The sequence below is a fragment of the Camellia sinensis genome, chromosome 9, assembly GCF_055761805.1.
Source record: "Camellia sinensis isolate YWXY chromosome 9, ASM5576180v1, whole genome shotgun sequence".
NCBI lineage: Eukaryota > Viridiplantae > Streptophyta > Magnoliopsida > Ericales > Theaceae > Camellia > Camellia sinensis.
In genome coordinates this window covers 178,630,385-178,702,473 of record NC_138969.1, presented here as the reverse complement: position 1 = coordinate 178,702,473, position 72,089 = coordinate 178,630,385, and the positions used below count along the sequence as shown (strand labels likewise).

The window sequence follows — 72,089 nt, the reverse complement described above, 5'->3', positions numbered from 1 at the left end:
TCAGAAAGTCATCTGGGCTGTGTGTTCAGAAAATCAGTCTGGGCTGTGTGTTCAGAAAATCAATTTGAGCTGTGTGTTCAGAAAATCAGTGTTTGGGCTGCGTGTTCAACTCTCAATCAGTGTGGGCTGCGTGTTCACCTTCAATTTTGGCTGTGTGCCCTAAAAAAATCAGTGTTTGAGCGGCGTGTTCAGCTCTAAATCAGTGTGTTGGGCCACATGTTCAACCCTCAACCGATGTGTGCCGTGTGTTCACAATCAATTTATGGGCTGAGTGCTCAGGAATTCAAGTGATCAGATTGTGTGTTCAGAACGGAAGCAGAATGCAAGAAAAATTCATAATACGTTACAGAAAAGGTAAAATCGAAGTAAATACCTCTCGTGCCTCATGGGAGAGATGATACTCAAGCTCCCGCAGGAGGAGATCCCCGGGTGCTCGCCCGTCGAACTCGGTGAAACGATGAAAAACAGTCCGCGGAAGAATGTGTACTGGTGGATCATACCTCTCGGGGATGAAGGGGCGGACCCTCATAGGCAGAGACATGATGTCAGGCTCGCCTTCGGCGCCCGGAGAACCTCCACCGTGGGAAAATTGACCCGCCATTTCAAGAAATCTGCAAAAGGGGCAAAAATGAGCAAAAATGAGCCAAAATTGGAAAAAGTCAACAAAAGTCAACTCTCGGGAAATGAAAAAGTCAACAAAAGTCAACTCCCGAGAAAATCTTCCAAATATTAAGACAAACTCACCTCAAGTGGTGAAAATGAGAAAAGAAGCACCGAAATCAAAATTTAATCGGTTCAAAGTGCTTGAAACTGAATGTTTTCGCAAAAACAACTTGCGTGGGGCGTTGGAAAACGCATATAGAGCTCAGATCTGAGGGAGAAAATGGTTTGGGAAGCAAGAGGAGAAGATTTCGTGGCTGAGGTTATGAGCTTAAAGTGTTTGGGTGAGAGAATATAAAGAAAAGAAGGTGAAAAGACCAATTTGCCCGCGGATTTGGGTAGATAGCCGACCGGCCACCTTTTCTGGCTGGCCAGCCATTCTCTTTTTGAAAAGTGACCGGTGGCCTCCCCTTGGGAAAATAACTGGCTGGTGGTATCCCCCACATGCTCACCTAGCTCTCTGCAAATTTTGAGGAAGATCGGAGTTCCCGGGACCTAAAAAAGTTCAAGAAAAGTGCACTTTCTGTCGCAAAATTGCTCCGCCAGAACTTCAGCTTCAAGTTCTGACATGTGTCTCATCATTATTCATCGAAATCAAAATGTATCCTTTTTGAATGTGTTGTAGCCTTTCCAGAAAGTGAATCGGAGGCTGCGATCGAGTCGCCTTCGCCGAAACACGCGTTTCCTTGCTCGTTATTTCGTAACGAACGGGCACCTTGATTTATGCTCGTTTTGCACTATCATGCACATAACTTGCATTCTCATGAGCATACTTGCATTATTATGCACATTTCTTGATATTGCCATACCTCTGTGCTTGAGCATGCGTTGTCACACACATTCCTTTCTCGCATCGCGATGCATTCACTCGCCGGCACTGCGTGTGTCAAACTTTCGGAATCACATTGAATATATGTTGTTAGCATATTGTGCTTGTTGAATTTCTCTCTTTTGCAGGCACGATATTGTATGTACGGTTCATTTGAGACTGGTGTGACCAGACGAATCGCGCAGGTATTGTATCTTCTCCGTGTGAGACGCGACGAGAATTGAACAATTCTCCGCATTCTTAACTGCATGAAATGTAGTTGTTGCTTTGCATTCTTGCTTAAAACTGTTGCATCTATTTGCGAATACTTGCTTCATTACAGCTTGCTGCATTTGCATGATGATTAAGTTACCTCCGGCTCTATGCATATCGCTTTGCATTTTGCCCCCTTGCCTGCGGGCATGCCTGCGGGCACATCTCTGTTTATCTTGTACGTTTGTCTAAGTCTTCGGCCTTGTCAAAAATGGGTCGTCTCTGGGCTTTGACATTCACTCCCGTCACTTGTGACTTTCGAGTTCTGTCAAAAAAGGGCAACTATAGACACCCCATTTTTGACCGACCTTAAGACTCAGACGTCACCGATTGAGTGCTCGGTGATGTTGCGTTTTGTGCTCGTTCAGAAGTCTCAGAGTTGCGGCCGTGAGCCCTGCCTCCGGATTTCTGAACCCTCTTCTGTGCCTTGCCTCGGTTTGCGAACCAGACTCGGTTTTCTCTGTTTCTTTTCCTGAGGGGAGGGAGAGGTCCCGTAGACCATCTCTCAGCAGCCGTGGGCTACATTTTGTGGCTGTAGGCCATTTTGCCCATTTCGGAGCCCGGTTCCCAGTTTTTCGGAGCCGTCAGGCCGTGTGGCTCGATTCGAGACCGCCTAACTATCTCCGATTGCTCCGATTTTTGGTATGCATCTTATTTACTCCCTTTTGAGGGACACTGAGGTCTGTGAGACCCACTTCGTGGTCGAATGCCACTTTCGGTGCTTAACAGGCAGTTTTCGAGGCCCCGAACTGCGCGTTCCGGCCCCCGAACATTCGTTTTGCATCGGTTTTCGTTCATTTTTGGCAGGTACCTCTATTTCATCACCAGGAAGGCCGTAGAAGGGTGGGAGGCCAGCAATTGTTTCAGTAACCAGTTATATTCCTCCGGCGCCCTCCGACGCCCGTTTTTCTCACTTCCAAGCCAATGTTGACCACCCTAGGGTCACTTTCTTCAATCCTAACCCCCATATTTGTGTTGTACACACATGGGAGGACACCAAAAGTTGGTGGCCGGCTAGTAATTCCACCTGACCCTTTTGAACCATTCCTAAAAATGGCCTGTTCTCTCTCCTGTTTTACAGTTGACAATTTTGAACCACAGGGTTATGTTGAGGGCAACTGGGAGGACACCAATTTGTGGTGGCCGGCCAAAAAATCTTTTTGACCAATTTGACCCTTGGCCGGCCGGCCATGGGGGTTGGCCGGCCAGCCACCTGCAACTCTGAAAGTTGGCCGGCCATGAACCTTGCAATGTGTATATTCCAGCTGTATATCTATTTTCCCACCAAAAAACCTGTATCCGGGGGACCACTTTTGGGGGGAAACTTGATCCATTTTCCCCCCACTTTTTCCCTCCATTTCTCCCCCATTTTTGTCTATATAACAGAGCCTCCAGCTCTATCTTGAGGGTTGAAAAATTTTGCCTTAAGCCTTGTATACACATCTCCCTCCATCTCTCTCTTTTAAGCTCAAGCATCCAAGTTCCTTGCACCATTCCTTCATCACTACCTAGCATCACCACCACTACTCCATTTCCAGCAGCTTGGGGAGCTTTCCAGAAGCTAGGAGGCATCACTTCTCAAGCCAAGAAGCAACCAAGGGTTGGTCTTCAAGGGTAAATGTCAATTCCCTCTTTTTGAGCTTAATTTTGCAACATTTTTCTAGCTATTTTGCTTGCTGTTTTGAGCTCCGACCAAAACTGAAAGTACCCTTTATTTGAGCTCTATTTCATGATTCATTAAGGGAATTTTGTCATTTGAGGTCCCTATCTTGCACTTCCTTCTTTATCTCTCCTTTAGGCCCTAATCTTGCATGTTATTTTTGGCCTATGTGTAATCTGTTTTGGGGCATGTCATAAACTTTAAGTGAGATTTTTTAAGCCCTTATTCAACATTGAAGAAGGGATCATCACCGTTTAGATACCCCATGTGCTACTTGCTTTGAAATCCATGTTTTTGCCTCATTTTGCATGTTTTTTTAGCCTATTTTTCTTCTGTTTTTGGACCTTGGTCCGAACTGAAAGTGGCCATATTTTGACCCCCTTGTCATGTTTCATTAAGGGTCTTTGGCTTTTTGATGAATGTTTTGTATACTTTGTGTTTTGACCTTTTTTGGGCCCTACCTTGCATGGCATTTTGAGCATACTTGTATATTGTTTTGGGGGTTTCCATAAACTGTAAGTAGTCATATTTTTGGTCCCTCTTCAGTGTTGTAGAAGAGTCTTTTTCTTTTCGGGCTTTGCATCTACCACTTGCTTCATTGCCTCCCTTGCGGAGCCATTTTTGTATGTTAATTTAGTCCCACTTGTGCTTACTGTTTGGCCATGATTTGAACTGCAAAAATGCTTATTTTGGGGGTACCTTGCTTCTTTATTTTCATTCCATGTACCAATTATGCATGCTTTGTACAGCTGTAAGCCATTTCATGTACCTAGTTTTCCATTTCGAGAGAAATTCCACACATCGGGTGTCATTTCGCCTTGTTTCGGGGCTGTTTTTCCCCTCATTTTGCTACTGATTTTTGCATGTTTGCATATCATATTCCATGTCTTTGCCATGTCTTATTAGAGTGGCATTTCGGTGCCTAAGGGTCGGTCATCGGTTTGCGTGCACGCGTGCACGCATTTCGAGTTGTCTTGTTTTCATCTAATGGCCTCCTGTGTGAGTGTGGCTGAGGTCCACTCGTGTTGGTGTAAGTCCATTGTGCATTGTGTATCCCATTTCATTTCATAGCATTGTGTATGCTAGGTTGCATGTTAGCGCATTGTGTATGCCATGTTACCTCGTGCATCGTGTATGCCATTTCATAGCATTGCGTATGCTAGGTTGTATCTTAGTTGCATTTCATGCATATCATGCATACTGCATCATGCTCGGGATAGGAGTTAGCCCGGGCACGGGAAACGAGGTACGTTCCGTACGCCGAGTGACGGAACGTGTCTCAATTCCCCAGTCACCGACCCTCTGGATTATCCATGATGGAGTTAGGTTTTAGTTTTGTTTTCATGTGCATTCATTCTATATTGAGTTGCACAAATCGGCTCCTCGACCATCATGCATCGAGATGCGCGATTGGTGGCACGAGGATCGAGGCATGCATACATTTGTGAAAATACATTGCTATGCCCCTTTTCCTGCTCTCTGTTGCAGCTAATCAAGAATCAACAGTCTTCCGGGGCTTGGCACGCTTTCCAAGAATAAATTGCAAACAGAGGCTAATTGGGGCATCCTAGTGGATTTCCGCGCAAGGCAGCCCAGACATGCATCATCTATCATCTGGGGCGGAGTCAAGGCAGTCCCTGGCTTGCATGCCAGTTTACAGCTTTTCTTAGTTAATTTGTAAATTAATTAGGAATTTGTATATATTTGGACTGTATTATTTGGACTGTATATTTATTCGGACCCTCTGCACGAGGGCACAACTGTAATAAGTGTGGGTGAGTGTGATGTATGTCTTCCAACCCCACGTCTTTCTTCCCTTTTATTTACCTGCTTATGATGGTTAGATTAGGGCATGTTTCAATTAGCATACAGTATGACAGCATGTTTGCATCATTCATCTGTTTTGCATGCACCGGGCTCGGCGCATCATACTAACTGCATTGTATTTCAATTTCCAAGTTGAGTACTTGTTAGCCGTTGTATTTCATATGCCATGTTTAGAATAGCCGAGCCTGCTATAGTTGCATTTTGCATGTGTTGCATTAGGCATTTCTGTATAATTAGGGTCATACATGGATTTCTAATGAGCTTCTGTTTTGGCTTGGAGTACTCGGTAAGTTTTATGCTTTAGCATCCTTGCATGCGTGTGAGTGACTGCCATGAATAGCATGCTTACCATGAGGCTAAATGCTTATGTGATATAACTGCCTGAATGCTTGTGGGTGAAGGTTGGGTTATTTGGATTGGAACAAATCATCAACTGTGAGTTTTAAGCCCACTAGATGGTGGCAAAACCATCTTTTCCTAAGTCCACCTGAGGGTGGCAAAATCTGCATTTCAAGCCTACTTGCGAGTAGCAAACCATCTTTCAAAAACAAACATGAAATGTTTCGTTCCAATTCAGGCGACCCAGTCTATACTTGTATGCTGTGCGCATCACATAGTAATCTAGGCTAATAACCGGAATAAGAACACACAATATTTTCAAAATTTGATATCATGGTTAGTAGAGGCCGATCTTTGATCGGGCGAGCGGGGGTGCTCACGAAGTGACCTTCCCCAATCGTACCCAAGTTCCCGAGCCGAGGCAACTTTGGTGATGACGGACACGTGGCCTTAGGCAAACGAGTCAGGGTTTTCTAAATTTCCCCAAAATAAAATATTTAGGTGGCGACTTTGTATCTGGCAAAGTAGTCCATGTTTGGCACTTCTTTCAAAAAATCTGTTTTCTCAAAATGATTTTCCGGATTTGGACTCTTTGGTTCAGACTTAGAACCGTGACAATTTGAGAGTCCTGAGCTGTAGTGACCGCAAATGAACGGAACGGGAGCTCGTTCCTCCCGGGGCATTCGGGAACGTCTACAGCTGGGTGTGAAGCAGATGCTCCGGTTTGCTGCTGTAGCCTGGCAATTAACTCTGCCTGTTGGGCCATAACCTCGGCCTGGCGTATGGCAAATTCTTCTTGACGGGCAGCATCCTGCTGCATGGCTTGCATATTTTCCTAGAGCTGACGCATTATCTCTTCCAAGCCTGCCATAGAGTGCTGGTTTATCTGAACAATGGGTATATATGTCCCTGCAGTAGAAACTGAGACCTCAGCTTGACTGTTCACTAGTGGGGTGGATAAGGGCCACTGATTTGGTAACCACTGTACTGATACACTGCGCTTTACTGACCTCCGTCTGGTAGCCGGGGGTAATGAGTGGAACACTGGTTGTCCGTCTATTAGATCCTCAGATCGATTAAGTCCGCGATCTCTAACCCAGAGTGCTTGGGGAATATCTTCCTAGTCGGATGCAATTGTGCTAAACTACCTTACAAAAAGATAAATAAAGCATAATAAGGAAACAATAAGCAGAAAAACGGACAACATAACAGCTTAAATAAAGACAACACACAGTTGGCAAATACAAGCTGAAAAAACTGTTCTCAACCACTGATCATTGTTCCTAAATCACTGCCCCAGATCTGATACCTTCAGGTAAAACTGATTTCCCAAAATACTGATGCCCTCAAGCCGAATACCTAGACTTGCAAACTAATACATGCATTCCTGTAGAGACGCACTCTAAAAGCACATAGCAAGCAAGTGAGAGCTAAAACACTCCTATGGAGGGGTAAGGTTTCCCTGTCCTATCTTGTCAGGAGCTAGGGTTTTACTACACACACAGCGGTTTCAAACAACCTACAATCAGATAAGCAACCTATCCTAGATTGGAATGGTCACTATAGTTTCCGATATGCACTAGGTTGAATGGTCAAAAAGGGTGCCTCGGTAAAAACCGGGATTTGTGTTCCCGTCATGGCAGAGCTCGCAACCGGTCAGCCTTATGGCACGCTTCTTAAAGCAAGCCTCCAGCAAACCGTTCAAGAATAGCATACGGCAAACATGATGTCCTAGGCGCACCAATGCAAATGCAATGCAAAAAGACACGTAAGTGTAATCAAAACAAGATATCATGAGTTCGAGTCAAGTTCTCTAAATCTCCAGCAGAGTCGCCAGAAACTGTGGACGTTCCCGAACGTCACGGCTCCGCGCGCGAGAGCGCGAAATCGTCGTTCTTAGCTACTACAGTTCGGACTCATGTCACGGTTCTGAATCTAGTCTCACAAAGTGCAATGTAACACTGATAAATCACCAAAGAGTTCAAATCCGGCAAATCATTTTGGAAAACTAATTTTTATAAAGAAGTGCCAAAGATGGACTACTTTGCCAGATTTCAGAGTCGCCACCTAAATGTTTTGTTTTGGGAAATTTAGGAAACCCTGACTCGTGCCGAAAGCCACGTGTCTGTCATCACCAAAGTTGTCTCGGCTCGGGAAATTGGGTACGAGAGGGGAAGGTCATGCAATGAGCCACCCCGCTCGCCCGATTCCTTTACTAACATGATATTTTGTTTTTGAAAGCATATGTGTTCTTATTCTGGTTTCTTAATCTATCATTACTACGTGATGCGCACAGCATACAAGTATAGACTAAACCGCCTAAGTTGGAACAAAACATCTCATGTCTGTTTGTTTGAAAATGGTTTGAAGGTGCTACTCGCAAGTAGGCTAAGGCGCGTATTTGCCACCCTCGAGTGGGCTTAGAAAACATGATTTTGCCACCTCAAGTGGTCTTAAAACTCGCATTTTGATGAATTGTTCCAATTCAAGCAATCCAACCTTCATCCACAGACATTCATGCAATTAAACACTTAAGCAGTTAGCCTCATAGCAAGCATGCTATCATGACAACACTCACACTCATGCAAGATGCTAAAGCATAAACACTCACAGTGTACTCCGAGCCAAACATAGAAGCTAATTAGAAATCATGCATGAATCCTAACTATGCTGAGATGCCTAATGCAACACATGCAAGAATGCAACTAAGATAGGCTCGGCTATTCTAAAATGGCATGTGAAATGCAACAATTGATACATGTATTCAACTTGGTATTGAAATACAATGCAGTTAGTATGATGCGCCGAGCCCGGTGCATGCAAGACAAATGAATGGATGCACAAATACAAACATAAAGATGCTAATCGAAACATGCCCTAAAACTAACCATCAAAAGCTGGTAAATAAAAGGGAGAAAGAAATGGGGTTGGAAGACATTCATCACACACACGCACACTTATTACAAAATTCGCCCTCGCGATGGAGGGTCCGAATGGATCAACTAACTAGCTACGCTAAGCTAATTAATTACAAACCAAAATTGAATAACTAACAAGCTAATTAATTGTTACAGAACCAAATCGAAACAAATAACTATTCTAAGTTATCAAAAACACTGAAATGGCCACGTGACGAGGGATGCATGCGTGCTCGGTCGGCTTCGCTCAGAAATCCACCGTCGTGCCTCACGATGCCTCTGTTTGCATTGTTTTAGACTTCTAAAAACTGTGCCAATCTCGAAAACACTTCTGATCCACCTCATGGACATGTTGAGAGGTCATCAGCCAAGCGGCATGGCCATCGGCCAAAGGATAAAGGTCATCGACCAATTTTGAGGCTATCGGCCAATCATTGACAGCCGATCGGCACTCTTTTTAGCTGATCGGCCACTGCTTCCTGCAAACTCTTCTTTTTGCTGCAACAGAGCACAAACAGAGGCATGGCAATGTATTTCCAAAAAAATGTGTGTGCAACTACACCCCTTATCATGTCTAAGGCTCAAAGGAGTATAGTGCTCGACCCTCGGGCCATCAATCATGCATCTTGATGCATGATGGCCAAAAAGGCCGAGTTGCACAAATCAATGACACATGAATGCACAAAAACACATAAATGCCTTGAACTTTATCATGCATAATCAAGAGCGTCGGCGACTGAGAATTGAGGCACGTTTCATCACTTCAAGTACGAAACGTCCCTCGTTCCTCGTGTTTGGCTTAACACCCAAACCAAACACAATGCAATGCATGCACAATTTAACAAAGCTAATGGCATGCGAATAATGTAATGAAACAATGATTGACTCACCAAAGCCAATGGCATGCCAACTCAATGCAATGCAACCTACGCATGCAAACTAAGCTAATGTATTATGAGCATGCCAACAACTATACAATGGAACAAGCATGCAACAACATGCTATATATCAGGCATGCGACAACATGCAATGTACCAAGCAAACAACAACATGTAATGTACCAAGAAATGCAATAAGCATGCAACAACATGCAAAATGGACTTAATCTAAAATGGGCAGACCTCAATCATGCCCAAATCAGTGGCCAAAACAACAAAACTAAGGCACCAAAAGGCAAAAGATGCATGCATACATATTGGTCCACAAACTAGGCAACAAGAACACAACCCTTAGAGGCACTCAAAGGGTGACAAAAGTGAAAGTGTAGCAACACTATAAGCCCTGAAATTAAGTATGGAATGATGCCAAATCAACAAAGCAAGACAAGTATGGCATGCAAGAAAGCTCAAAGCTTGAAACTAGCATAGGAACTTGTACCAAAGCCACGTGAATCAAACCTCAAAGGGCCAAGGACAACCAAAATAGTCCTAGATCATGCCAAAATAAGTCTAAAACATCCATGGTCCAAAGCTAAAACAAGCCAACACGGAGGGCATAAGGCATGATGCATGCAAGGCCAATAAAGAGGGTTACACCACACCTACCAAGACCAAGCATGGCATGACTTAGCCAATAAAAATCAGAGTTATGGCATGTCAAAATAAGCCCAAAAACCCACTGAGATGGCATCTCAAAAGCTTAAGCAATAAGACATGCATAATGGCTCATGTTCAATGGTTAAAACACAAACCTCCCAATGCATGAAAAAGGTGACAAATGTGAGTGCATGACCACACTATATGGACTGAAATCACATATGAAATTATGCCAAATCATGAAAATGGTCTAAGCAATGCATGCCAGTGACTTGGACACTCAAAGCTAACAAGCTAGAATGCACTATGGCTATGCAATGCAAAGCAATGCATGCATGACAAAAACAAAATCAAACAAAGCTCAAGCATGGTAAAACATGAGAGAAACCTTCTTTGAGTTGAGCTAAAACATGCAAGAATGATTATCCAAACACAAGATGCATGTTAAGGCAATAGAGAGGATTGCACTACAAGTGTATGGTGCATGCAAGAGGCTATCAAACCAACCTTGGACAGAGGTATATCATGCTGAAATAAGGTCTAATACATGCTAAGACGGAGACAAAACAAGCTTAACAAACATGTTACTTTTATGAGCCATCAATACAAGCATATGAGACATCAGGAGAGGGGATGACCCTCTCCTATTTGGGACCTCAAAACACCATTTCCACCACTGCAAATCCTCTAGATTTCAGTGGTGAGAAGGCCAAAACAAGGTGGTCCCAATAGCTTAAAAAGAAGGCACAAGAACAAGACCAAACAAGGCCTAAGAGGGGGTAGACAACCCCCAACACAAAAGTGACCTTAAACAAACATTACAAGCATGAAAAATCAGAACTTTTTACAGTAGAAAGTTATGCATAAATCAGCATGCAAATAGGTCCAAAAGCTTAAACCAAAACAAGGGTCTAAAGGCTAGTTGACTCACCCTTGAAGAACACCTTCAAGAACACAACTCCAGCACTCTTTTCTGACCAAAACTAGTCCAAAAACGCCAACACCAGCTCCTAAGTACCTCAGCAACAAAATGATGGTGTTCTAGTAGGTGCTTTAGTGCAAAAATATGAAAAAAATACACTTTTGAGCACAAACTAGGGTAAATATGGAGAGAGAGGTAAAATATAGAAACAGAGATATAAATCTTTGTATCTCAATTTTCAGAACCTCTGGAAAGGGAGAGGTGTCTCCCTTCTTATAGAAAATCAATTCTCAAGCTTGTTGAACAAGCTTGAGTCTTGATTCAATCCCTCCATACACGTGTATGGGGGATGAGATCTGTGCTCACCAGCTGTCACAGCTGGCAAGAAAATCTCTGCAAAAGCAGGTGGAAAGGTCTCGGCCAAGAAAGAGTGCCGATCGACCAAAAAGAGTGCCGATCGGCCACCACTTATGGCCGATGGCAAGAAAACAAGGCCGATGGCACAAGGCCTTAGCCGATGGGATGTAGGGATGGCCAACAAGCCACCATCTTCCCTCAAAAGCAAAAACCACAAGTCATTGGTCCACAACCAAGCACAAAACAAACAAGTTGAGAGATCTTAAGGCAAGGCGCGCAGCCGAGACCTTCGAGAACTCAAAACGAACACGAGCATGGATGATCATCAAGTGTTCAAACAATGACGTCCAAGTCTTGAGGACGGTTAAAAATAGGGTGTCTACACCGATGCCTTTCCCCCGGAAGAAGTTGGAAAAGACCCCGTATGAGTTATGAAAAGGTGTCAAGCCTTCTTATAAATTATTACGAATGTGGTGGTGTCTTGCAAAAGTGGCGGTGCCTACACCCAAGCGGGTTTGGATAGAACCGAGGTTAGTGGATTGTGTATTCATTGGATATGCACATAATATCAGTGCATATCAATTTCTTGGGTATAGGTTTGTTACTCCAAATATACACAAGAATACTATCATAGAATCAAGAAATGCATCTTTCTTTGAAAATGTATTTTCGTGTCGTCTCCAAGAAGGGATTCAGAGTTCCATGAAAGAGATTGAAGGTGACAATGATCACATAGCTGATCAAACAGATGATTAAGATGAAGATGTAGATGAGCCAAGAAGGAGTAAAAGGGCTAGGATTGCAAAGTCTTTTGGTCCGGACTTCTTGACTTATATGTTAGAGGGAAAACCTCGAACTTTCCATGAAGCTGTGACTTCACCTGAAATTCCTTTGTGGAAAGAAGCAATTAAGAGTGAGATTGACTCCATCTTGCAGAACCATACTTGGAAGTTGGTTGATCTACCCCCAGGAAGTAAGGTCTTAGGGAGTAAGTGGATCTTTAAAAGAAAGATGAAAACTGATGGGTCAATTAATAAGTATAAAGCTAGACTAGTTATCAAAGGATACAGGTAGCGTGAAGGCCTAGATTATTTTGATACGTATTCACCTGTGACAAAGATTACATCCATTCGCATGGTGATTGCAATAGCAGCTTTACGTGGTCTGGAGATACATTAGATGGATATAAAGACAACTTTCTTAAATGGAGATTTAGATGAAGAAATCTATATGGAGTAACCCGAGGGGTTCTCAGCTCCAGGACAAAAATAAGAAAGTCTATAAGCTTGTCAAATCATTGTATGGTTTGAAGCAAGCTCCTAAGCAAAGGCATGAGAAGTTTGATAATGCTATGTTATCAAATGGGTTCAAAATCAATGAGTGTGACAAATGCATATATGTCAAAGACATTGACAAAGGTTATGTCATTTTGTGTCTGTACGTAGATGACATACTCATTGTTTGTAGTAATGATGAGATGATTCGAACTACCAAGAGATTGTTAAACTCTAAGCTTGACATGAAACATATAGGCCTTGCAGATTTAATTCTGGGTGTTAAGATTACCAGGACATCTGATGGTATTATACTTTCTCAATCTCACTATGTTGAGAAGATACTTGAGAAATTTGACAAATCAGATACAAGTTTGTCTAGGACACCGGTAGACGTGAGTCTACATTTGACCAAGAATAATGGTGAGAGTGTTTCTCAGCTAGAATATTCTCGAGTCATTGGAAGTTTGATGTATCTGATGAGCTGTACAAGGCAGCCTACTTTGTTAGCAGGCTTAGTAGATACACAAGTAATCTGAATGCTACTTATTTTAGGAGCATTATGCGAGTGTTAGGTTATCTATGTTACACCCCGGGGTTATGGGCTACATTATACCAGATACCTAGCGGTACTACAAAGGTATAGTGACACTAATTGGATACCTGATATAAAAGACTCCAAATCCACTAGTGGTTATGTGTTTGCCCTCAGAGAGGTAGTCGTGTCTTGGAAATCTTTCAAGCGAATGTGTATATCGAGATCAACAATGGAATCTGAGTTTATTGGTTTGGATAAAGAAACTAAAGAAGCCAAATGGCTTCGCCAGTTCGTTGAGGATATTCCACGTTGGTCGAGACCTGTGCCAACCATCTGTATTTATTGTGACAGCCAATCGGTGATTGGATGGGCATAGAGTAATATGTATAATGGAAAGTCTAGGCATATTCATCGTAGACATAATTCCATATGACAACTACTCTCGAATGGATTTGTCACTTTAGACTATGTAAAGTCTCAGGACAACATTGCGGATCCGCTAACCAAAGGGTTAAATCAAGTGTTAGTAGAGAAGTGGTCAGAAGGAATGGGGTTAAGGCCTTTAGTGTAAGGTGTTACCGGAATGGAAACCCAACCTAGTTGATTAGAGATCCCAAGATCTAGGTTCAATGGGACAACCTAATTGCATGTAACGGTGGTATGTCAATAAGGAGGTTAAACCTCCAGCCATTCCTTTTATCAGTGATACCTGTAAGTGTAGAGGTTGAGCTAAGCTTTTAATGACTCTAGTGTGCTGAGCTGTTGAGCTGAGTATAGCAGGATACTCAAATGGAGTAAATTATGTGAGTGTGAAGCAGGGTCGCTTGTATAAGAATTAACAGGGTCTAATTCTTTAAACCACTCACTGAACCAAGATAGTGTTCCAAGGGCAAACTGGACACAACAATGAGAACAAAACGATGGTTGGAGTAATTCCTGTGTGTGGTCTGTTGTCTTGGTTTACATAAAGGGCAGAACAGTTCAAGACTTCGTGTTCACTGAACAGCTAGTAAATCCGATCAACTTCACTAGGAGGGGTTTAAAGCCAAAAGCTATTTTTTCCGATGCCGGCGTTATTCCGTTGTACTCTCTCCAAGTCTTTGTTGTTAAGCGTTGTCTGTTTATTGTTTTTGGTCAATTTTTTTCATGTGGGGGATTGTTGGAAAAATAATGATTTTTGATAACTTTAATGCACTATTAAAGTGGGTGTCAATCCTCAATTGAGGTGGAGTAAAATGGGTTTAGATTTTTTGTAGTGAAATCTTTGCACCACAAAAAGAATGACCAAAAACCATTAAGATTTGAATGAGAAATTGACTCATTAAGTTGGCCTCAAGAAAGAGATATTGGGCAAGGCGCAAAACCTCTATCCCACATTGATTGTAGAAAAGAGCATTGATGGGTATTTAAATCCCAGTTTTTGCATAAGAGGGCATCCAAATGTTTCAAAAGAAATGAGTTATGGATGCTTCAAGAATGGACTTGGGCCAAGAGTATAGTCCAAGTTGGTTATGCAAAAATTGCCACACGTCCACGCGCGTGCTGCCCGGCCGCTTAGACTGGACCGGGCCTGGTCTGGGATCGTGATCTGTGGGTCGTGGGTCGTGGGTCGTGGATCGTAGATCTTGGACCTTGGACTTGGGCTTGCTGAAATGGATTGAGTGTGGGGGTTGGGCTTGGCCCACCCATCTTAATCTTTTTGGGCCAAGTCAGATGTATGGGCTGCTGGAATATGTACACAAAACCTAGTCTCTTTTATTGATGATGGAATTAAACCCATTAGTTTTGCAGAATTAATTCAGGTTAATGCAGAGTTCATTCTTACATTTGTTGTAAGGGAGCCTCTTCTTCTGTCCCTCCATGTGTATAAAAGGAAGCCGTCTCCTTCAGCTTTCTAGACCAGAAATTGCTACTATTACAGTCTTTAAAAGTTTTCCAGCTTTATTATTTTCTTCCTGTGAGAGAGTACTGCAAAGTTTTGTTCGCCGAAACTATTCAGTCGGTGCATTACATAGCTCGTCCAACCGTCGTATCTTGGGAGACAGACATCGAATAGCCTCCAGCACCCAACCGGTGAGGCGGCGAATCTGTTTTAAGGACACTGTCTAGTGCAGGCTTCGGTTTATTTCATTTTGCTAGTTTTATTTTATTATGAATTTCTGTAAATTCAAGCATGTTCTTATTTTGAAATTCAATTTGTTTGTTCAATATGAATCTATTTATAATTTTGTTATCATGCAATTTATACAACACTAACTTCGGTGCAACACAGTATTATGAGAACTGCTTAGCAAGTGCAATACAAGACATCAAAAACCGTTGTGAAAACTGAAGCGAAGCGGTTGTGTGGGAGGAAAATTGCCAGTTGCGCTACTCCAATGAATTGTTCATTGGCACCTTGGGCATGACAGGAAACATTCCGCAATACAACTCAGAAAATGTTTTAGATGATGAACTAGGCCAGTTCATTTCTGTCGTGAATGATACGCTGCATAAGCTTAGCAGGCTGGCAGCATTCAATGCTTCATATGGTATGTATACCACTGAAGCGGTGAACTTCACAGACACTAAAACAATATACGCTCTCGTGCAGTGCACTGCAGACTTGTCTCCAGATGACTGTAACACATGCCTTGAAAGAGGAATAGCAAACTCTTCAACTTGCTGCTCTAAGTGTCGTGGAGCTAGACTTTTTAGTCGTAGTTGCTTCTTAAGGTATGAGTTCTATGCGTTTTATCCGCATGTGAGTAAAAATTCAACAGAAAATCAGAGGATATTTGCAAGTAAGTGTTAACAAATTATCTATCAATATTCGAATTTGTTGTACAACTAGTAAGCTGCAAATTTAGCAACTTTTTTTTCTTCTTGATTTTCGAAAGAAAGCAGCAGGTATTGGATGATTGTTGGCCTTGCAATTGGATCAGCAATTCTAGTTGTACCACTTGTGGGATTTTGTGTCTACTGTCCTGTTACAAGGAATCAAACTAAGACAAGTAATGATGCTATGTAGCTGAAGATTCTTTTTTTTCCCCTTCACTAACAATCATATCTTTTTTTTCATCACTCTAAAATTAAACCTGTTATTTTTTATTATTATTATTATTTTTTTTTCCAATTTTTGAGGAAAGGCAAGTTTCTGGCCAAGAAGTTCAATTACATGAAATTGGGGACCCCAACAAGACAGATGCACATCATCAGAATTTGCAAGCAAGGGACAACTTGAATTCTCGGAATTTCCCATTCATTGATTTGGTGACCCTAGGTGCAGCTACAGATAACTTCTCGGCTTCAAATAAGCTTGGACAAGGTGGTTTTGGTCCTGTTTACAAGGTGATGACAATTTTTTTTTTTCTTTTTTCTTGGTTCCTAGTTTTAATTGCCTGAAACATTTTTTTTCCAGGGTCAATTACTTGATGGGAGGAAAGTTGCAGTGAAGAGGCTCTCAAGTTGTTCAGAGCAAGGTTTAGATGAATTCACCAATGAAGTTTTATTAAAATTTTGAACCTAAAAGGGCTAATAGTGTAATTTACCCTAATTAAGACCCTATGCAAGGGGAGCTTCTATTTACACACATTAAATCCCCTCTATGCACACACTTAATTCAGGAGGTGTGTAAGAAGTGTAGTGAGGAGAGATGTGTAGAAAGTGGATGTTGTGTGTGTAAATAGAAGCTCCCCTATGCAAGTTGTCATTACCAGTCTTTTTCTTTCACATCCTTCTACCTCATGACTGGTCGTTTATCCTGCGAGGCGACCGACTAATTGTAATCGGATGTGGAAGGAATAATTTCCTAACTTTTTTCAATTCTTGTCTGGAATTTTCAATGTATGCTTGTCATTAGTGAGGAATTGGTAAAATCAAAAGATGAATTGTAAGCCATTAATGCGTAGTGGGTAAACTCAAAAGTGATTATTAAATAATAAATGTTAATAGTAATGTCTGCTTTTTGGAGAATGGTATGGTGATGATTTTGGGTGCTTGAAAAATTACTATTTTAGTAGATTTTTTTAATTTTTACTATTTTAGTAAGTTAAAATTTTTGTATTTTAGAATATAGTTTGATTTATTTTTTAATTGGATGTGATGTTTATGAGAGAAAAAAATGAAATGATTATGAGTTTGATGTTACATTTTGTCTTATTAATTATTTTAGTATATTTTGTCTTTTTGTAAATTTTAACCCAAAAAACCTAAAAAAAAAAACCATTGCCAAACACCCTCACAAAGCAAAGGACAATTACAGATTAAAAAAAAAAAAAACCAATAAAAGAAAAGCAAAATTCAAATAATGCGTCATAGCAAAACCTTCTTATCCCAACTATACCTTACCACATACAGTCATATGTAAACACTCACCCAAAACAACCTTGTTTAAACTAAACGTTGGTGCTACATATATTAATTGATATACTAATTAGTATAGTAACATATATTATGATATTATTATTTAAAAATTATGACGCCACCTATTATACAAATAATAAAGATTTAAAATCTTTAAAATTACACCACATCATCTATTAGTACACCAATAATATATCAATTGATGCATATGACATTATTCTAAATTAAAAAACCAAAACAAAAAGAGCAAAAGGAATGAAACACAATAACAATTCCATAAACATAACAACAACAACAAAAAAAACAAAAAGAAGAAGAAGAAGCAGCCAAATTTGCTAAAATTAAAATACTTGTACCAACTTTGTTTGATTAATCACTTCCTCACTCCAAAATAGAATGCCATTACAGAACCTATTGTTTTCTTAGTACTTAAATTACATTTTAAAATTCAATGCATGCTACAACCAAGCCTTGGAAACAATGTTTGAAAACATGGACCGACCGGTCGGACCAATGACTGAGGACCTAGTTCTGGTCTAGATGATCCTCTAAACCTGGATTATACTCAAAATTGGCTTAAAATTTGAAAACTGGAAGAATAGCCTGTTCAATCGGAATAACTGGCAAAACCGGCCACGGGTCAACATAAGAATCGTTTGAGTTTAAAGACTTAAAATTTCTTCCAAAAATATAATGTGGAGAGGGGTTCAACATGGAGCAAATCCATAAAAAGCAAGCACTTAAACCACGTCAATACAATTGTTAACAATGTAATAAGTTTATATACTATATATTAAACATTATCTTAATTATTTTTACTAAAAATCAATGTATAAAAAACGTACAATAAATTTTAAGAAATATATATATTTTTGTAACTGTTTATTATTTATTATTTATTTATTTTTGTAATTTTAATATCTATATTTTGTATACTTATAAATTTCAATATATTTATGACATAATTATGACATCATGGTTCAATTCCGGTTCACCCACGGTTGAACTAATGACCCATCCGCCCAGTCACTTTGCCGGTTCGCACACTGGTCCGGTTTTCAGAACATTGCTTAGAAAGCAACCATTCTTCTTCTTGTATTAATATTGCCTCTATTATTTTAATGACAGTAACCTCTAAGACCATCTCCAATGGTTACTCAAATCTATCATCAAATCTGAGTTTGGTGAAAAATCACTCATTTTCCTACTTCAACGGTATCAAATTCAGGATTTTCCTTTTCTTTCAACAAATTGAAAACCAATGTGCTTTTCATCAAATCACAGTTCATAGCCGTTTGATTTTCACTATCTGATGTCCCCCTGGATGTCCCTCCGGATGTTCTCCAAATGACCACCTCAAAGCAAAAATTCGTGAAAAAATTACACTGACCAGCCGACCCCCTGATTGTCCTCCCAGTCATCCGCTCGGTCCACCCCCCGGATAACTACCTCAAAGCAAAAATTTGTAAAAAATTTACACTAGCCGGTTGACCAGGCGGATGGTCATTCGCCCGGTTGACCGGCGTTTTGATAAAGCTTCAAAAATCTCTGTTGGAGCATTTGATATCAAATGAAACTTTTACTCAAATTTGATGAAAATTTTGATACACTGTTAGAGATATTCTAATATTTTAAAAACTATCAGTTTGTCTGATTTTGAATTTTCAAAAGTAACTTTTTAATTTTTTGTTAGATTTTCAAAAATGGAGTGACTGATGTAACAAAACATTTGAGTAGAATATGAGAGCCCAACGAATACGGCAAAATGGGCTTCTATATATTGAAATTCTTGGTCTATTCTTGCGTTGGATCTCTAGTCTAGGGGAGAGGAGCCAATCCCTTCGAGACTTGCATGATATATTTTTTTTTTTGCTTGTACATTGAAATTCATAGTCTATGACAAGACTTGAACCTTTAATAAAGTATAGGAATTCTGAGTAACCCTTAACACTTACCTATAATTCATAGAATAAGTTAATAAAATCTGGTTGTCAACAAGTGGTCCTATCAAGTTGTCTTCACCCAGAAGTATGATATTGGGCATTTTTAATATCAGAGTCAATTCCACAAATGGGTTAACATTTATGTATTGACAACCAATCTGTATCTGGAAAATGATAGCATTGGAGTATCTAATGCATATCATTCTTTTAGTCATTGAATTGTATACAACAAAATGGACAATACCACATCAATTGTCAATATATAATAATTGTAGGGTAAGTACTATTAGTATTTAGGGAAATTTATACTTTGCCCCATGATTTTTTAGTTGTATTACTTAACCCCTTATGCAATTATATGTTCGTGAATATTGATACCGAAAGTCTAAAATCTCCATATATATCGACTGATATTTAAAAAAACAGATTAGAGATATACCATTTTCTACTATCTATTTCAGTTCTTCCCAACCACTTCTTCAAACCAGCCTCCTCCATCACTCTCTGCCTTCCAAAGCCCAACTACAAATTATCATTTCATACACTTGTTCCCTACTTTCTCACTCTTGATTCTTTTTTTTTGATACATCGGAAAGGAGTCACTCACTCACTCTTGATTCAGCCCCAACACAAACCCCAACAAAGCTGAGCCCCCAAAACTATGGAACAATAACCATCTATCAATACCCACTTGTCTACTTCAACAACATTTTCTGATCTATCAATAAACCCTTCTTCAAATTCCCAAGACAATAAGACAATGACTTTGGCAATACGCAACCACATCAAAACCCACTGCAAATCTAATATTCCCTCTCCAAATCACCATAACAAGGAACCCAACAATTCCTATTTGTTTGGTGTAACTAAGAAATTGGGGAAATTAGCAGTGATCCTTACATTTTACTTATTATGTTGTTTTGATTCTTACAATTTCAATTGGCTTAATTTCGATCCTTAATTTTGAAAATTTTGTATTAATTTAGTCCAATTGATAATATTGTTAGTTTTTGTTTTTTGTTTTGTTTTGTTTTTTGTTTTTTGTTTATTTATTTATTATTATTATTTTTTTTTATCACAAAAGCTTCAATTACAAGGAATTGAATCAAAACACCCAAGAATAGCCAAAAGAGGCTGGGAAACCCAATCCAATGGTAACATATTGTCTAGGCAAGCACGAGTGGTTCAATGGGTAGACCCATTAGCTACTCTAGGGCGCCACTTAATTAATTGAGATTAATTCACTGAGTTTAGTAAGTTTATAATTTTGTCATTAAAAAGATGACACATGATATTTATGTGCGTATGCTCTATAAAAAGATGCTAAGAGTTATAATCAATTAAACCAAATTGAAACAAAATTATAAATTTATGGTCAAAATAATGTCAATTGAAATTATGGAGACCAAAATGACAAAAAGACCAAAGTAGGGACTATCATTGTAATTTATCATTATTATTTTTATTTTTTATTTTAATTAATTATTTTATTTTATTTTATTTTTCTTTTATTTATTTATTTATTTTTTTGGGTGCTCAACACTACGTAGGATCTGGACTCAAAAATTAGGGATGGAAATTAGTTTATCATCCATTCTTCTTCGTCATGTTACAGTCATACATCATATATTCATAGTCATGTAAAGTAATTTAAGATAGCGTAAATTACAATTTGCCCCCTTCATATTCGGTTACTTTCTCACTTTGGATCTTAAAATTTATTTATTTTTTACTCTAGTCTTTCATGTTTCAAGTTTTTTTCAATTTACTATTTCTGTTAAAAATTAGACAGAAAAGACACAATGTCAGTCACGTGGTATGAAAATATTCTATTACATAAGTTATATCTCTGGCACAAACTCAAATCTCAATATTATAATATATTTTTTATGTTATGTAACAGTTATCGTGGCATTTTCCGTCTAATTTTGAACATAAATTAACTTTTAGAGTAAATTAGGAAAAATTTAAAGCATGAAGGGTCAAAGTGGAAAAAATCAAACTTTAAGGGTCAAAATTAAAAAATAATCAAACATGAAAGGAGCAAACTGTACACAAAATCATGCATAGATTTATATTTTAAAAAATAATTTATAATTTGAATTCAACTTTTATACGAGTCATGGAAAATTAGTTTATATTTTTAATTTGCATATGGGCACACCAGTATATATTGTAGCATTACCCACCTGAGTACTTTTGTGTGTGTGAAGTCTGTATCAAGGGTAATGCTGTGTACCATATAATTTCCCGTTTCTATAGCTTTGCTCATTGGCCTAAGCCCTTTTACAGTAAAAAATCCTGTAACATAATTGCATTTACTTAAAAATCAATGACAGCTTTATTTGTTTTCTCCTCAAGCCTAGCACTATTGTCTTCATAGTTCAAATCACAGTTCATTCAAGGAGGCCAGTCAGTCATGTTTCCATTTCCAAAAACAATGAAAATGCTTTTGCTTTATTCATTCTTTTCTGCTCTTCATCATTTTGTTCATGCCATTGCCGCTCCCTATGAACTTTGCTCAAACACAACTATCTCTACAACTAATAGTATATTTGATTATAATCTCGAAATGCTTCTTGATTCTCTGTCCTCAATTGCCCCTGTCTCCAAGTTCTACACCACCAAGATGGGAAATGACCAAGACAAACTTTTTGGTCTCTTTCTCTGCTATAACTTCGTTGCAACACAGCAGTGTGAGAACTGCATAGCAAGTGCAACACAAGACATCAAAAACCGTTCCGAAAACAGAAACAAAGCGGTTGTGTGGGAGGAAAATTGCCAGTTGCGCTACTCCAATGAATCATTCTTTGGCACCATGGACGTGACAGGAAACATTTTTCAATACAACTCGGAAAATGTTTCAGATGATGAACTAGGCCAGTTCATTTCTGTCGTGAATACAGGTTGCATAAGCTTAGCAGGCTGGCAGCATTCAATGCTTCATATGGTATGTATGCCACTGAAGCGGTGAACTTCACAGACACTGAAACAATATACGCTCTCGTGCAGTGCACTACAGACTTGTCTCCAGATGACTGTAAAACATGCCTTGAAACAGCAATATCAAACACTTCAACTTGCTGCTCTAAGTCTCGTGGCGCTAGGCTTTTCAGCCGTAGTTGCTTCTTAAGGTATGAGTTCTATGCGTTTTATGAGGATGCAAGTAAAAGTTCAACAGAAAATCAGAGGGTATTTGCAAGTAAGTGTTAACAAATTCTTTGTCAATATTCGAATTTGATGTACAAATAGTAAGCTGCAAATTTAGTAATTTTATTTCGTCTTGATTTTCGAAAGAAAGCAGCAGGTATTGGATGATTGTTGGCCTTGCAATTGGATCAGCAATTATAGTTGTACCACTTGTGGTATTTTGTGTCTACTGTTTTGCTATAAGGAATCAAACTAAGACAAGTAATGATGCTATCTAGTTGAAGATTCATTTTTTCCCCTTCACTAAAAATTATATCTTTTTTTTCATGACTCTAAAATTAAACCTGTTATTTTTTATTATTATTTTTTTCCCCAATTTTAGAGGAAAGCCAAGTTTCTGGCCAAGAAATTAAATTACATGAAATTGGGGACCCCAACAAGATAGACGTGCATCATCAGAATTTGCAGGCAAGGGACAACTTGAATTCTCAGAATTTCCCGTTCATTGATTTGGTGACACTAAGTGCAGCTACAGATAACTTCTCGGCTTCAAATAAGTTTGGACAAGGTGGTTTTGGTCCTGTTCACAAGGTGATGTTGGTGACCTTTTTTCTTCTTTTCTTTTGTGCTTTTTTCTTTTTTCTTGGTTCCTAGTTTTAATTGCCTGAAACATTTTTTTTTCCAGGGTCAATTACTTGATGGGAGGGAAGTTGCAGTGAAGAGGCTCTCAAGTTGTTCAGAGCAAGGTTTAGATGAATTCACCAATGAAGTTTTATTAATATTGAAACTTCAACACAAAAATCTTGTAAGGCTTTTGGGGTTTTGCATAGATGGAGAGGAAAAGCTGCTCATCTATGAATACATGCCCAATGGCAGCCTTGATGTCTTCCTATTTGGTTTGTATCCTTCTTTCTTTCTCTTTTTCTTTTCTTTTTTGTACAATATCTCAGTTTCTTTAATACAAATATAATATATAAAAATGGGTATGTTTTATTGTAGTTAATCAGAAGTTTATTTTCCTAATCTATAGTTTTTTTTTCTATTCTTTTATGGGTAGATCCTAGGAAGCGTGCACAAATGAATTGGAGCAGGCGTCTAAATATCATCAATGGAATTGCAAGGGGAATGTTATATCTTCATGAGGATTCTTCATGAGGATTCTCGGCTTAGAATCATTCATAGGGACCTAAAACCAAGCAATGTGTTACTATATAGTGAATTAAACCCAAAGATGTCAGATTTTGGAATGGCAAGGATCTTCGGAGGAAGTGATGGTGCAACTAACACTTCAAAGATTGTTGGTTATTTACAGACCTGCAACTGAGATGGGCCTTGGACAATGCCCCCTTTTTTGTATTTAGAAAAGAGAGAGGGGGAAGAAAATAAAAGAAAGAAAAAGAATGTGGTTGACTTTTCCAACTAAAATTGCTCACAGAAGAAATACATTTATTGACTGGAATAGATTGTTGTGCTGAGATGAGAATGGTGCTTATGTAGATTAATAGATTCAAAAAGTTATTAATGGTTGATCCTCACGATTTCAATGTGGATTGCAATTCATTTATTTTCAAAACCATGGTTTCTTTAACTTCAAGCCTGCTGCTGTAGACACCCCATTTTTGACCGTCCTCAAGACTTGGACGTCACCGTTTGAACACTCGGTGATTATCCATGTTTGTGTTCGTTTGGAGTTCCCGGAGGTCTCGGCTCGCGCGCCCCGCCTCAGGATCCCCGAACTCGACCGTTTAGTGTCTGGTTTTGCACCAAACACTTGCATCTTGCCTTTGAGAGGCAGGGTAGGGCTTGTAGACCATCCCCACCCATCACCGGCAGTGGCTAGAGGCCACCGGCTGGTGTTTGCTGCCACCGGCAATATAGTTTGCCGGCCGGCACTCTTTGTTGCCGGTCGGCACTATTTGTTGCCGACCGGCACTCTTTTTGGCCAAGATAGCATTTTTGGCCGGCCGATTGCTGTTCATCTGCTTTTGCAGATATTTTTAGACAGCTGTATTGCTTTTGCTCCCCTCCATACACGTGTATGGAGGGATCTCCCTCTTGCAAAGCTTGTCTTGTAAGCTTTACAAGAGGCATATAGAGAGAAGCTCTCTCTAAGGCAAAGGAGAGGTTTTTAGACATTTTTGAGAGAGGAAAATACAGACCAAGCTCTGGTTTTTCTAGGGTTAGGGTTAGATATACACATCTATCTCTCTTTCCCTCTTATTTGCACACTAGGTGTTTTGTGTCTCACTATTGCACACAAACACCTAGTGTTTCACCTTCCTCTTGGAGCTGAGGTTCTAAGGGCTTGTTCTTGAGTTTCTTGACTGGTTTGGAGCCAAAGGAGGCCATTGGAGCATCTTTGTTGAAGAAGGCATCAAGGGTGAGATTCTAGTCCCTTTTCCCCCTTTTTTTGCATTGATTTTATACCTATCTTAGAGCTGTTTTTGTGCTTATTGTATAACATAAAAAAGTTCTGTTTTTAGGCCCTCTTTATTGTTTATTAAGAGTGTTTTCTTGTTTGAGGGTTGTTGACCACCCTTAGGCCTCAAAAGGCCTCATTTTGAGCCATTTTGTGCTAGCTCCGGGATTTTGGTGTTGAGGTCTCTTCACCACTGAAATCTTGAGGGATTTCAGTGGTGAAGATGATGCTTTGAAGTCCCAAGAAGGAGAGGGCCACCCCCTCTCCTTGTTGTCCTTGAAAAGGGCACATTTTGGCCTCCTAAGAAAGCCTATGCTTGAGTGTGTGTTGAGCATGTTTGGTTTGTTTTTCATGCTTATATATCCATAATATAACATGATTTCAAGTTGGTTTTGGAACTTCATGCATGCTTAGCATAGTTGCCATGTAATGCCTTATTTGTGCCTTAACATGTTCTAGGTTGTTAGCCTTTGTTGGAGCATGTTTTAGGCTTGTATTTGTGAAGATTATATGCTTATTTTGCCATGTTTTTGATCTGTCCATAGTCGTTTGGGTCGATTTTAGCATGCATTATACATCCCCTTTGTATTTGGGCTTGTTGGCCTTGAGTATGTGCATGTGTAGCATGCCATCTTTGCATTGTTTTGGTGATTTGGGATCATCCTATATGCCATTTCAGTCCCATTTCCATGCTTGTTTGATTGCCTTGCATGTCTCTTTAATGCTTTGGAAGCATGTGTTGCAATGCTCCATGTTTTGGCCATGGTGTATGCCTTTGTATTTGGGTCATTTAGATGCCATCTAAGAGTCCTTTAGCCTTGTTTTAACATGCTAAACCTCTGATTTTGGTCCTTCTTTGCATGCCTTGTTTGGTCTTGTTAAGTGTAGCTCAATGCCACTCCGGTTTACTTTGAACACTTAGGCCATTTGTTGCATGCTTCACTTGATTTATAACTTGATTTGGCATCATTTTATAGCATGATTTTAGGGCTCATGTTGCATGCCAATTGTCCATGTTCCCTCCTTTCAAGTGTGCTTGAATGTTGTTTGATTTGTGCTTAAGTGTTGGCCCTTATGTGCATGTGTGTGTGCATGCCATTTAGCCTTCATTTTATAGCACTTTGGCTACTGTTTTAGGCCCATTTTAGAGCTGCCTAATTCATGCATAAGTCCCTCTTTCCATTTATTTGCATTGCCATATGCATGTTTGCATGATTGCATAAGTGCCTTGCCATGCCATGTTGCATTCCTAGCTTGTATGCCTAGGTTGCATTGCACCTTGCATGCATTCCTTGTTCCTTGAATGGGTGATAGGGATTGGGAGTTTTGTTTGATTGGTTTGCATACATTTGAAACCAAAATTGCATACTTGGTTCCTTGGGCCATCATGCATGGAAATACGTGATTGGTGGTCCGAGAACCGAGGCACATGTCCCTTTGAGTCATCACAATGATAAGAGACATGATTGGTGCATACATACCTTGAATTGTGTTGCCATGCTTTGTTTTGCCCTCTGTTGCTGTGAGTTGCAGGTTCTGCAGGAATACTCTGCCGACCGGCAGTGTAATGTGCCGACCGGCACATTTTTCTCTGCCGACAGACCCTATTTTGTGCCGATGGACATACTACACTGCCGGTAGAAGTTTCATTCAGCCGGTGGTACTCCTCTCCATCCAAGGGATCAGTCCTGAGGCTTTGACAGCCTCCAGAGGAGGAAAGGAAGGAAAACAGAGGCAGCCCATGCATGGTGGCGCGCTTCCCGAGGCGTTTTCCTGCTTTAATTAATTTATTTAATTTGTTAATTAAATTAATTAATTTGTAATATTAATTAGCTTGTGTAGTTAATTAATTTGTAATATTTATTCGGTCCCTCAGAGTGAGGGCAAATCTGTAATAAGTGTGCGTGAGTGTGTGTATGTCTTCCAACCTCGCGTCTTTCTTCCCTTTTATTTACCTGCTTATGATGGTAGATTAGGGCATGTTTAATTTAGCATACCTTATGCTATGCATGCGTGCATCCATGCATTTGTATTGCATGCATTAGGCTCGGTACATCACGCTAATTGCATCAATACTTCAACTCCCAAACTGAATACGTGATAATTGTGCATTTTCACATGACATGTTTAGGATAGCCGAGCCTATTCTAGCAACATTTTGTATGCGATGCATTAGGCACTTCACATGGACTTGGATCATGCATGTTTGCTAACAAGTTCTTTGTTTTGGCACGGAGTACTATGTAAGTATTTCCGCTTTAGCATATCACATGAGTGTGAATATTGCCATGACAGCATGCTTAACATGTGGCTAGATGCTTATGTGCTAAACTGTTTCGAATGCCTGTGGGTGAAGGTTGGATTGTTTGAGTTGGAAAAACTCATTGAAATCCGTGTTTTAGCCTACTTGCGAGTAGCAAATTTCAAAGCATTTTCAAAACAAATGGATATGCAATGTTTCTTTCCAAATTAGGCAATCTAGTCTATACTTGTTTGCTGCGCGCATAACATAGTAATTCTAGGCTAACAATTCGTTTAAGAACACGTAAAGTTTTCAAAAACGGATATCACGGTTAGTAGAGGCCGGTCTTCGGACCGGGCGAAAGGGGGTGCTCATAGCTGACCTTCCCCGATCCTACCCAAGCTCCCGAGCCGAGACAACTCCGGTGATGACGGACGTGTGGCCTTCGGCACCGAGTCAGGGTTTCCTAAATTTCCCATTTTAAAACATTTAGGTGGCGACTCTGTATCTGGCAAAGCAGTCCATGTTTGGCACTACTTTTTAAAAAAAATCTGTTTCTCAAAACGATTTGCCAGATTTGGACTCTTTGGTTCAAGATTAAGAACCGCGACACAAATCGAGAGTCCGAACTGTAGTAGCACGAGGCCCACGCGGGCGCTGTTACAGTTTCTGGCGACTCTGCTGGGGAGTTTTAGAGAGTTTGACTCGAACTCGTGATATCCTGTTTTGACTTCATTTTATGTGTTTCTTTGCATTGCATGTGCATTGGTGCGCCTAGGAACACAGTGTTTGCCATCTGCCATTCCTGAACGGTTTGCCGGAGGCTTGTCTTGTCAAGGCATGTCCATAAGGCTGACCGGCAATGGGCTCTGACAGTATGGGAACACAAACCCCGGTTTACCGGGGCACCCTTTTGACCATTCGACCTAGTGCATGTTCGGATCCATAGTGACCATTCCAAGCTAGGACAGGTTGCTTACCCGATGCTAAGTTGTTTGAGAACCGCTGTGTGCGTAGTAAAACCCTAGCTCCTGACAAAATAGGACAGGGAAACCCTACCCCAACATAGGGGTGTTTTGTTCTCTTTACTTGCTATGTGCTTTTAGAGTGTTGCTTTACAGGAACGCACATGTCAGTCTGCAAGTTTGAGTATCAAACCTGGGGACACCAGTATCAGTATCAGTTGTAGGAATCAGTTATCCGCGGGTATCAGATTCAGTATTTTGGGAACAGTGATTTCTGGGAACAGTGATCGGCAGTAGGGTACAGTTGTTTGGCTACACCCGTGTTTGATCAGTTTGGGCTGAAATGCTGTCTGTTTTTCTTTCAAGGGTTCAGCGAGTTGCAGAGTTGAAACAGAATAGCCAGTGTCCCCCCTTGCTAAGGCAGGATTTATGGCGGCACAAAGTTCAGAAGAAATTGTGGTTATGGCAGCTGTATCGGAGCAGGGAACCACTCCGCAGAATGAGGCCAGCATCAGTATGTCACACCCGCCCAGGATGCCCGTTGTGCACCCAGTCTGGGCTCCCCAGTTATATCAGGCTCGTGAGCCCACCACCTTCGAATTAATGGGGATGATAGGCGATCTCCAAAGGTCTGTGGCAGACCTCGCCTATGGAATGTCGGCTTCACCGCCAGCGGCGCCGTATGCCGGGAACTTTGTACCATAGGAGCCCCCGCTACTGGGGCGGATTGTGATAGAGCTCAGCCAGCCAGAGGTGGCTTCCGGCTATAGCCACGGCATGCCAGCACCAACCCAGGCCCTTGATTAGGCTGAGGCCAGAGGAAAGGACAAGGCAAAGATAGACGCCGACCCCATTGAGCAACTGCTGTGGGCAGTCGAGGCTCTGAAAGTCAGAGGGATGAACAAGCAACAAACATCTGCAATAGTGACCAAAGCTGTAGATGATGCTTTCCCCGCTCCAACCAAAGGCAGTTCAAGCCAGACGGAAAACCGGGATGGGCCCCGTCATGCCCAGACAATTCCTGTAGTTCCCACCCCTGCACCGGGAAAAGTTCAAAAGGCCAAGGCAGCGCCAGCTGATCCTTTCGCCAGCGCATCTGGCAAGAATCCTCAAACTGCAAAGTACCTGCCTCAGCGCAGAGTCTTTCACGACCTCCACATGCCTTTGTCTAGGGCATTGTTAATATTGGCGAAGAATGGGCATCATAAGCCTTTGGAGCCCCGGCCACTCCCGAAGAATCTCCCCGCCACTCATGATGCTACCTTGTACTGCGCGTACCATCAACAGTCCGGTCACAGTACCGATGGATGTTCCCGCCGTCATCATGAAGTGCAGGATTTGATTGATAACAAGGTTATCCTACCACCCACCTCAGGCAAGCCCGTCACCACTCAGTTGTTGGATTTCGAAGGCTCAGATACTGCGAGTATGTAAAGCGAACCGCCTGCGGGCAACATTTGGTACGTTTTGGATGAAGCGTCTGGTACGCATTTTTGAGCATCGGTGAAACCGAGTTTTTGTAAATCCTGGCCTGGATATCGAGTCAGTCTTTTGTTTTGAGTCTGCCTCTTTGTCTTGAGTCAGTCTTTTTTTGCTTAAGGGTCTGTCTTGTTGTATCGAGTCAGTCCCCGTTGTATATAATACCTGGTGATTCTGGGGTTGTTGTCCCGAACACCGTTTTATTTTGTAATTATCTGTTTTTGTTTTGAGTCTGTTTTTGCCGAGGGGCCAGTTGCACCAACAGAACCGATTGAAACAGCTGTTGCTATCTCAAACTTCATGCTTGCTTTCAGCATAAGTGCCGGAGAATTTGAATGGGCTGACAGTACATCTCGCCTGCTCTCCTGTGTGCCAAACTCATTGCATTAACCTAAGTTTTTCAAAAAAAAATTTTTTTGAACACTGCGGTGATAAAAACGAAGAGGAAGGAATTCCTCAGGTTTTGCAAAATTTTTATCATTTTGAGAGAAAGAGAGGCGTGCTAAGCCCTTTTTATGAATAAAGCCATGCTTGTCGGCGTAAGTACTGAGAAGGACCCTGGCCTGATCCAGATTGGTTCCACACTATCTTCGGCGCGAGCGATTTGTCGCTTTCTTAAAAACTTTCAAAAGCAAATGTTTTACGCGGCCCTGCGAAGACTTGTGTGGAATCCCTCTTGAGGTCGCGCAGCCTAGGATCGCTCTCAGCCTCAAGATCCAACCTGTTTGTTTTCCGACTTTGAACCCGTTCAGAATGTTCAGAAAGTTCAACGGACAAACGCCATGAAAGGCCTGTGTGGCCAGTTTTGAGGTAGCCTTCGATCAAAAAGCATCAAGGCCGAATCGGAAGGAGTAGATCTCGCCGGAAGAAGCTCGTAGAGTAACCCTGATGGATTCTCCGCAAATCAGTGCAACAGCCATTCTCTTAGACACAGAGAGGCTTCAATTTCAAAAAACCATTTGGCATGGACTTGCTACACTTTTACCCTTTGAGAGGCTCGCTGGGCCGAAAACCCGGAAGGGCGGTCCAGGCAAAAGTTAGAGCAAGAGATAAATACAAAAGAAAGAATGAAAAAAAAAAAAAAAAAAAAAGAAAAAAATGCAAAAGAAAAAAGAAATAAAAAGAAAAAGAAAAAAAATAGAAAATGAAAAGAAGCTCGCAAGGTCGAAAACCCGCATTGGGCGCCTTGGCAAAAGTGAGAGCCAAACAAAGTGAAGGTTAAAATACCCGAGTGTACCTTAACCGGAACTACGTAAGGCTTGATTCCCATGTTTGGGATACGTAGGCAACTTCATCATGAAGTCCAGCCCCCAACGCTTTCATAAGCGTCTCAGTCCATGCAATGGTTTCAATTTCACCTCAAAGTCCAGTGGCCGACACCCCTCAAGGTGATTGTGTCCATATATGTGTTGTGACCGTCTTCGTCATCGCTGTGTCCAAGAGCTCGACCACCGCCAATGAAGACTGTCTGCGGATTGCTGCGGCACCATCCCAAACAAGGGGCAACTTTCCGTTGCCACGAGCCGCCGTGAGCTGCCATTCAAACTAGGGGCAACTTTCCGTTGCCTCCCACCCTCTTTCAAACCAGGGGCAATTTTTCGTTGCCCCCGATCCGAGGTTGCGCATCTCGAAGGGTAAGTTCCATGCTCGTTGAGCATTGACTGTTTGAAAAATAGTTTTTGAAAATTTTTACTGAGGTTGACTATTTTCTCGAAAACTATTCCATTTTCCAAAATCGGACCATTGTCTTGGACCCAAAAAGGAAAATTTTCAGTACTTGCAGCCTAACTCGCACGGTTTTCAAATCAAAAATCGAACAAGTACGTTTATCCGACTCTCGTTTTGATCAAAACCGTTTTAGTAGAAAGGAAAAACGAAAAAATGGTTAAAATGATGAACTAGGGGCACAGTTGAGCCAGGCGTTCTGTCTCTCCCCCGTCACCGACGTACTTGCCAGAATAGCGCTCTACCCATCAGAAGAAATGGCCGTGAGTTAACGGTGTTGGGCGTGAACCCACACCTTTCTATTTATCCATCAATCACCCCGGGGAGGGATGAAAAATGAGAGAATGAAGAATAGAGAGGTGTAAGTTGAGAGAAAAGTGAGGAAAAGGGTTTTGAGAGAAAATCCGAGCTTGAGAGTCGAGTGATGTGAGGATCACAAATGAGAAAGGGTGGGAAACAATACCCAGATTGAACTGGCTCCTCGTGGTCCGAGGTCTCCCATCTTCGTTTACGCGTCTGTGTGTCGTGTCTCTTTCATTTGACGGTCTCGTCTTTTGTTTTGAGTCTCTCTCGAGCGTGTCTCGTTGTGTTTAGGTCGTGTACCTCTTTGTTTGAGTCCTCCCCGCTGTGTTCAGTTGTAGGCTCGATATCCCGGTTTGAAAAACCCTCATTCGATTTCAAAAATCGCTTATGCTCAGAATGCCGTGCCATTCTCAACATTCGAATGTGTTCTGACTCCAACCAGTTTTATCTTTGAGGTCCGTCTTGTCAGATTGGGCTGTTTTGTTTAGAATTGCTGTATGCAGAATGAATCGAATGTTGTGTTATGGGCTGTGTGCAGACTAATCCCCAGTAGAGCAAGGGCCATGTATCCAGAATCAGGCAGTGGGTTGCTTGGGTTATTTTGCTGTTGGCTGTTTAGTTATCTGATTATTACCAGTGCAAGTGTTTAATTTTCAGACAACCAATCAATTCCATTTACATTGAGGTGTAACATGATGAGATGCGATGCAATGCATGAAATGTGTAAATGTAAACACTTTTTCAGATAAAAAGTCCGTTTCATTTCATTATCTTTTCAAACGTACAAGTTTTGGAAACAAAAATCTGCCTGCGGCAGTACAAGGTAATCTATCTACCAACAAAAAGAAAAGTACAAGAAAGAAAGAAAAGATAGCAAAAATCTGCATCCATGTCGAGCACTCCGGGGGGCCGTCAGTCCGTCCTAGTCCTCTTCCTGGACGAGGGTCCAGGAGCATCATCAGCGTCGTCGTCAGAGCCCGATCTCCTCCTCCGATGACTCTGCCTCCGCCTCGGACTCCTCGTCGTCGTCATCATCCAGGACTGGAGCCCGCGAGCTACTCCCGACGTGAGTACGCCCTCCCCTGGTACGGGGAAATATCCTACCCTCCTCATCTCTCCCCCGAGCAGGGACAGAAGGTCTGGCTGGAGCACCTCCTGCCATGGGAATCTGGAAAGGAGGCTGAAAAAGTATACAAAAGGGAAATGCATCAGTACGCTGTGAACAGTTTAAAGGTGCAGAATGCAGTGTGTGAATACAGTGTATGAATGCCGTGAGCAGTTTATCAGTGCAGAATGCAGTGTGTGAGTACAGTATGAGAATGCCGTGAGCAGTTTATCAGTACAGAGTACAGTGCAGAATGAAGTGTATGCAGTGTATCAGATGCTGTGAGATCAGTGTGTCAGGTGTTGTGCCATGAATCAGATTACGTAAAGCAGTGGATGAATGGTTTGAGGCCAGCGTCAGAAGGACATACCGGTATGCTGTAGACGGCTAGGAGGTCAACTGTCCGCTGCAGCATCCCCATCATCGAGGCATTCATCGCCAACGACTGACGGGTGTACTCAGAAGAAGCCTGCAAAAGTATCAGACGCATCAATATTCTGTGGAATATCAAATAAACTGAAATGACATAACTGTACAAAATGCAGTAGAACATACCGGCGGTAAGTCGGGGACGTCAATGAGCTCGTGACCAGCCGGTGGAGGGGCGAAGGGGATCTGATAGGTCGACCCACCCTGCCCCTGGAAAGTCAGTACAGCAGGCAGGGCAGGCCAGCCAGCTCCTCGTTCTCCCCGCACTCCGCCCCTACCACGGACCCGGGCCCTCCTCGAAGATCCAGCCCCTGTTCCCGCTCCGGCCCCAGCCGCCGATGCTACAGGCCTGGCCCCCTCTACTCGACGGCCGCTCAAGGGACGCATCAGGTACGTCCGCACGTACTCCTGGTAGTCACCAGTGCCTCGGAAGCCGGCCTCCTCCCAGCCGATGGAGTAATCATCCAGCTGCTCAGGGGTAAGCCCCTCGGTCTCCCTCATCTCTGCAGGAGGGTGAGCCGGGACTATCTTCTCAGGTAACCCGCGAGTCTGGCGTAGAAAACGCTCCCCCAGGTACCAAGCCCAACAGACCGGGCCCTCCAGCAAGATCCGGAAACGCGAGGTCTCCTCAGCACCAGGGAACCGACCCCGTATCGCCGACGGCAGGGAAGCCTATGGTCGCCATGTGATCTGAAAATGACAGACAGTTTGTTATCTACTGTTATTGAAATATGCAGTGGGAAAGCGAAGCTAAATGAACTGAAAGTAAAATATACCTCGGTCGGGGTGATGGTGTCAAAATATCGGCGGAAGAAGCCAAATGTCTCCCGTGGTCGCCGGGTGCATCTCCCGTCGAAGCGACTCGAGAACGGGACAGCCGGAGGAGGCTCCGCGACTGGTACGGGTGCAAGCCTAGGAAAGTAGGCGTAAACCCACAACTGCAAAACAGATGTCAGTAGGACCATCAGATAAAGCAGAATATGCAGAATGAAGCAAGAATGGCAGAGCCGTGTTTTGTATTGTGTACAGTGTACCGTGTGAGCAGTGTACAGTCAGTGTAAAGCAGAATGTATGTGTGTGCCGTGTGTACAGTATACAGCAAGTGTAAAGCAGACCACAGTGTGTGCAGTGTACAGAGTACAGAGAATATCGGACAGAAATGAAAAAGCGGAGAAGAAATGTACCTCCCAAGCCCGCCAGTAACCTCCAAGCAGCTGGCCGCTGCCACGAGAAGCCGAGCTCATATATCCGTACAGGGTGGCCAGAGCAGCGCCGCCCCAGTCGTAGTGCAAGATATCCCGGACGTCCACCAGTGCGCTGAGAAGGCAGAGAGGCACGGTGTTCGCCCGATCGGCAAAGATAGTAGTCCCGAACAGGAACATGAGGAAGCCGTGAGCATACCTCTCCACGTCCTCCTCGGTCATCTGAGTCTCCTCCCCCAATGCGGGCTGGACACTGAACTGTGTCTCGAACCAGGAGTACCGCACGAAACCTGGGCGAGCTAGGGGTGGCGCCTCCCCCAACAGATGGACCTGAGCGGCGGTCCACTCATCCATGTCTGTGTCGAAAGGGATCGGATCCCCCCCTACCCCGATGCCTGTGAGCATCGAGAAGTCATAAGGGGTCATCGTCATATCCCCTGCAGCAGAAAAATGGAAAGAATCGGTGGTGTCCCACCACCTCTCCGCCAAAGCGGCAAGGACAGGTCTGCAAGTGGAGAGCCTAGAGAGCCCTCGGCAGAAAGTACCGAAGCCCGCTCAGTCCACAATGCGCTGGACCGCATCAGGGAGCTCATCATACCACTCCCGCGCACCAGTATTCCCATACCCGCGAATGGTATGGGAACCCTCCTGCAAACAGAAAATGACAATTGCAAGACAACATTCAAAATGCAGTTTTGAAAGGACAGATATGGCATGTATGCAAGTTTGTCAGATTCAGGCAAATACCGGGTGCCGGTGTGCTTACAGTGAAATACGTGTGCTGTGTCAGCGTGTTTGAGTGTTTCAGAACAGATGTAGCATATGTGCAAGTTTGACAGATTCAGACAAATACTGGGTACCAGTGTGTGTGTAGTGAAATACAGTGTGTGCCGTGTGTTTGGGTGATTCAGGGCTAGTGCAGTGTGTGTGCATGTGTCAGTCTCAAGCAGATATCAGTTGTATGTATGTTTACAGTCAACTACGGTCTACGGCATATCAGATTTCAGCAGTTAGAGAATACAACTAACTATGGCAGTTTTGTATCCTACATTGCAGAAAGTAAAGCAGAAGATGAAAAGTTACCTCGGAAGTGCCGAAGGAAAGGTGGGAGGTAGGCTCGCGTAGTAGTAGCTCAGGCGCCGCGTACCTCTCAAAGCTCCGGAACTGACGCAGGCCGTCTGGGGGCAGAACGTGGATCGCCGGCCGGTAGGTCGCCGGGTCGAACGGGCGCTCGCTCAGTGGTAAGAGCTCGACCCCGGGATCCATCTCGTGGTCCGGGGGAGTCCCGCCACGTGGAATGTCGTTCGCCATGAAGAGAATGATGTGAAAATGGCCCGGAAAAGGAAAACCGAGTCGGAATGTGAAGAGTCAACTGAAGAGTCAACTGAAAAGTCAACTCCTGAGAGGGTCGGGAATGGCCGGGAAGGCTGGAATGTGAAAAGGCACGGAAACGAAGAGGAAAGTGAGGGGAACAAACCCCGAAAAGGCTAGAACGCCAAACGAGGCACCGAAACGAAAATGTGATCGGTGGAAAACGTCCGAAACGCGAAGAGAAACGCGAATCCGACGACGAAACGGGCGTAAAACGCGAAGAAACGGAGAAACGGGGAAGAGAAAAAGCTCTAGAGAGAGAGAGCAAGAGATTTCGGCGTGAGAGAAATGAGAAAATAGGGTTTGAAACCCTATTTTATAACACCCGAGGTGAAAAAACAAAACTGCCCCGCACCAGCTACTGTTTGCCGGTCGGCAATATTTTGTGCCGGCCGGCACTTTTTTGTGCCGATAGAATTGTTTTTGTGCCGATGGCCAGCCGGTGGCCTCCCCTTTCGGCCGGTGGGGTTCCCACAGCCTTGTTTAGGCCATATGAGAAATTGGTGGTCTTCATAGCTCAAGAAAGTGCAAGAAAGTGCATCTCCGACGCTCAACCGACCTCCGTTCTGACCGCGGGCCGTGTCTCCAGTGCGCGGCACTCGAATTCGTACAAGGTGTATCCTTTTTGTATCCTTTTGAATTCAAAAGTTACCCCATATGTGTTGCACAAGTTCATCACACTATTTCGTTGCATTACATCGCGCTGTCGTGCGTCACACATTTGCATTGTTATGCACGTGTTACATGCGTTGCAACACGCACCCCTTTGCATTGTCGTGCACATTTCTCATGCATCATCATTGCATTTCCATTCCGTGCATTGTCATGCATTCCAGAATACGTGCGTTGTTGCGCATTTAAGCCCGTTTACATTCCGTGTGGCATGCCTGTCGCACTTAGCATTGCACTGTTTTGTGCATTTCAAACCGTCGCACTGTTTTGTGCATTTCAAACCATCGCACTGTTTTGTGCATTTCAAATCGTCGCACTGTTTTGTGCATTTCAAACCATCGCACTGTCTTGTGCATTTCAAATCGTCGCACTGTTTTGTGCATTCCAAATCGTCGCACTGTTTTGTGCATTGCATTCCGTCGCATTGTTTTGCGCATCTCATTGCATTTTGCATTGTCATGCATGTTTAATTCCATTACCTGCGTAGACCGCATGTTTTGATGGCGTAGACCGCATGTTTAATTCCATTACTTGCGTAGACCGCATGTTTTGATGGCGTAGACCGCATGTTTAATTCCATTACTTGCGTAGACCGCATGTTTTGATTGCGTAGACCGCATGTTTAATTCCATTACTTGCGTAGACCCCATGTTTTGATGGCGTAGACCGCATGTTTAATTCCATTACCTGCGTAGACCGCATGCTTAGTTTCGTCACCTGCGTAGACCGCACGTTTAATTACATTACCTGCGTAGACCGCATGTTTTGATTGCGTAGACCGCATGTTTTAATTGCGTAGACCGCATGTTAATTACATTACTTGCGTAGACCGCATGTTTTGATTGCGTAGACCGCACGTTTAATTTCAATACCTGTGTAGACCGCATGTTTTGATTGCGTAGACCGCATGCTTTGATCGCGTAGACCGCATGTTAATTACATTACTTGCGTAGACCGCATGTTTTGCTTGCGTAGACCGCATGTTAAATTTCATTACCTGCGTAGACCGCATGTCTTGATTGCGTAGATCGCATGTTTAATTTCATTACTCGCGTAGACCGCATGTCTTGATTGCGTAGACCGCATGTTTAAATTTCATTACTTGCGTAGACCGCATGTTTTGATTGCGTAGACCGCATGCTTAATTTCATTGCCTGCGTAGACCGCATGTTTTGATTGCGTAGACCGCATGTTTTGACTCGCGTAGACCGCATGTCTTGATTGCGTAGACCGCATGTGTAATTTCATTACTTGCGTAGACCGCATGTTTTGATTGCGTAGACCGCATGCTTAATTCCATTACCTGCGTAGACCGCATGTTTTGATTGCGTAGACCGCATGCTTAATTTCATTGCCTGCGTAGACCGCATGTTTTGATTGCGTAGACCGCATGTTTTGATTGCGTAGACCGCATGCTTAATTCCATTACCTGCGTAGACCGCATGTTTTGATTGCATAGACCGCATGTTTTACCTGCGTAGACCGCATGTTTAATTCGATTACCTGCGTAGACCGCATGTTTTGCTTGCGTAGACCGCATACTTGTTAATTTTAATACCTGCGTAGACCGCATGTGTTAATTGCGTAGTCCGCTTGTTTGTCTTGTCACCTGCGTAGACCGCATGCTTATGATCAATTTCGTCGCCTGCGTAGACCGCACGCCCCACTTACATGTTTGTATTTCCACAGCATTGTTATGCTCCCCACTTGTTTTGCGCTGTCACGCATTTCGAGTACACCACTATTCCTGCATTGTCATGCATGTTGCTAACAATATTGTACCTGTTAAGTTTGTTTTCTTTGCAGGCACGATATTGTATGTACGGTTCATTTGAGGCTGGTGCAACCAGACGAGCCGCACAGGTATTGTATCTCCCGAGTGAGACGTATTGAGAATTCCATAATTCTCTTACATCTTTTCTGCATTGTAGTGTAGTTTGGTATGCTAGCTTAAAATTGTCGCATGTTTGCTTCATTACAGCTTCCTTTGCATGATCATAAGTTATGCTCGGCTCCGTGCATTGTCTTGCATTTTGCCCCTGCCTTCGGGCGCATATCTTGATTGTCTTGCATGTTTGTCTAAGTCTTCGGCCTTGTCAAAAATGGGTCGTCTCTGGGCTTTGACATTCACTCCCGTCATTGTTATGACTTTCGAGTTCTGTCAAAGAGGGGCAACTGTAGATACCCCATTTTTGACCGTCCTCAAGACTTGGACGTCACCGTTTGAACACTCGGTGATTATCCATGTTTGTGTTCGTTTGGAGTTCCCGGAGGTCTCGGCTCGCGCGCCCCGCCTCAGGATCCCCGAACTCGACCGTTTAGTGTCTGGTTTTGCACCAAACACTTGCATCTTGCCTTTGAGAGGCAGGGTAGGGCTTGTAGACCATCCCCACCCATCACCGGCAGTGGCTAGAGGCCACCGGCTGGTGTTTGCTGCCACCGGCAATATAGTTTGCCGGCCGGCACTCTTTGTTGCCGGTCGGCACTATTTGTTGCCGACCGGCACTCTTTTTGGCCAAGATAGCATTTTTGGCCGGCCGATTGCTGTTCATCTGCTTTTGCAGATATTTTTAGACAGCTGTATTGCTTTTGCTCCCCTCCATACACGTGTATGGAGGGATCTCCCTCTTGCAAAGCTTGTCTTGTAAGCTTTACAAGAGGCATATAGAGAGAAGCTCTCTCTAAGGCAAAGGAGAGGTTTTTAGACATTTTTGAGAGAGGAAAATACAGACCAAGCTCTGGTTTTTCTAGGGTTAGGGTTAGATATACACATCTATCTCTCTTTCCCTCTTATTTGCACACTAGGTGTTTTGTGTCTCACTATTGCACACAAACACCTAGTGTTTCACCTTCCTCTTGGAGCTGAGGTTCTAAGGGCTTGTTCTTGAGTTTCTTGACTGGTTTGGAGCCAAAGGAGGCCATTGGAGCATCTTTGTTGAAGAAGGCATCAAGGGTGAGATTCTAGTCCCTTTTCCCCCTTTTTTTGCATTGATTTTATACCTATCTTAGAGCTGTTTTTGTGCTTATTGTATAACATAAAAAAGTTCTGTTTTTAGGCCCTCTTTATTGTTTATTCAGAGTTTTTTCTTGTTTGAGGGTTGTTGACCACCCTTAGGCCTCAAAAGGCCTCATTTTGAGCCATTTTGTGCTAGCTCCGGGATTTTGGTGTTGAGGTCTCTTCACCACTGAAATCTTGAGGGATTTCAGTGGTGAAGATGATGCTTTGAAGTCCCAAGAAGGAGAGGGCCACCCCCTCTCCTTGTTGTCCTTGAAAAGGGCACATTTTGGCCTCCTAAGAAAGCCTATGCTTGAGTGTGTGTTGAGCATGTTTGGTTTGTTTTTCATGCTTATATATCCATAATATAACATGATTTCAAGTTGGTTTTGGAACTTCATGCATGCTTAGCATAGTTGCCATGTAATGCCTTATTTGTGCCTTAACATGTTCTAGGTTGTTAGCCTTTGTTGGAGCATGTTTTAGGCTTGTATTTGTGAAGATTATATGCTTATTTTGCCATGTTTTTGATCTGTCCATAGTCGTTTGGGTCGATTTTAGCATGCATTATACATCCCCTTTGTATTTGGGCTTGTTGGCCTTGAGTATGTGCATGTGTAGCATGCCATCTTTGCATTGTTTTGGTGATTTGGGATCATCCTATATGCCATTTCAGTCCCATTTCCATGCTTGTTTGATTGCCTTGCATGTCTCTTTAATGCTTTGGAAGCATGTGTTGCAATGCTCCATGTTTTGGCCATGGTGTATGCCTTTGTATTTGGGCCATTTAGATGCCATCTAAGAGTCCTTTAGCCTTGTTTTAACATGCTAAACCTCTGATTTTGGTCCTTCTTTGCATGCCTTGTTTGGTCTTGTTAAGTGTAGCTCAATGCCACTCCGGTTTACTTTGAACACTTAGGCCATTTGTTGCATGCTTGACTTGATTTATAACTTGATTTGGCATCATTTTATAGCATGATTTTAGGGCTCATGTTGCATGCCAATTGTCCATGTTCCCTCCTTTCAAGTGTGCTTGAATGTTGTTTGATTTGTGCTTAAGTGTTGGCCCTTATGTGCATGTGTGTGTGCATGCCATTTAGCCTTCATTTTATAGCACTTTGGCTACTGTTTTAGGCCCATTTTAGAGCTGCCTAATTCATGCATAAGTCCCTCTTTCCATTTATTTGCATTGCCATATGCATGTTTGCATGATTGCATAAGTGCCTTGCCATGCCATGTTGCATTCCTAGCTTGTATGCCTAGGTTGCATTGCACCTTGCATGCATTCCTTGTTCCTTGAATGGGTGATAGGGATTGGGAGTTTTGTTTGATTGGTTTGCATACATTTGAAACCAAAATTGCATACTTGGTTCCTTGGGCCATCATGCATGGAAATGCGTGATTGGTGGTCCGAGAACCGAGGCACATGTCCCTTTGAGTCATCACAATGATAAGAGATATGATTGGTGCATACATGCCTTGAATTGTGTTGCCATGCTTTGTTTTGCCCTCTGTTGCTGTGAGTTGCAGGTTCTGCAGGAATACTCTGCCGACCGGCAGTGTAATGTGCCGACCGGCACATTTTTCTCTGCCGACAGACCCTATTTTGTGCCAATGGACATACTACACTGCCGGTGGAAGTTTCATTCAGCCGGTGGTACTCCTCTCCATCCAAGGGATCAGTCCTGAGGCTTTGACAGCCTCCAGAGGAGGAAAGGAAGGAAAATAGAGGCAGCCCATGCATGGTGGCGCGCTTCCCGAGGCGTTTTCCTGCTTTAATTAATTTATTTAATTTGTTAATTAAATTAATTAATTTGTAATATTAATTAGCTTGTGTAGTTAATTAATTTGTAATATTTATTCGGTCCCTCCGAGTGAGGGCAAATCTGTAATAAGTGTGCGTGAGTGTGTGTATGTCTTCCAACCTCGCGTCTTTCTTCCCTTTTATTTACCTGCTTATGATGGTAGATTAGGGCACGTTTAATTTAGCATACCTTATGCTATGCATGCGTGCATCCATGCATTTGTATTGCATGCATTAGGCTCGGTACATCACGCTAATTGCATCAATACTTCAACTCCCAAACTGAATACGTGATAATTGTGCATTTTCACATGACATGTTTAGGATAGCCGAGCCTATTCTAGCAACATTTTGTATGCGATGCATTAGGCACTTCACATGGACTTGGATCATGCATGTTTGCTAACAAGTTCTTTGTTTTGGCACGGAGTACTATGTAAGTATTTCCGCTTTAGCATATCACATGAGTGTGAATATTACCATGACAGCATGCTTAACATGTGGCTAGATGCTTATGTGCTAAACTGTTTCGAATGCCTGTGGGTGAAGGTTGGATTGTTTGAGTTGGAAAAACTCATTGAAATCCGTGTTTTAGCCTACTTGCGAGTAGCAAATTTCAAAGCATTTTCAAAACAAATGGATATGCAATGTTTCTTTCCAAATTAGGCAATCTAGTCTATACTTGTTTGCTGCGCGCATAACATAGTAAATCTAGGCTAACAATTGGTTTAAGAACACGTAAAGTTTTCAAAAACGGATATCACGGTTAGTAGAGGCCGGTCTTCGGACCAGGCGAAAGGGGGTGCTCATAGCTGACCTTCCCCGATCGTACCCAAGCTCCCGAGCCGAGACAACTCCGGTGATGACGGACGTGTGGCCTTCGGCACCGAGTCAGGTTTTCCTAAATTTCCCATTTTAAAACATTTAGGTGGCGACTCTGTATCTGGAAAAGCGGTCCATGTTTGGCACTACTTTTTAAAAAAATCTGTTTCTCAAAACGATTTGCCAGATTTGGACTCTTTGGTTCAAGATTAAGAACCGCGACACAAATCGAGAGTCCGAACTGTAGTAGCACGAGGCCCACGCGGGCGCTGTTACAGCTGCCTCTTTCACTTGATTTATATTCAGTTTATGTTTGACTGAAGGGCTTTCCATAGTTGCACAGCTTTTGTGCTACATTTGTTTTGGTTGCGTTTGCTTAGCCCCTACTTTTTCGGTCTCCCGCTTCATAATTTAATTGAGGTTCACTCTGCCATTCTAGCCTCTTTTTTGTTTCAAGTTGAAGTTGTTTACGGTTGTTGTTTGCAATATTGTAAGTAAAGGAATATGCTAACCTCGAAAATATGCCATTCCAACCTCTTTTTTGCTTCAAGCCTGTTGGTTTTTGTTGTTTGCAATAAATAGGCATTAGCATGACCCTTGAATTAATTGTGTAAGATTGATTAGTTTTATTTTTTATTTTATGTATATATATCTTTTTTGCTTATTTTAATTATGGGTGAATGTGGATTATTGACACTTTTGATTTGTTGGGGACAAACATGCCTAACTATAATTGGTGGGTGGTGTTGATCTGGAGTTTTGGTGCAATGAGGAGCCAAAGATTAGCTCATTCAACGGTGATTTTGATATGCCCCATAAACAGCTGTAAGTACTCAATTGGTGTTTTCGAATCTTTTTGAATAATTTACAGCTGTAAGTACTCAACACTAAAGAATGCATTTAGCTTCAAACACTAAGAATGATTAGAATTTTTTGCTTATTTTAATTATGGGTCAAGAGTACTGGAATTGCTTCAAGGGGGCTGAGTTCTTTCTTGCCTATGTCGGTCGCCGACACGAATAGTACAATCCACCCATCTGGGTTCCCTATGCAAGAATTCATGTCAAGCCTTAATTTTTCACTAGATGGGTTTGAAAATGGGTATAGAAGTTTGGTAGTAGTGCAAGGCTGCTTTTCCCATTTGAGGACTTGAAGCAGACACCAAACACAACTGAATTTGAGCAGAACAGAGGAGGGCAAGGAGGAGGAAGAGAGGGTACTAGTGGGTATTGGACTGGGATGACAACTGGTTTTCAGCTGTTGAAGAGCATGTTGATGATTCTTGGGAGATGACAATGCGAAATGAAGTGATGAGGCTTATTGAAGACCTCAGAGTTGAGAGTTGAATGGTATTTGTTTCTAATTTAGTTCCTCTGATAAAAGAAAAACAATTAAGCTATTTTGTTTTTCTTTTTCTCATTTTGTATTTCTCAGCACATTAACAGAGACTATTGCTATTACTCTTTTCTTATAGAAACTAGTGATAACCTCATTGTAAATGAATGATTGCTATTGGATAACCTAGTGATAACCTCATTAACAGAGACTATTGCTATTGGAAAGGCCGAAGAAGAAATTTTTTATTCAAATGTTATGTTCAAAAATGTGCTGACTTTTTGTTCTTTCAATGATCACTATGTTTTGATAATGATATGAATTCTGTTGTTAACATTTAGATAAATATTAGAAACTTTGTAATGTTAACTTTATTCTTCCAATGGACTGTTACAGGGCTTTTTTTTAGTTACAGGCAAAAGCACAAGAGAGTGAACATTAGAGCAGTGAAGCATTGGTGCAGACAGATCTTGCTAGAAGAGAGTCGTCTGTCAGAACTTGGGATTATTGTGATAGATGAACTGCACATGGTAGCTGCCTTTGATGTTGTCATTTTAATTTTTAGTGATGTTAATCAATTACTTCTTGTTTCTTTTTTTAAAATTGTTTTAATGCTTTTATAATCATAGTAGATTATAAAGATGGTTCTCATCACTGGGGTTTGTTGACAGGTGGGTGATCAGAATAGGGGTTATCTGTTGGAGCTTATGTTGACAAAGCTTCGTTGTGCAGCTGGTGAAGGCAATATACAATCATCAAGTGGAGAAAGTTCAGGACCAAGCAGTGGGAAGACTGATCCTTCTCGTGGTCTTCAAATTTTTGGTATGACTGCAACCTTGCCAAGTGTGGCTACTGTTGCCGATTGGCTTCGAGTAAGTGTATAAAATCACATCTCCAAATAATCTTAATTGATTTGACTTAGGGTAAGAGGTGCAAACAAAAAGTTCGATGTATTTGTTGAATTTACTATATCGTATATGTTAGTATCCAAATCAAGTTGATTTGTCTATTTGGTTTAATTTAACATTAGATCCGTTGTGTCGATTTTGTATGGTGCTGAATCTTAGGACAATGAAGTTATAGGAAGAGGATTTGGTCATAAATGCATTGAAAAGTCACTCTAAGAGACTTGTGAGAGAAGACGGGACTTAAATCGAGTTCTCGGTTTGGGAGTTAGAGCCGGATTTCACTCTTAAAAAACAAATTAGTTTCTTAAGAAACTTAGAATTTGAGGTGTTAATGTCTCAAAATCACCAAACGGCGTCGGAGTAGCATGAAACTTGGCACACACGACCGCCTTGGCACGAAAGACTTGTGGGAGAAGACGAGACTCGAATCGAGTTCTTGGTTTGAGAGTTAGAGCCAGATTTCACTCTAAGCAAATTAGTTCTTTAAAAAACTTAGAATTTGAGCTGTTGACACCCCAAAATCACCAAACGGCGTCGGATTAGCACGAAACTTGGCACATACGACCGCTTTGGCACGTGAGACTTGTGGGAGAAGATGGAACTCGAATTGGGTTCCTGGTTTGGGAGTTAGAGCCGGATTTCACTTTAGGTAAACTAGTTCTTTAAAAAACTTAGAACTCAAGGTGTTGACGCCTCAAAATCACCTAACGGCGTCGGATTAGCACGAAACTTGGCACACACGACCGCCTTGACACGAGAGACTTGTGGGAGAAGACATGACTCAAATCCGGTTTCCGGTTTGGGAGTTAGAGTCGGATTTCGGTTTAGGCACAATTATTTACTTAATTATCTTTCTAATTGTATAGTAGTTAAATTTTTATATTTTTTTTGTAATTAACATATTAACACATAATTATATTGTCATTAATTATTTTCAATTTTTTTTCCAGATATTTCTGAAGTAGAAGTTTGCTTCTTGTGGATTTCATACCTGTGAAGAATGCCACTAATTTTTGTTTTTGTACCACGGAGAATGCTGAGGAAAACTTTTAATTTTGATTTATGTTATTTTGAATTATGAATAAAATTATGTATTTAAACATTATATATGTATTATGGAACATTATGTACTGGGTTAATTTTGTTGATGTATAGTTATGAATGCAAGAATATGTTTATTATGGAGAAATTATTATTTATGTACAGGAATTTTTATATTATTATGCAATTATTGGTTTTTTTTTAAATTATTTTTCATTGAATACAGGTAATTTTAATATTTTTAATTAATTTACAGCATTTTTTTTTGCCACGGCACCAAACCGTCGCAAAAAACAGGTATTTTATAATTTTTAATAAATATTGCATTTTTTGCGACGACACCACACCGTCGCAAAAAATCAAAACCTTTTTTGCGACATAATCAATGCTGTCGCAAAAAGAAATATGTCGTCGCAAAAAAAAAAAAAAAATTGCGACGGCAATTTCTACCGTCTCAAATAATACTTTTGGCGACGGTAAAACAGTGTCGTCGCAAAAAGGTCTATTTTTACACATTATTGGTGACAGTAAAATGCCGTCGCAAATAGTAACATATGCCGAAGCAAAAAAAAGGCGACGGCATGCCGTCACTAAAAAGTTTTTGCAACGCCCTCTATTGTGACTCCTTGTTTGCCATTGCTAAAAGTCATTTGCTGCCGCTAAAAGTTTTTTAAGACGGCATAATGAGTAGTTGCGACGGTATTTTGCCGTCGCAAAAATCAAAATTTTTGTAGTGATTATTTTCTTAAGGGAGTTGACGAATTGAGTTGGATAATCAAAATTTTTGTAGTGATTATTTTCTTAAGGGAGTTGATGAATTGAGTTGGATCGGGTGACTCCACATCCACCATCCATTTGATTATAAACAGATTTAAAAAAATTTCATCTCCATACTATCAAAACTACTTTAAAATTAAGTCAGGCTAGGTCAATTTTAACGAATTGATCGCATCCGTGAGCACCACCTAATACCCAAACACACGTCCATAAATAAAGTAGCTGCCTCATTTGTGTGGGACACCGACACAGGCACTCCTTACATGGATGTATGTTCGAGTTTAAAAATAACAAAAAATTTTATTTTGCCCACGTATTATTAGTCAAAAATTGATATAATTCATATTTTCTAAATTATATCAATTTTATATTTAAATTATTTGATTTTGTATCAATTTCACTCCATCGTCAATTGTCATCTATAATTAGATAGAATATGCTAACGTGAAACTAAATTTCATTTTACCCCTCAAACTATCTCTTATAAATCAATTAGAACCCTGAATATAAAAATAAATAAATAAAATAAAATATTTAATAATAATTTTTTTTTATCTAAAAAAGTGAGAAGAATGAATTTTAAATAAAAACGATTTGAGTGTTTGTGTTGTTGAGTAATCTCCAAGAGAATTATTACTAACTTGGGTTTTGTTTAAGTGTACAACCCCCTTAAGGTTGCACACCATATGCAAGCCAATTGTTAGCCGTTAGATTACAATAATTGATCAAGACCATTGAATTGTTTCATCGTGAAAAAGTTGAAATCGGGGCAACCGGTTAATGCTTGTATTTGCATGATTGCATCCCACTCACTCTCTGTATTTCATCTCTATCTCTCTCTGTGTAAGGTTGAGTCAGTGTAACCCTTGATTTTCATTAACAGCGAGAAGCCCCTGCTGGGTTGGTTCCATTGACGAAGTTCTGTAGGGAACAGTATAACAGGCGATTTCCAACAACAACGGAACTACAAGGCTGTGTTGGTTCCATTGCTGAAGTGAAGCCCTTCTCTCCAACTAGATATGAGGTATGGAGCTGTCCCCCTCTCTCTGTCTCCCTCTCTGTCTCTCTGGCCTCTTCACTTTAGCTATTTTCCCTCAACTAAACCCCCATCCTAACTTCAACCGCTCTACGCTTTGCTCAAACGGAATCCCTCCATTGGCAACTAACCTTTCTCTTTCTCAAGAGAGTGTCTGTGTTTGCACAAATAACTAAACCGTGTGAAAATGTCCTGTTTGTGTTAACATTTTTCGGTCGTCAAGTAATTGTTTGAACTAATGTCATGTGCAGTATGGCCCCAGCGGAAGTTAAAAGGGAAGGTGATGATTATGAAATTCCAAATGAAGCATATGACATTCGTTTGATGAATGAAAGTCTGGCGGAACCTTATCATGGTTGCGAAGCTGGTCCGAGCAATGAAGAAGCAACCAACATGAACGTTGAAAATGGCGGAGCCGATGTGGAAAAAGAAATGGTTGACGATGCTCATCGCAATGACATGGTTGGTGATGTTGAACGTGCTATTCTGGAACAGAAATTTGATTCGGTCGAAGATGGGAAAGCTTTCTACAATGCGTATGCTAAAGCCAAGGGATTTAGCATACGAAAATCCAGATTTAACACAAACAAAGAGGGAAAGGTCGTTAGTAGGCTGTGGTTGTGTTCAAGGGAAGGTCAGAGATTACCAAAATACTTGCACTGTGTTGCTGAGAAGAGTAGAGCTCCCAAGGCACTAACAAGAGTAGGTTGCAAAGCCCAATTTCGCATACGGTACGATGCAAATGCTGGTGAAGGGGGAAAGTATGTTGTGACTCACTTCATCGCAGACCACAACCATGAATTGGCGAAACAACACTGTGTGATGTATCTGAGGTCACATCGCAGTTTAAACAGCGCTGACAAAGTTCAAGCAATGGCTATGCGCAATGTCGGTGTGAAGACTAGCCAAATCATGGACTATATGGTAAATCAATCCGGGTCTTATGAGAATGTTGGTTTCATCCGTACGGATCTGCACAACCATATTCAAGCCGAACGTAGAGCAGAAGTTGAGGATGGTGATGCACAGGGTGCGTTGGTTTACCTATGTGCAAAACTTGATGTTGATGCACGTTTTTTTCACAAGTATGGTGTGTGTAACGATAACAAGTTACAAAATCTGTTCTGGGCAAATTCGAAATCGCGGGCCGACTACGCAAAGTTTGGTGATGTGTTGATATTTGACTCAATTTACAGAACCAATGCATACAAGAAACCTTTTGTCATGTTGGTTGGTGTGACTAGCCACTTTAGGACCACGATATTTGCATGTGTTTTGCTAGCTAATGAGACAATTGAGACATACACATGGGTTTTGGAAACATTTGTGGAGGCGATGGGCAATAAAGCACCTGTGTCCGTACTGACAGATGGGGATAAGGCGATGCGAGAGGCAATCAGAAGAGTATTTCCAGACGCAAGACATCGATTATGTAATTGGCATCTTAGGAAAAATGTTGTTTCAAATGTTCACATAAGTGGCTTTGCACATGCTTTCAAGCAATGCATGGACATGGAAACGGATGAGACAAAGTTTAAGCATGACTGGACGACCATGGTTGAAAAATTTGGACTTCAAACCAACAGTTGGGCGTTGGAGACATATGAGATGCGTCATATGTGGGCTGAGGCATATATGCGTGGACATTTCTTTGCTAGGATGAAGAGCACTCAGCGCTCGGAGTGTATGAATGCTTATTTCAATCCCTTCCTCCAACACAAATTGAAGCTATATGAATTTGTTAGGCACTATGATCGGGCTCTTGCAAGGATAAGGTATAACGAAGCTGGAGATGATGCTGAAACAAATAACACTTTTCCGGTATTGATTACTCCATTGCGAGATATAGAGAGACATGGAGCTGAGCTATTCACCCGAAATATATTTAGAATGTTCCGTGATGAAATCTTAGAAGAGGGGAAGTTGAATGTCAAGGACGTGTTCCCTTTGCCGGATGGTCAGAAATGCTACTATATTCATAAGTACAAAGTGAAAGATAGATCATGGATAGTAACACACAGTCCAGTGGATGCTGTAATGAGATGTTCTTGCATGAAGTTTGAGTCGTTGGGGCTACCTTGCTGTCACATGATATGTGTTATGAAAGCCGAAAATTTAACGCAAATTCCCCCAACTTGTGTGCTGCATAGATGGACAAGGGCTGCAAGCAAGGATAGCCAGTAATGGCCTCAACCCTCAATTGATAGCACTGCAACACAGACGGCCCGGTATGGGATATTGAGTTCTTCGTACAATGAAATGTGTTTCTATGCCTCGCAATCAACGGAAGGTTTTGAAGAGGCTAGGGATGCATGTCTTCCGATGACGAGCCGGATGAAGGAGTTATATGAGAGGAATCTGAACGATGAAAATGGAGACAAGGGGAAACATTCATTCCCTCAACAATTTGGAGTAGAATATCCTGATGTTGTGAAGACAAAAGGGAACCCGGGACGGGCCTCGTCCAACTGTCGAAGACCAAGAAAATGTGGGAATTGCAAATGCATTGGCCACACAAAGCGAACGTGTCCTAAGGTTCGGTTTAGCCGAACAGTGGGTAGTAACTCAAATGCAGATACAACCCACATAACTGACCGTGAGTACAATGCAGAGTCATTGCCCGTTCGCTACAAAACTGGGTTGGTGGATCCAAGTACACCGCACATTAAGCAACGACGACTATTTTTCGATGCTTCTCCTGATTCCAAGCAGCCTGTGGGCCAATACGGTAGTGTTAAAGCATCAGTGTGCAAAAATGATTCGACCACAATTGATGAGGTGAATTAGGTAATTGTATAATTTGTATGATTTACTTATTCCCTTAATTTATTAGGTAGACAATACTAGCTATTGAAAACACATGTAAATAATGTATGTAGTTTTCATTTTGCACGGATTGCTGTATGTAACGTGTAAATAATTGGTTACGTACAATGCTAGGAAATGGCACAACGTTACTTATGTACAAGGCCATAAATTGTAAATTTCCCATATTATTTAGAGTGATGTTGTCATTTGTGTTTGCAGTGACTTGTCATTTTGAAAACTAATTGAAGGTGAGATATATATGGGTTCTCTGTGTATTGTTTTGGGTGGGAAATTGGCTTATGTCTGTATTCCAATATTCCTATTGGGGGTTGCTTGTTTCTGTTCCATATTTGGTTGGATCTAACTGAAGGGTTTTTTGCAGTGTGGTTTATCAACTAACGATGTGTTTGGCTTCGTATTGATTTGTTATGACTTGTTTTCGTAAATTAGTATTATATTTCGAGTAAAATACGAATTTTGTCCATGTGGGTTTGCAAAATTACATACCAGCACATGCATTTTGTATATAATCCAAGTGGCAGTTGATTTTGGGTGTTACTTGGAGAAAGTAACCCAACGAACTCGTTACTTTATCTCCATGTCGATTGCTATATGAATTACGAGTTGTGAACAGGAGTTGTGAAATTATTTCATGTTAACTGTGAAAGTGATGGGTTTATTGTTAGTAAAATTATGGTGGGCCAATATCGACAGCAACGAAGCAGTAATCTAAAGTTGACAAGTTAAAGAGAAAATCAAGCAATTGTGGTATTGGTTCGAATGCCTGAAAAGGATGAAGACTTCTTTCGATGAACTGATGGTAACAAAGTAAAAAGTAACAAAGTACAAAGTACAAAGTAGAAAGTAAGTTGTTGTGTTGTTGTGTTTGTTTGTAACAAAGTAGAAAGTAGAAGGGAAAAAACTACTCAGAAGTTACAATGTAGAAAGTAAGTTGTTGTGTTGTTGTTCATGTCCTCTCTCTCTGCAAACATTCTGCCCTTTATAACTATTATTTCCCACGACCTCACGATCTGCCGATTCTGCAACTGCTTCTGTGCAACTTCTGTAGCTGCACGGTCATTTCCGTGTCTTGAAACCACATAAAACCTTCACTTGTACCTGTCGAAGTACATATAATTGAAGTTGCCACCTGTGCCCAAGTCCTTTTAGCCTTTCCTCGACAGATACAGACTCCCAACTCGTTCATGTTTCCTCTTGGAGGCTGGCCACTAAATCCATGAGCACTTCCAGTAACTGCTCCAGCGTGTAAGTCAGGTGGCAAGTAAGATTCAATGTTAGTTGATAACCCTTGTCTTCAGGTCGACTTGACATGTGTCCTCAATTGAATGGAGTAGTTGTTGGCAGGATGTGGGAAAAATGGGTGCAAAGATGAATTTTTTAAAAATAACCAATCATAATTTAGCTGAAAATATAAGTGAACTTTTTTTTTAAAAAAAAAGTAGTTTCCATTTTTTTGATGATAAACCCGAGATGTATATTTTGTTTTTGATATAAATAAGTTGTGTATTTTGGTTACGTAAAATGTAGGACAACAATTGTGTTTAAGTCATTACAATGCAGAAAAAGGTTATTTCAAACATATTTTCAAGTTTACCGACATTGAATAAATTTTGATTAAATTACAGGGAAAATTCAATATTTGGCAGAGTTTGATGATTCAAAGTTAGGGTCAGTAACAGTGAGTGGCCAAGTGTTGTGGTTCAGTGGCCCAATTTGCAAGGATTTTGTCTCATAATGATGAGGGACATGCCCCACAATGGTGAAAAGGAAGGTCGACAGGGAAGAGTCAATATTTGGTAGAGTGGACTTGAAGATTCGAAGTCAGAGGGCAGTTACAGTGGCAGTTATGGTGTAGACGTATGGGATCATGCCATGATGGACTGTAACGACCCAATCTTGGCAAGGCAAAACCCGGCCAAGAGGGTCCACCTCAAACGCTATAGCACCTTTACACCGCAATTCCTATATAATTCTTACATCACATCACCACATCACCAAAAGTGCATAAGACCTTTCAATTACCTAACATATATGAGATGATCTATTCAAAGACAAAAAAAAAGTATTATCATGCTACAACCCAAGCATTTCCTCCCAAAAAAAAAATATAATACATACTAATCACGAATCCATCAATACATCCAACTTCATAAGCAATATTTACAATCAACCTCCTTCATAAAAAAAAAAAGGTAAGCTTACATCCTAGAATGACCCTAAGCAAAACCTCGACCACAAGATGCCCACCTGTGATCCTTCAAAAAAATTCTAGTCTTCCAAGTTGAGGCGAGCCACACAAAAGTCTATGAATTTGAAAAAAAATTATTTAAAAGAATGAGCTAAAGCCCAATGAGTATACCAATACCATGGAGTTATAAAACTTGTTCAAAATAAAGATACTAAACATAAGAGCTTAATTGGACTTAAATTTATACAAAATAAAAATAAAAATGATGAAATACAATTTTCATAAAACGTTATCAAGATTTTTCTAAGGAATCTCATAAGGCAGAAAAAAAATACATTTGGATAATGAAAGTAAACAAAAATATAACTTTTCAATACATCTGTCCATCATACAATCCACTACATAGCCTTAGGGTCGCGTTACCTCGCGACTTAGGTGGTGACGGTACCGTTACCCAAAACATAACCATAGGAACATAGCTCATGTCATCGTAGCACTTCAATTCTTGTTTCAATGTTTCGGTCCCCGGGACCCCTTATACATACAACGACCCTTATGGTCCTTAAAACATTTCGGTCCCCAGGACCCCAAAGCATTTTGGCCCTTGTGGCCCCAAAGGCTATATTTGGTTATATGATCAATAAAATAAATACCCTTACATAACATTTCACTGCCATTCAATCATCATCATCATAAAATTTGAAAGACTCAACTTAAATAAATTCTCATAAAAAAAATTAATGCTTCATTATACAAATGAAATCATATCTTTATTAAAACTCAACCCTTGGCCTCAATAAATTTATAGATTTTCTTTTTATACATATATCATGATGAAATGTATCATTCACTTCCTTTAATTCAAAAATTATTTTCAAACTTTGTAATAAAGATAGAGGTAAGGTAATTTCCATGGTAAGTATACTCACCTCCAAAAATAGCAAAAGTGTAGATTTGAAACTCTACAAATTAATTTCCAAGAAGTGTAGAGATGCCTTCCTCCAATCCTAACAATTAGTAAATAGGATCTCAAATTAGGAAAAGCTTCCAATGAAAATTACAACATCTACAAAAATGATCCTAAATAAAATTATGCTAAGGAATGGCAAGCTAAAGAACTCCTCCAACTTCAAGTCACCCAAACAAATAACTTATCCAATCTCTATAACACCCATCCATTGAACATCTTTGAATTAGTAACTTTTTAAATATCCAATCAATTTACATGCACAATACCACCATCAATTAACTACAAAAGTCAAAAATCAACATTTTTGTATAAACTCAACAACTTAAGTAAAATCTCTTCAATCACTTATAAAATTCCTCCATAGAACATAGAGATACCCAATCCACCATTTATCAAATCAATTTCAACATATAAATTCCCTAACACCAAAATTCTCAATTTTTACATCACATTCAAACCCTAGATTAACCCAAAATCTTAATCTTCAAATCAACCATCAAATTGATCATTTTTTTTTAAACATGTAAAACATTCATAGAAACTAATTGAGAGTATAAAATTCAACAATCAAACCCCAAATCATAATAGATCTAAAATACAAAAATTTCCTCATCTCTAACTCAAAATATGTAAAACCTTAAACTAAACTTTTAGAGAAAGATTCTTACCAATTACAAGCCTCTAATCCATCAAGAAAATAAACCCCATGCTTTGATTCTTCAAAAGATTAAGAAAAATCTAGAGTTGGTGCTTCTATTGTGTTATTTAAGGATGGATTTAAGGAGTGGCCGACCGGACCTTTTTTCCGGCAAGATAAGGTGGTCGACGGTGGTGGAGATGGTGGGTTAAGGTGGTGGTGTAAGGGTGGAGCAAGGGTGTGGTGTTTGGCCTCCAAGAAAGTAAAGGAAAATGAGAGAGAAAGTAGAGAGAAGTTAGAGAATGAAGAATGAAGACAATGAAGAAAAAAAAAATTTGCACTTCTATTTTTTTTTTTTTTTGTTGAAATGGGGTGTTTGGTCACACCTACCATCAAGTTTGGAGTTGGGTTTAGATATCCTAAATGGAGTTTAACATAGGAGTGTGTTTGGCTCTAGATGAAAAGTTGGGAATATTATAATTCTACCCCCCTAAAGGAAAATTTCGTCCACGAAATTATTCATTTGTTTAGTCTAGTTCATACCTTGAAAAAGATGTGGATATCGAATTTTCATATCATCCTCCCGCTCCCAAGTAGCTTCCTCCAAAGCATGATTTTTCCACAATACCTTTACTAATGGTATGGTCTTGGAACGCAGTACTTGATCCTTCATGTCCACAATCTCTATGACTTCCTCTTCATAAGACAAATCATCCTTGAGTTAGATTGGTTGGAAATCTAACACGTGTGATGGGTCAGGCATGTACTTCTTCAACGTGGATACATGAAACACATTGTGAATGCGAGATAGACTAGGTGGTAAGGCCAAACGATAAGCAGTCTTGCCAATGCGCTCTAGTATCTCAAATGGCCCAATATACCTTGGACTTAGTTTGCCTTTCTTACCAAATCGCATCACTCCCTTCCATGGCGAGATTCGTAAAAATACATGATCTCCCACTTGAAATTCCAAATCCCTCCTCCGATTATCTGCATAGCTCTTTTGTCTACTTTGAGCCGCCTTCAACCTTTCTCGAATAATATGCACTTTATTGGTAGTAATTTGAACAATCTCTGGCCCTAACAATTTTCTCTCTCCAGCCTCATCCTAACATACTGGAGTTCTACATCTTCACCCATATAAAGCTTCATAGTTCATAGGGAGCCATCCCAATACTTGATTGATAACTATTATTATATGCAAATTCTATTAAGGTCAAGTGTTCATCCCAACTACCTCGAAAATCTAGGACACAAGCTCTCAACATGTCTTCTAAAGTTTGAATTGTCCTCTCGGATTGCCCGTCGGTTTGGGGGTGAAAAGCTGTACTGAATCTCAATTTAGCACCCAAGGCATTTTGAAGACTAGGCCAAAAGTGGGATGTGAAGCGCGAGTCTCTGTCTGAAACAATAGATACCGGCACACCATGCAATCTCACAATTTCATCCACATAAATTTTTGCTAATCGATCAAGTGAAAAGTTTTTCTTAGTAGCCAAAAAGTGTGCAGATTTGGTCAACCTATCTACAACAACCCAAATAGAGTCATGCCCCTTCTGTGTGCGAGGCAGGCCCGAAACAAAATCCATGGCGATATGCTCCCATTTCCATTCAGGTATAGGAAGAGGTTGAAGTAAACCAGCTGGGCGTTGATGCTCTGTTTTAATCTGCTGACATACCAAACACCTTGACACAAATTTTGCTATCTCTCTCTTCATATTTGGCCACCAATAACTTTCTCTTGAATTTCGATACATCTTTGTACTCCCCGGATGCATTACATAAGGTGAATTATGGGCCTCATCTAATATCTCCCTTTTTATCTCAGGCTCATTTGGAACACATAACCAATTTTTAAACATCAACGCACCATCTTCTTTAATAATAAAGTCTGACAGAGTACCATCTTTCACTCGAGCTTGGGTCTTCTCCAAAATTGAGTCTTTCCCTTGGGCTTCTCGAATGCGATCCACTAACAAAGGTCTCACTTTAATTGTAGCTAACAAGGATCCCGACTTCCCAACTGCTAGATCAACTCCAATAGATTTTATTTCATGTAAGAGACTAAATTGAATGCCCTGAATGTGAGTTAATTTCCCTGTAGATTTTCGGCTAAGAGCATCGGCCACCAAATTAGCTTTTCCTGGATGATAATTAATGGTGCAGTCATAGTCCTTAATTAGTTCAACCCATCTCCTTTGCCTCAAATTTAAATCCCTCTGTGTGAATAAATATTTCAAACTCTTATGATCAGTATATATCTCACATTTTTCCCCATATAAATAATGTCTCCACAACTTTAAAGCAAAAACAACCGCTGCGAGCTCTAAATCATGGTTGGGATAATTGCGTTCATGGCTCTTCAATTGTCTAGATGCATAGGCCACTACCCTTCCATGTTGCATCAACACACAACCGAACCCTTGATGAGAGGCATCACTATAAACAATAAATCCTTCACCACTTAACAGAATAGTAAGCACTGGGGCAGAAGTTAATCGCTTCTTTAATTCTTGAAAACTCTTTTCACAATTCTCCGTCCACTCAAATTTGGTATTCTTACGGGTTAATGTGTTAATGGTGCCGCAATCAATGAAAACCCCTCTACAAATCTACGGTAGTAGCCTGCCAACCCTAAAAAGCTCCTCACCTCGGTCACGTTAGTAGGACGATCCCAATTCACCACAGCCTCTATTTTCTTCGGATCCACAAAAATACCTTCACCCGAAATCACATGCCCCAAAAATGCGTCACGATCTAACCAAAACTCACATTTGCTAAACTTCGCATACAACTTCTTTTCTCGTAAAGTTTGCAATACCCCCAGCAAATGTTGTTGATGATCCTCTTGACTCCTGGAAAAAACAAGTATGTCATCAATAAATACAATCACAAATTGGTTAAGGTATGGTTGGAACACTCTATTCATAAGGTCCATAAATGCGGCGGGGGCATTAGTTAGACCAAAAGGCATAGCAAGAAATTCATAATGGCCGTAGCGAGTTCAAAAAGCAGTTTTCGGTATGTCTTCTTCCTTAATCTTAAGTTGGTGATACCCTGATCTGAGATCGATTTTGGAGAACACACGTGCTCCCCGAAGTTGATCAAACAAATCATCTATACGAGGCAAAGGATACTTATTACGCACCGTGACCTTATTCAACTGCCGATAGTCAATGCACAATCTCATGGTACCATCTTTTTTCTTCACAAATAACACAGGTGATCCCCAAGGCGAGACACTTGGCCTAATGAAGCCTTTATCCAATAACTCTTGCAATTGTATCTTAAGCTCCTTAAGTTCCATTGGGGCCATACGGTAAGGTGCACTAGAAATTGGGGCAGTTCCAGGAATTAAGTCAATAGCAAACTCAATTTCTCGATCTGGGGGTAATCCAGGTAGTTCATCAGGAAAAACATCTATGAAGTCACACACAATTGGTATATCCTCCAATCTTGGACCACTCAATTCGGAGTCAATCACATAGGCTAAGTATCCTTGGCACCCCTTCTTAAGCATTTTTCTAGCGGTAATAGCAGAAATAACATAAGATGGGGACGCACATCGATCTCCACAAAATCTAAATTCAGGTTCTCCAAAATTGGAAAATACTACCTCTTTCCTATAACAATCCACCGAAGCATGGTAAGAAGCCAACCAATCCATTCCCAAAATCAAATCAAAATCAAGCATCTCTAAAGGCAATAAATCCGCTACCATCTCCCTATCTCCCAACTGTAATACACAACCTCGATATACCTCCTCGATTATAACACAATCCCCAATAAGAGTAGTAATGGATAAGCAATAGCCTAGAGGTTCAATAGGTTTATCAGCATGCAAAGAAAATGATAGAGATACAAAAGAATGTGTAGAACCCGGATCAATAAGTACATGTGCCTCCCTACTGAACACATAAATAATACCTGTTACCACCTCCGGATTAGCCTGAGCATCCCGCTGAGTCAAAGCAAAAACTCTCCCCTGCGAGGTTTGTCTATCGGATTGAACACCTCCTTTATTCTGCTTGCCAAACCTAGTCCCAATCTGACTTCCTCATCGGCTTCCCCCTCGGCCGGCACCTGAAATTTTATTACTACCAACTCCAGTACTAGCAGATGAAACAATTCGTGTGCAATCTCTAGCCAAATGTTCGGGTTGTCCGCAATTGAAGCAAGCTCATGTATCTCCCAAATTAGTCATTTTAGGAACTGTGCAATCTTTCACCAAATGACCCTTCTGGCCACAACGAAAACACAAGTCGGTACCAGCATGACAAACACCTGTATGTGCCTGCCCACATTGCTTGCAAACACTTCAAGTAAACTGAGATGATGTCCCACTAGACTGTCCATGACGCTAATTAGAAATGCTTTGGGTTGGGGTGGGATGCTCTCTATTTTTTTGATATGCACTAGAGCTCTTGACTGAACCATAACCATGACCACCTCTCTTTGACGGTCTATTAGATGTGTTCTCATGATGGGATGAACTAAGGTGGTGCTTCTTCTGTTGTTCCGCTAACTTCATTTCTATGACATCTTTCTCAGCTGTTAAGGCTTTATCAACCAAGGTCGAATAGTTAGTTATTCCCAATACTCGGATACGAGATTTGATGTCCAAATCCAACCCATCTGTAAAACGACGACATTTGACCTCCTCATCATCCACAAACGAAGGGGCAAAATGAGATAAAGAAATGAACTTAGTTTCATACTGAGCTACAGTCAAATCCCCTTGCTCTAGCCAAAGGAACTCTCTCTCTTTTTCATACTGATAGGTAGCTGGAAAGTACTTGTCATTGAAAACCTTAGTGAATTGGTTCCAGGTCAATCCTCCGGTGCCACTTGCCGTAAGTAGGCGTTGCGTGGCCTCTCACCAATATTCAGCCTCCTCCACCAACATAAAACTAGCAAGTGCAACTCGCTACTCGTCTGATACTTCCATCACAAAAAATATCTGCTCTGCCCTCCTTAACCAGGCTTCTGTCTCCATAGGATTGGGCGATCCAGAAAATGATGGAGCCCCCAACTTCTTGAACCTCTCAATTGCGGTGAGACGGTTCTCTGTAGGTTGCACAAATGGCCTAGACTGTGCTACATTCTGTTGTTCAAGGATGTGAGTTTGCCTCTTCGCTAGGCTAGCCATTGACTCTAAAAGGCGCTGCACACTAGGGTCTAAAAATGCTGGAGCTGCGTCAGCCCTTGGTGGTACGACTCTGTCTGAATGTCCCACTTCTGGATTGGCACATGACTCTTGAGTTTGCTCATTATGCGATTCATGTTCAATCTCTTCTTCCTGAACCCGAGGTGGAACTTCATTTCCAACACTAAGATGTGGCTCTTGCTCAGCCTCAAGTACTTCCATAAGGGGGCGACTCTTATGAACTTTTGCCTTGCCATACGCGCCTGTATAACAAGACAATTAAAACTTAGAATACTAGATCACTATTAAACATCATCACTAATCGAATTACTAACAACAATACCCAATCAACTTTAATTCTAAAGTAACTAGTCTACAGATTCATAACCTAATGCTCTGATACCAAAAATGTAACGACCCAATCTTGGCAAGGCAAAACCCCTCCAAGAGGGTGCACCTCAAACGCTATAGCACCTTTACACCACAATTCCTGTATAATTCTAACATCACATCACCACATCACCAAAAGTGCATAAGACCTTTCAATTGCCTAACATATATGAGATGATCTATTCAAAGACAAAAAAACGTATTATCATGCTACAACCCAAGCATTTCCTCCAAAAAAAAATATATAATACATACTAATCATGAATCCATCAATACATCCAACTTCATAAGCAATATTTACAATCAACCTCCTTCATAAAAAAAAAAAAGGGTAAGCTTACATCCTAGAATGACCCTAAGCAAAACCTCGACCACAAGATGCCCACCTGTGATCCTTCAAAAAAATTCTAGTCTTCCAAGTTGAGGCGAGCCACACAAAAGTCTATGAATCTGAAAAAAAATTATTTAAAAGAATGAGCTAAAGCCCAATGAGTATACCAATACCATGGAGTTATAAAACTCGCTCCTACCAATAGGGTTCAAAATAAAGATACTAAACATAAGAGCTTAATTGGACTTAAATTTATACAAAATAAAAATAAAAATGATGAAATACAATTTTCATAAAACGTTATCAAGATTTTTTCAAGGAATCTCATAAGGTAGAAAAAAAATACATTTGGATAATGAAAGTAAACAAAAATATAACTTTTCAATACATTAAGATTTCCTGTCCATCATACAATCCACTACATAGCCTTAGGGTCGCGTTACCTCACGACTTAGGTGGTGACGGTACCGTTACCCAAAACATAACCATAGGAACATAGCTCATGTCATCGTAGCACTTCAATTCTTGTTTCAATGTTTCGGTCCCCGGGACCCCTTATACATACAACGACCCTTATGGTCCTTAAAACATTTCGGTCCCCAGGACCCCAAAGCATTTTGGCCCTTGTGGCCCCAAAGGCTATATTCGGTTATATGATCAATAAAATAAATACCCTCACATAACATTTCACTGTCATTCAATCATCATCAAAATTTGAAAGACTCAACTTAAATAAATTCTCATAAAACAAATAATTAATGCTTCATTATACAAATGAAATGATATCTTTATTAGAACTCAACCCTTGGCCTCAATAAATTTATAGATTTTCTTTTTATACATATATCATGATGAAATGTGTCATTCACTTCCTTTAATTCAAAAATTATTTTCAAACTTTGTAATAAAGATAGAGGTAAGGTAATTTCCATGGTAAGTATACTCACCTCCAAAAATAGCAAAAGTGTAGATTTGAAACTCTACAAATTAATTTCCAAGAGGTGTAGAGATGCCTTCCTCCAATCCTAACAATTAGTAAATAGGATCTCAAATTAGGAAAAGCTTTCAATGAAAATTACAACATCTACAAAAATGATCCTAAATAAAATTATGCTAAGGAATGGCAAGCTAAAGAACTCCTCCAACTTCAAGTCACCCAAACAAATAACTTATCCAATCTCCATAACACCCATCCATTGAACATCTTTGAGTTAGTAACTTTTTAAATATCCAATCAATTTATATGCACAATACCACCATGAATTAACTACAAAAGTCAAAAATCAACATTTTAGTATAAAATCAACAACTTAAGTAAAATCTCTTCAATCACTTATAAAATTCCTCCATAGAACATAGAGATACCCAATCCACCATTTATCAAATCAATTTCAACATATAAATTCCCTAACACCAAAATCCTCAATTTTTACATCACATTCAAACCCTAGATTAACCCAAAATCTTAATCTCCAAATCAACCATCAAATTGATCATTTGTTTTTTTGAACATGTAAAACATTCATAGAAACTAATTGAGAGTATAAAATTCAACAATCAAATCCCAAATCATAATAGATCTAAAATACAAAAATTTCATCATCTCTAACTCAAAATATGTAAAACCTTAAACTAAACTTTTAGAGAAAGATTCTTACCAATTACAAGCCTCTAATGCATCAAGAAAGTAAACCCCATGCTTTGATTCTTCAAAAGATTAAGAAAAATCTAGAGTTGGTGCATCTATTGTGTTATTTTCGGATGGATTTAAGGAGTGGCCAACCGGACCCTTTTTCCGGCGACATAAGGTGGCCGGCGGTGGTGAAGATAGTGGGTTAAGGTGGTGGTGTAAGGGTGGAGCAAAGGTGTGGTGTTTGGCCTCCAATAAAGTAAAGGAAAATGAGAGAGAAAGTAGAGAGAAGTTAGAGAATGAAGAATGAAGACAATGAAGAAAAAAAAAATCTGCACTTCTATTTTTTTTTTGTGTTGAAATGGGGTGTTTGGTCACACCTACCATCAAGTTTGGAGTTGGGTTTAGATATCCTAAATGGAGTTTAACATAGGAGTGTGTTTGGCTCTAGATGAAAAGTTGGGAATATTATATGGACCACAAAAACAATATACGGATATAGAAACCAACAATCTCCCTTCTAGGCTTTCCAAGTATACTAAACCTCTACTTCTATCTGTCGATCTCCCTTTATTGTGTTTATTTCATGGCCACCAACTGTTTGAAACTTCTGCCGACAGAGCAAGGCTCATGCTTTGTCTCATGCTTCCTCCTGAAAGTGTGCCCACTAACTTATAATGATGAGGGACATGCCCCACAATGGTGAAAAGGAAGGTCGATAGGGAAGAGTCAATATTTGGCAAAGGGGACTTGAAGATTCGAAGTCAGGGGGCAGTTACAGTGGCAGTTATGGTGTTGTAGACACCCCATTTTTGACCGTCCTCAAGACTTGGACGTCACCATTGGAACACTTGGTGATTACCCTTGTTTGTGTTCGTCTTGAGTTCCCGGAGGTCTCAGTTGCGCGCCTTGCCTCAGGATCTCTCGACTCAACCGTGTTGTGTCTGGTTTTGCACCAAACACTTGTGTTTTGCCTTGGAGGGGCACGGAATGCCTTGTGAGGCATCCCCACACATCACCGGCCATGGCTTGAGGCCACCGGCCAGTGATTCTATGCCATCGGCAATATATATTGCCGGTCGGCACTATTTGTTGCCGGTCGGCCATTTATTTTGTCAAAGTGGCAATTTTGGATGGCCGACCACTGTTCATCTACTTTTAGTAGATATTTTGTGTCAGCTGTGATAGCTGTCACCCACTCTATTCCCCTCCATACACGTGTATGGAGGGATTTCCCTCTTGGATGGCTTGTTTTGGAAGCCTTACAAGAGGGAGTTGCCTATAAGAAGAGGGCTCCTCTCTTGGCATTAGGGTTAGAAAAAATTGTTAGGGAAGCTCTGGTTCTAGGTTTAGGGTTTTGTATCTATCCTATATCTATACCTCTCCTTCTCTTGTATTGTGTGTGTTTAAGCCTTAGTTTTGTACACAAGCACACACTACCGCACCTTTCCTTGGAGCTGACGCCCTTGAGGGTTGTTTTCAGAGTTTTGAAGCTGGTTTGGACCTAAGGAGACAGCTGGTCCACCATTTCTGACGAGGGTCTACAAGGGTAAGACTTTTGTCCCTTTTTACCCCATTTTTGCATAGCTTTTTACCCTATCTTGAAACTGTTTTTGAGCTTTGTGTATAACATAAAAAAGTTCTGTTTTTAGGCCCTCTAAATAGTTGTTTAAGGTTGTGTCAAGCTTTGGGGTCGTTTGACCCCTCTTAAGCCTTGTAAGGCTCCATTTTGTGCCATTTTGAGTGAGCTCCGAGACCTTGGTGTTTGGGCCTCCTCACCACTGAGATCTTGAGGGATTTTAGAGGTGAGGATGGTGCCTTGAGGTCCCAAGAAGGAGAGGGCCACCCCCTCACCTTGTTGTCCTTGAAAAGGGCACTTTTGGCCTCTTGAGGGAGCACCTAGCTTAGGCTCTTGTTGACCGTGCCTTGGCTGTTATTTATGCTTATTTTGCCATAAAATGGCATTGTTTTAAGTTGGTTTTGGTACACCATGCTTTCTTAGCATACATGCCTTGTAATGCCATTTTGTTTCCTTAACATGTCTTAGGTTATAAACCATTGTTGTAGCATGCTTTAGGCCTAGCTTTGTGAAGCTTTCATGTTTATTTTGCCATGTTTAAGGTCTGTACTTAGCTGTTTGGGTCGAATTTAGCATGCATTGCATAGCCTCTTTGCATTTTAGCTTGTAAGCTTCAAGTATGTGAGTGTATAGCATGCATTACTTGCTTTGATTTAGTGATTTGGGACTATTTTCCATGTCATTTCCGCCCACTCAGCATGCTTGTATACTTGCATTTCATGGCTCTTTGATGTGTCAAGAGTTTGTGTTTCATGCTCCTTGAAAGTGCATTTGTGCATGTTTCCATGTGTGAGTCATTTAGATGTCATCTAAGTGGTTTTGGGGGTTCATTTTGACATGCTAAAACCCTGATTTTAGTTTCTTAATTCATGCCATGTTTGGTCTTGTTAAGTGTGGTTCAATACCCCTTTAGCTTGCTTTGAATCTTGGACTTTGCTTGCATACCTTGATTGCATTGTTTGGGTTGGTTTGGCACCATGTTCTTGCATGATTTTCAAGGCTTAATTTGCATGCTATATGTCCATGTTTGCATCCTCTTGAGTGTGCTTGAGAATTGCTCTTTAATGCTTGAAGTGTTGGAGATCATTTGCACGCGTGTTTGTGTGCCTATTAGCCCTTCATTTTCGAGCACCTTGGCCACTGTTTTAGGCCTAGTAAGGGCTGCCTAAACCATGTTTAAGTCCATCTCTTTGCTTGTTTGCATGCTCACCTCGCATGGTTGCTTGCATACTTGCATGTACACATTGCATTGCCATGTTGCATCCTTTGCTCGCATGCCTAGGTTGCATTGCATTGTGCATGCATTGTCTCACCTCTTGAAGTGAGTCGTGATAGAGGTAGAAGCCCCTTTGTTTGTTGGTTTGCATTGCATTTGAAATCAACATGCATAATTTGGTATCTTGGGCCATCACGCATTGAAATGCGCGATGGATGGTCCGAGAACCAAGGACCATGTCCCTTTAAGTCATAAACATGATAAGGGATATGGTTGGTGCATACATTGCTTAAATTGCATTGCCATGCAAAGCTCTGTCCTCTGCTGCTGTCAAACAAATTCTGCAAGAACTTTTTGCCGATCGACTGCACAGAGTGCCGACCGGCAATCCATCTGTGGCCGATATCTTCATCAACAGCCGATAATCACATCTTACTGCCGGTGGCTATTCTCCTCAGCCGGTGGTGTCTCCCAATGACCAGGGAAGCAATTCTGAGACTTTGGAAGTCTTTAGAGGGGCGGAGCAGGGAAAACAGAGGCAGCCTACACATGACAGTGGACTTCCGAGCAAGACCCGAGCGCGTGTGCATTGGGCCCTCTTCCCGAGGCCCTTTTTCTTGCTTTCTTAAATTAATCAATTTGTTTAATTAATTTAGTTGGTCTGTAATAATTAATTAGCTAGGATAGTTAATTCATTATTCGAATTGTATTATTCTTTTGGTCCCTCCGAGCGAGGGCGAATTTGTAATAAGTGTGGGTGAGTGTGTGCATGTCTTCCAACCCCCACCTCTTTCTCCCTTTTACTTACCTGCTTTGATGGTTAGTAATAGGTCATGTTTAATTTAGCATACCTTATGCTATGCATGCGTGCATCATTCATCAGTATTGCATGCACCGAGCTCGGCGCATCATGCTAACTGCATTAGTATTTCAAATCTAACTTGAATACATGCTACTTGTGCATCTTCACATGTCATTCATAGAATAGCCGAGCCTACTCTAGTGACATTCCGTATGCGTTGCATTAGACATTTAAACATGGACTTGGATCATGCATTGATTGCTAACGAGTTCTTTGTTTTGGCACGGAGTACGATGTAAGTATTTATGCTTTAGCATCCTTGCATGCGTGCGAGTGTTGCCATAATTGCATGATTACCATGAGGCTAGCTGCTTATGTGATATAACTGCTTGAATGCCTGTGGGTGAAGGTTGGATTGTCTGAGTTGGAATGGCTCATTGAAATCCGTGTTTTAGCCTACTTGGAGTAGCAAATTCCAAAACATTTTTCCAAAACAATCGGATATGCAATGCTTATTCCCAAATTAGGAAATCTAGTCTATACTTTTGTGCTCTGCGCACAACATAGTAATTCTAGTCTAATAATCGGGTTAAGAACACATAACGTTTTCAAAAGCGGATATCACGGTTAGTAGAGGCCGATCTTCGGATCGGGCGAGAGGGGGTGCTCATAGCTGACCTTCCCCAATCATACCCAAGTTCCCGAGCCGAGGCAACTTTGGTGATGACGGACACGTGGCCTTTGCCACCGAGTCAGGGTTTCCCAAATTCTCCCAAAATAAAATATTTAGGTGGCGACTCTGTATCTGGCAAAGCAGTCCATGTTTGGCACTTCTTTCAAAAAATCTGTTTTCTCAAAATGATTTGCCAGATTTGGACTCTTTGGTTCAGATTAAGTACCGTGACACAAATTGAGTCCGAACTGTAGTGAGGCCCACGGGCACGTCTACAGGTGTAGACGTGTGGGATCATGCAATGATGGGCCACAAAAACAGTATACGGATATCGAAACCAACGATCTCCCTTTTAGGCTTTCTAAGTATACTAAACCTCCACTTCTATCTGTCGATCTCCCTTTTCTTGTGTTTATTTCATGGCCACCAACTGTTTGAAACTTCTGTTGACAGAGCAAGGCTCCTGCTTTGTCTCATGCTTCCTCCTGAAAGTGTGCCCACTAACTCCATGACTGGTGCTAAAAACTTCCCCCATCACTTCTAGGTGACCCACATGCAGAGAGCCCACTCTCAAGTGGTGGACATTCCTTCAGACTTAGCCACGTGTCCTCGATTAAGTGGACCATCTGTCGACAAAGACTGGCAAAACTTGGTGCAAACAATGGCCCCCTTGTTCAAGTTAAATATCATATGAATAAACCTTGCGGAAGTGATTGAGACCCCCTCCAATCACCACCTACACCACCACCCCCTCCCCCCCTACACATACGTGGGGGCTGGTGATTGGAGGAGAAGGAAAAAAAAGAATTTTTTTTTTTTAAAAAAAACTGGCCAATCAGAGAGAGAGGGGGGGTCATGGGGGTGCCCCCCTTGTGGGGGTCCAAGTTAAATGATATTTAACGTCAACAAGGGAGCCATTGTTTGGGCCCAATAGCAAATTTCTTAATACGGGCCCAAAACAAACATAAACTACAGCCCAATATAAGAGCATTTAAATATAGTAGCCCCATCATAAGCTATAAAAGACCCATCTTTTCAACTTCAAACCACTTCATTTCCCTCTGATTCGAGCTCCCCAGACTGTACTTCTTCTTCTCAAGCATTGCCGTTCAAAACCAGAGCACCACAAAACCCTAAGCCATGGCGCCGAAAAGATCTCAACCATCTCCATTTGTGGAGAACAATGAAGACCTACTCCGCTTCCCAGACCCTATTAGAGCACGTATCACTCCTCTAAAATTTGGTGCAACCCTATTTCCTAGCACAAGCTCTTTCGCTAAGGCTACTCTAGGCCCTACCTTCGCGTCTTACTTCCCAGACGAGCTAGCTCCATACTATTCTCTTGGTAATGGTGAGAACCTTCTTCTCAACCAACCTGGAATTAAGTGGACTAACTGAAATGTCAGCAAAAACCCACTCAGATCGTGGAGGTCACCAGACTTTGTTTGGCGAAGCTGGGCCAGGAGAATTGAAGGTCATGATGCTGAAGTATGGAAGCACCAGGGCATTAGTGAAGTAATTAGACTGTCGACTAAAAATTATGACATGGACAAAGAGCTGATTGCTGCTGCTGCATGCTTTTGGTCGCAATCTTGTAACTCCCTACTCCTCAATTTTGGTATGATTTCCCCTACCATCTTAGATGTAGCTCACTTGACTGGTCTCCTAATCTTGGGCAATCCAATTCATGCTCTCCTTGAGCCTCCAAAAGTGACCTTTACTTTAAACACTGACATGTGCTATACAAATTTCGCTAAAAAATACAAAGGCGAGCCTGGTTCCCCTGTCCAGGACAAAGAAAGAACTGCTTTTTACTTACTTTGGCTTTGTGAGTTTCTTTTTTGTGTCCCTGGGTACAAGATCACGAAGGAATACCTCCCCCTTGCCTTATGAATGCAAGATGGCCAACTTATGGCTTTAGCCCCTTATCTTCTTGCCACCCTTTACAAGGCCCTATTTTCCTTTGTCGACAAGAAGATTTCTGGCAACTGTGGTGGCCCCTTCTGGCTCTTCCAGGCCTGGTTGTATGCCTATTTCCCTGAGGCACGACCCCCACCAGCTAAGACCTTGAAACCAGTTTTCCACTCCTATGTGAGCAATTGCTCACTTATAACAGCCAACCCATCCTCACTTTCATAAATCATCTTACCATGTTTTACAACCTTCCTTCGAAGAGGCCTTCCAACTTGTACATGCCATTTCAAAACTTTCAATTCTCCTCCAGTAGACTTCGCTTCCTCTTCATAGACCTTTCTGATTTACACAATGAGCAAGTCCAAGAACAAAATGAGGCTTGAAGACACATTCTCACCTCTAGACATGTCTTGGTTGGCTGTTCCATATCCTCCGCCAAGATGTCCAACTGTAGTTTTGAGACATACTGTCCCAATCAATGGTCCAGGCAATTAGGTCTTTCCCAGGGTATCCTTTATCCTTATTTCCACCCAACCATCCATGAGGAGATTGGGTCCAGAATCTACTTCAAAGATCCCACGCAAGCTGAATCCATTCTGACAGAGAACACCAAACTTTTCCAAGATTTTGGCCCCTTTTTCTTCAAACCTACTTCGAACTGCTCCACTGCTTTTGACCATTGGTGGGGACTTATGATTGCCATTATTTTCTGCAAGCCACTTGAAACGTGCCTTCACGATACTTGTATTCATAATCAGGGCCCCATATCCTCGCCTTCCAAGCTTAAGACTACAGGTATCCTTCCTTCATATACTTCATATCCCTAACTGTGTCATGCATTTTTTTTTTCTTTCTCTACAACACTAACTTGTTTGACCTTTGACAGCCAAAATTGGGCCTGCTGCTGAACCATTGTTTAGAAACCAACATAAAGGCAAGGCTCCAATGGATCCAACAACTCAGACAAACACCCCCTCAGTTTCGAAATTAATGGCAGACTCTTTCGCAGCCTCGCAGACACAAGCACGGAGAGGAACTACCACCCGTACCCCTGCCGAGACAGAGGTCACGACAAAGAAGAGAGAAGAGCCTTCCACTGCTCCTGCTCTAAGTACAGACCTAAGTGATTGGGATATCCCTCTCAGCCAAATGGTTGGCCAAACAACATCAAATCCTTCAGGGCAGCTCTACCAAGTATGCATTCACTTTACATATTTACATCATCTCAATTTCCATTCTCGCCCAACTGGCCACTTACTTTTGTGCAGAGAAAAAGAAGGAGATTACTCCTTACTGCTGCTGATGATGAGGATCCTTCCACTTCTCCTCAACACATTCATCCAATTCCCAGTCCCATCAGCAATGTACCCAGAGAACCCACTGTACAACCAATGCCACCACCACCTGAAGCATCTAAACAAACTTCCTTACAACCTGCTTCACAGTTTTCACCACAGCAATGTACACAATCTGCATCACAACATCCTTCCACTTCTCCTCAACACATTGATCCAATTCCTAGTCCCATCACCAATGTACCCAGAGAACCCATTGTAGAACCAACTCCACCACCACCTCAAGCATCTCAACAAACAAACTTACAACCTCCTTCACAGTCTTCACCACAGCAATCTGCACAATCTGCATCACACAATCCTTCACAACTAGAACCTCCTCCTATTGCTGTCAGGGATGTCATAGTTGGGGCTGTCCCCATGGAGGTTGATTGCCCAGGGGGGACTGAGCTTATTATTGTCACTTCTGTCTTTAGACCTCAACCATCACCATCCAACCCTTCCAATTTCTAAACTTCAAACAAACAATCAGAGATGATTGATTTTGACATTTCAATCAACAGCCAATCCTCTCCAACAGATGACAATACAAAATCCCCTCAACCAGAAGTTCACAACAACCAAGGTAAATAGAAATGCAAATGTGACTGTTCGTTTGAAAAAAAAAACTTCTCTTCAAGTAACTGGTATTGTTCTCTAATTTACAGGGATGGACATAATACACGACTCATCTCCACGACCAATGTCTAAGAAAGAACTTAAAGGTCCTTATGACTTTCCCCTATTAGCAGAACCAGAAAAAGAGCCTGAAGGCGCTGATGCTGCCATTTCATCAGTACCTGAAACAACTCCTACTGCTGCTACAACCACAGCCGAACAAGGCCAACCGTCTGCGCGCACGTTATCAGGACAGGTACTACCATTTCCAACCTCATCCTATTTACTCTTTATTACTTGCAAGCATATATTCTCACCAAACTATTAATGTTCACAGGCCATCGTTCCATGTCAGGATATTTGGGCCGAAATTTCTATTCTTCAACAACATCTAGACGAAATATCCTCATTGCCTCAAAGGCTACATCTCTTTCATACTGAAACTCAACAAACCTTAACCACCTTCATCAACATGTCATTTTAGCATGATTTTGGCTCAACTCCATGAAGCTTTTAGCCTTGTCTTACCATGCTAAAGCTCTATTTTGCCTTGTCTTGGTCATGCTTGCATTGTTTTGTATAACCACCATGCAATCTAGCTTGTTAGCATTGAGTGTCCAAGTCACTAGCATGCTTTACTTGGGTCATTTCAGTGATTTGGCATCACTTGTTATGTTATTTCAGTCCATATAGTATTCTTGTACACTTGCACTTATTACTCCTTTAATGTTTTAAAGAGTTGATGTCTTATGCCTCATGAATGGACCATTGTGTATGCCTCCATGTTTAGGCCCCTAGGATGCCATTTCAATGTGTTTTTGGTCTTGCTCAACTGTGTCAAAATTGCGTAATGATTGGATAGATTACCTTGTCATTGTCAACAACTTGTTTGCCTTGGAAATGTCACAACATCTCCATTAAATCTGTTTGGTTGTGGAGAACTTGTTTCATCATTTCCTTCAGTTCGCGAATGTCGGACTCTAAATTTCTCATACGGACTTCATTGTACTGTCCTTTTTGTTGGTTCTCGACATGGCATGCATCCATGTCAGCATCATCGGCATCGCTTTCGTCGTTACTGTAATCAAACTCCACCTAATCATAGAAACGCATAAATGAAGTCTGACATTGTATGTTGCAGACAAGTGGGTCGATGGTGTGAACATGTGCACAGTGGTTGGAGTGCTTACCGCAATTGTTGGGAAATTTTGCTTCCTTCTGATACATCGTAGCGTCTCCTGTATTTGGGTATCACCCCAATCATGAAGCCGAGGCGTGCACCGCGTTGTAGCCGATGTACTTGTCGAGCTCAGACAAACACAATCAAGGTACAATAGCTGTGGACATTAAGGAGCACACCATAATTAATTTATTCTTCCCACAAAAATCAACTATATTCAGTAACAATGACATTCATTCTTCTAAATTTTGCAGCGGAACGTACATAGAATACCGATTTTGTTTACGATGCCGTCAACTTTATAGGCACATATCGTGCAATGTTTTTTAGGAAAAAAAATGTACAGCAAACCAAGGACTTTATTGATGAAACCAAGAAAAAAAAGTTATGTACATGTTTGTATATATGAATAGCTGCAACCCAAAAGACCTTTCCCAGAATCAATACGTTTGGTTTGGTAATGGTCCTATCAAGGTTTCTTCTGTATATTCTTCTTCACCTCTGCCTACAAATGTGTATAATATTTCCTGTGTCATTCTGTGTCTGATTGATTATTCCAAACCGATGAAGATCAATCAATTATGTTCCCCTCTTCGCAACGTAGGCAATTGGGTTCCTCCATTGAGGTCCGTCATACTTTTTGCCCTGTACTCTTTGTTCTTAAATTCATGACGGTAGTCGCAGAAAATATATTTCTGCGAGTACCATACTTGGTCAGGAAGAGTGTTATTTGTTGTACTCACAAAGCAGGTAACATTGTATGTCCCAATCAAGGCCAATTTGTTGAACCATGACAGAACAATGCATGAAATATATGAACAGGGGAATGGAAAAAACAATCGAGTTATTGGCATACCATTACCAGGAAAACACATCCAGTTGCACCACGATGACCTTTATACTTGCGAACACCGTTGTGAAGGAATTGCAGTGTTAACTTTGCCCAATTAGAAGCTCGCATACCATTCACGTCCTTCACGGCATGAATGAACGATAGGTTCAAGGCAGTCATTGTGGTAGGACACAACATGGCGCCCAAGATGTACAATGCAAATTTCCTCCAAAACTCGCCCTCCGCACTATCAGTCTCGATTAGATAAAGTCTCAACTTGTTCAAAGGAATAACTCCGTTAACAACTCTAACCTCATCGTAGATATTGGGATATGCTTCTAATGACCCAGCCAACTACACGTCATCGCCTTCACACTATATTCCCAATAAAACATTAACTGCCTTACAGGTGAGCCTGAGTTGACGACCATGAACATTCAATGAACTGCTGTCAGGATCGAAGTTCTGTACCAACCATGCGCACAAGTCGTGATTTATACGTGTACACTTCATCCCCAAGAGGCTAGCAAACCCAATGTCAATGACTGCCTTCTTTTGTGCTTCGTTGAACCGGTTAACTAGCTCAACAATTGACTTCAATGATATGCGGAGTTGCCTTTTACCCTGCACATTTTTTACCCT

The 72,089-nt window shown here is 41.3% G+C and overlaps 1 protein-coding gene, 1 long non-coding RNA gene and 1 pseudogene across 3 annotated transcripts; 2 read left to right on the top strand and 1 right to left on the bottom strand.

Moving 5' to 3' along the window:
* The first annotated feature begins 21,689 nt into the window (after window positions 1-21,689).
* LOC114296441 (cysteine-rich receptor-like protein kinase 25) lies at window positions 21,690-45,527 on the top strand (annotated as a pseudogene). The gene is made up of 7 exons (XR_014340690.1): window positions 21,690-22,600; window positions 22,696-22,809; window positions 22,931-23,139; window positions 23,234-23,444; window positions 43,813-43,946; window positions 44,088-44,288; window positions 45,275-45,527. The product of XR_014340690.1 is annotated as a cysteine-rich receptor-like protein kinase 25 (transcript).
* Window positions 45,528-46,971: 1,444 nt separating this feature from the next.
* On the top strand, window positions 46,972-49,937 carry LOC145800023 (protein FAR1-RELATED SEQUENCE 5-like). The gene is made up of 2 exons (XM_082889680.1): window positions 46,972-47,166; window positions 47,430-49,937. The coding sequence occupies exons 1-2, from the start codon at window positions 47,162-47,164 to the stop codon at window positions 49,360-49,362; spliced, it is 1,938 nt and encodes a 645-aa protein (XP_082745806.1). The 5' UTR covers window positions 46,972-47,161; the 3' UTR covers window positions 49,363-49,937.
* A 9,625-nt stretch (window positions 49,938-59,562) lies between these two features.
* Window positions 59,563-60,696, bottom strand: LOC145800020 (uncharacterized). Its single transcript, XR_014341366.1, has 2 exons — window positions 60,617-60,696; window positions 59,563-59,788 (listed from the first exon to the last, which is right to left on the bottom strand). It is a non-coding gene; the product is annotated as an uncharacterized LOC145800020 (long non-coding RNA).
* Between the last annotated feature and the right edge of the window lie 11,393 nt (window positions 60,697-72,089).